The sequence below is a fragment of the Liolophura sinensis genome, chromosome 8 (genome assembly GCF_032854445.1).
Source record: "Liolophura sinensis isolate JHLJ2023 chromosome 8, CUHK_Ljap_v2, whole genome shotgun sequence".
In the NCBI taxonomy this organism is placed as follows: Eukaryota; Metazoa; Mollusca; class Polyplacophora; order Chitonida; family Chitonidae; genus Liolophura; species Liolophura sinensis.
This window is the reverse complement of record NC_088302.1, coordinates 47,616,578-47,688,666: the sequence shown is the minus strand read 5'-3', so window position 1 is coordinate 47,688,666 and position 72,089 is coordinate 47,616,578. Positions and strand designations below refer to the sequence as shown.

General features: G+C 40.0%; 2 protein-coding genes and 1 long non-coding RNA gene across 3 annotated transcripts; all 3 read left to right on the top strand.

Annotated features, from left to right (window-relative positions):
• The first annotated feature begins 6,118 nt into the window (after window positions 1-6,118).
• Window positions 6,119-9,223, top strand: LOC135473910 (uncharacterized). The gene is made up of 3 exons (XR_010444603.1): window positions 6,119-6,256; window positions 7,920-8,042; window positions 9,151-9,223. It is a non-coding gene; the product is annotated as an uncharacterized LOC135473910 (long non-coding RNA).
• Window positions 9,224-12,082: 2,859 nt separating this feature from the next.
• Window positions 12,083-21,229, top strand: LOC135472869 (uncharacterized). Its single transcript, XM_064752575.1, has 5 exons — window positions 12,083-12,301; window positions 12,747-12,810; window positions 13,999-14,124; window positions 14,569-14,667; window positions 18,399-21,229. Exons 1-5 carry the CDS (start codon window positions 12,120-12,122, stop codon window positions 18,600-18,602), a joined length of 675 nt encoding a protein of 224 aa, XP_064608645.1. The 5' UTR covers window positions 12,083-12,119; the 3' UTR covers window positions 18,603-21,229.
• A 10,730-nt stretch (window positions 21,230-31,959) lies between these two features.
• LOC135473083 (CST complex subunit CTC1-like) lies at window positions 31,960-66,452 on the top strand. Its single transcript, XM_064752893.1, has 24 exons — window positions 31,960-32,014; window positions 33,296-33,584; window positions 37,506-37,881; window positions 39,797-39,866; window positions 40,349-40,478; window positions 41,443-41,508; window positions 42,210-42,282; window positions 42,941-43,027; window positions 43,803-43,895; window positions 44,934-45,026; window positions 46,487-46,548; window positions 47,267-47,366; window positions 47,684-47,764; window positions 48,457-48,569; window positions 55,274-55,418; window positions 55,653-55,841; window positions 58,415-59,719; window positions 60,352-60,452; window positions 61,146-61,279; window positions 63,031-63,289; window positions 63,616-63,864; window positions 64,472-64,613; window positions 65,353-65,512; window positions 66,256-66,452. The coding sequence occupies exons 3-24, from the start codon at window positions 37,552-37,554 to the stop codon at window positions 66,396-66,398; spliced, it is 4,125 nt and encodes a 1,374-aa protein (XP_064608963.1). The 5' UTR covers window positions 31,960-32,014; window positions 33,296-33,584; window positions 37,506-37,551; the 3' UTR covers window positions 66,399-66,452.
• The last annotated feature ends 5,637 nt before the right edge of the window (window positions 66,453-72,089 follow it).

Here is a 72,089-nt window from a genome sequence, read left to right as displayed (position 1 = left end):
TTTTGATCGTTTGGAATGGGCTTTTATGCACAAAGTGTTGGAGCGGATGGGGTTCGGGCCTGTTTTTTGTAAATGGATCCGGCTTCTTTACAAGTCTCCTGTAAGTCGTGTAATGGTGAATGGTTTTATTGGTGACCCTGTTCTCCTCGAGCGTGGAGTTCGCCAGGGCTGTCCTCTGTCTCCCCTGCTTTACGTTCTGGCCGCAGAGGTTCTTGGGGTGGTTGTGAGGTCTTCTGACATGAAGGGAGTGAGAGTCCCTGATGTCGAAGAACCGATCAAAATCTCCCAGTATGCCGACGACGCATCTCTCTTCGTTGGAGATGATGAAGACTTCCACATTGCTGAGACGGTCTTGAACAAGTACCAGAAAGCGTCTGGCTGCAAAGTCAACAGATCCAAGTCAAAAGGGTTATTCTTGGGTGCTTGGAAGGGTCGTGCTGATACTCCTTTGGGTATTGAATGGTCACAGGATCACGTCAAACTCTTGGGGGTAAAACAAGGTGCAAAAAACGCGGCTTCTGTTAACTGGAATGACCGCATCCAGAAGGTCGGCAGCACCCTCAAGGGATGGAGCAAGAGAGGCCTAAGCATTGTTGGGCGAGTCTTTGTGTTAAACTTGCTGGCAATGTCGAAATTGTGGTATGTTGCCTCAGTTTTTGACTTGCCGGCGGATAAGGAGAACACATTAGTTGGGATGTGTCGGGATTTTTTGTGGAAGAGCAAAAAGCCTCTGGTCTCTTCCAAAGTTTGTACCCTCCCCAAGGCAAGTGGAGGTCTAGGCCTCGTAGATATCCCCAAGAAGGTTCAGTCCTTAAAGCTGGCCTTTTTGGAGCGGCTTATGTTGAGTTCGTCTCGGTGGGCTCAGGTAGGCCGGAGGCTTGTGGCGTCGAAAAGTGAACCCCACGCTGTGGTTGACTTTTTCCGGCTGCTTAAAGCTCCAACGCGTTTCAGTTCTCTTCCTCGGTGGTACTTCGACCATCTGAAAACCTTCTTTAAGCTGAAACGGACTGAGGCTGATCCGGTTTCGTGGCAGGAAGCTCTGGATCAGCCTTTGTATGGAAATCCCCTAATTTTAGGAGAGGGTGGAAGACCCTTGATGCCTGGTAAGACGGCCACGCCCAGTTTCCGGCGATTGTCGGATATTGTGGATGGAGGCACCAGAGTGTGGCTGGTCTTGGAGTCCGTCAATTGGCGTCACCTAGCAGCTGTGCGAAGGGCAATACCGAAGGCATGGTTCAGTCTGCCGGATACTGTAACGAATCCCAGCCGGACGAGGTATCAGGTTAACCAACAGGACCTTTCTCAGCTTTCCTCCAGGAGATGGTATCCGATCCTTCTGGTGGACAACGACGTAACCCCTGCCGGAGTCCAGAAGTGGCAACAGTTGGGTTGGGTGCCATCGTCCTGGAGGAACTTGTTTTTATCGCTCTGGAAGTCTGGGGTAGACAAGCGAGCTAAGGAGGCTGTTTGGCTGCTGTGGCACAGACAGTGGTGGGTCGGGCATAAGTTAGTCCGAGCAGGACTGTCTGTATCTGCCGACTGTCCTTTGTGCTCGTCTCAAGACGAGACCGTAGAACACCTTGTGTGGCATTGCCCGGTTGCGTCCAGCATGTGGCAGATGTTGGAACGGACAATTGGGCGCGTCCTTGGACGAGGGTTCTCGTTCAGCCTGGAAGATGTGTTGTGGGGGGACTTGAGACAAGTGCCTTCTTCATTGAAACCGGTCGTCAGAGATCAGGTGTTTCTTTGTATCTGGTCAATTTGGAGGCATCGGTGCTACGTGGTAGCGCACAATCACGTGATCGACCATCTTAAGGTGGTGCCCAGCCTTTTCCACAGGGACCTGCAGTACCACTTGCTGACTGTTTTTGAACGGCATCGCAGGCTGGGAAAGTTGGCGACATTCAAGACCACCTGGTGTCGCAATTCTATTCTTTGTGTTCTGCGGAACGGCAGGCCCGTTGTCCAATTTTAATCTGGCAATTGTTCGTGACCTGGTGTCATGACTTCACGTTTTCAGCAGTTCCGCCTATTCTAAGGCGGAAGTTTTACTGTAAATTTTAATGGATATTTGTTTCTTGTGTCTGTCCTGGCTCTATCTGTCTGCCGGTTGTGACGTTTTAGTCATATAATGATGGGCTGGTCCTGTTAGTAAGGATGTAGGTAAGTTTTACATACCGCGGACAGACTTGGTTCTGTTTTCCCACAGCCTAGATTGCTGTGGCGTACAAAAAAAAAAAAAAAAAAAAAAAAAAGATAGATAGATAGATGTTGATAGATAGATAGATGTTGATAGATAGATAGATAGATGTTGATAGATAGATAGATGTATACCTTATTAATCATCGGTTTACAAAACAAATAAACATTGGCTCGCGGTGGAGCTGTTATCACGGACCTTACACTTTACAATTTGTGGCACAGAATAATCAAAGATGTGAGGTAAAGTTGAGGAACTTTGACATTCGGGTATCTTCGGACAGATTAAATTAGCAGATCATTGGGAAAGCATTATGTAAAGCCAAAGATACTTGCTGAAATCCTCAACAAGAAGACAGAAGAATCTTGCAAATACTCTATTATCTGGGGCTGATCTCACATAGCCAGTTTTCACTTTGATCAGAATTTGAAATATGATTTTAGAGCTTATTTTTGAGTCCTGTAAACTGAAATTGTGACCACATGAGAAATGTTATCTTAAGATAAACATGTCAAAATTTCAACTTTCATAACTAAAAACTAAGCATGGTTACAATGGTTTAAATTTTGACTCAAGCCAAATATGTCTTTGTGGATTCTGCCTCTGACCCTGTCAATAGTTTATTGTAATTGTTTACAAATCGTTCATTTAACAAAAAAAAAAAAAAAAGGGTTTGAATGTAGTTCATGTGTCAGAAATTTCCTGACTGTGATAGCATTGATAGTTCTCAATCAGTAAATGAATTTTAGGGGAAAGCTTCCTGTCACACTGGCTTGAAACTTTGTCTAAATTCTCTGCTAAATGGTGGATTTTAGCAAAAGACAATATTTGGGGAAAATATTTGGTATTTGTTGGCCATTGGCCAAGAGTATGATCTGAAGTTCACTGACGTTATTCCAAACCACAGCATTGTGAATGTGGAGCAGAGTAAAGCAGAGAAGCTCAAAATTGAACATAATGTAAAAGCGTACTATTTTTGGGGCCGAAAGAGCATGATTGAATGTGGTATGGAGTAATTAAAACTCCACAGTGAATGTTGTACAGAGTAGTCAAAACGCCATACCACATCACATTGAATGTGGTACAGGGTAGTCAAAACTCTATACCACATCACAGTGAATGTGGTACAGAGTAGTTAAAACTCTATACCACATCACAGTGAATGTGGTACTGAGTAATCAAAACTCCATACCAAATCTCAGTGAATATGGTACAGAGTAGTCAAAACGCCACACCACATCACAGTGAATATGGTACAGAGTAGTCAAAACTCTAGGGTGAGTGTGGTACAGAGTTGTTCAAACCTTATACCACATTACAGGGAATGTTCCATCATTGATTCCATGTGGTACATAAAAAGTACCATAAATTACTGAAAAAGTACTGCATGTATTGAGCTCAGGGTTTGCACACATGTAGAGCAGAGTAGCACGATGGGGATATTCCATCTTTGATTCGGTGTGTACATATTAAGTACCGTAATTTACTGAATTCTTGACATAGTGTATTGTGTATAAGAATCAATGTTTGTAAACAAAGTGTTCTGGGTTATTTCTCAAAAAATACTGCGTGAATAGCGCTAAGGATTTGCACACATGTAGAGCAGAATAGCACGAGAGGGATATGCCATTTTTGATTCCGTGTGTACATATTAAGTACTGTATGTTACTAAATACCTGACTTAGTGTATTGTGTACAACAGTCAATTTTAAAACAAAAGGTTAGGGTTGGTGTCTTAAAAAGTATTGTATGTATTGAACTGAAGTTTTACATGCATATAAAGCACAGTGGCGCAAGGAGAATGTTCCATCACTGATGCTCCGTGAGCATATTATTTACTGTAAATTACCAAGTTCCTCATTTCAGTTCTTTATGCATTAAGCGGAAGTTTTGCATTCATGTGTTTCATATAGGCATAGCTTTGCTACCAATTCTAAGTTTTTTTTCCGAATAATGTTTTCATATCTTGAGTTGAATATGCCATATTTATAATTGTGTGTGTTGTGTGTTTCAGCATGGGATTTGACGAAAATCTTTACCAGGACACCTGTGACAGTGAGAGCGAAGATGAGCTACCTGAGGGACTCACTCCAATCAAGCATGGTATGTCTCCAATCAAGCCTGTATCAGCCAGGTTAAGGTTTTACAGATATGTGCAGAGTCCATTCATAGACTACATCAGTGAGGTCCTATTAAATGAATGTGTACCTTGTTATTTATTTATTTATTTATTTGATTGGTGTTTTACGCCGTACTTAAGAATATTTCACTTATACGACGGCGGCCAGCATTATGGTGGGTGGAAACAGCCCGGGGGAAACCCACAACCATCCGCAGGTTGCTGACCTTCCCACATATTAAGTAACAGTATTATCATTAATAGGGATTACACTTTCTGAATATAGCACAGATTCTAGTGCTGAAATTTGGCTGAGACCACTGTGGGTTTCCAACCAGCAACCTTAGCACTACAATCTGTGCTATATTCAGAAAGTGTAATCCCTATTAATGATAATACTGTTACTTAATCCGCTTTCTAAATGACATCTATACCTATCTGATATATTCACCTAAGGGAGTGACGTCGTTTGTGATCATCAGAGGGGTAATGCATGTTCGCTGTAAAGTCTACCGGTCAGCTACCTTCTGTTTTTGTCTAGACAGTTGACATGTATTGCTGGCGATTTGGTGCCTGACTCTGAGGTCGCTGGTTTGAAACCCGCAGTGGTCTCAGCCAGATTTCATCACTAGAATCTGTGCCATATTCAGAAACTGTAATCCCTATTAACGATAATACTGTTACTTCATCCGCTTTCTAAATGACATCTTTACCTATCTGCATCAGCCAGGTTTTATTAAATGCATGTGTGCCCAGTCTCATCATAGGCCATATCAGTTATGTATGCCCAGTCCAATCATAGATTGTATCAGTCAGGCCCTAGTAAATGAATATGGGCCCAGTCACATGGTAGACTGCATCAGCCAGGTCCTAGTAAATGAATATGGGCCCAGTCACATGGTAGACTGCATCAGCCAGGTCCTACCAAGTGAATATGTGCCCAGTCACATGGTAGACTGTATCAGCCAAGTCCTAGTAAATGAATATGTGTTCAGTCACGTGGTAGACTGTATCAGCCAGGTCCTTGTAAATGAATATGAGCCCAGTCACATCGTAGACTGTATCAGCCAGGCCTTAGTAAATGAGTATGGGCCCAGTCACATACTTGTAAATGACTATGGGCCCAGTCACATCGCAGACTGTATCAGCCAGGTCCTAGTAAATGACTATGGGCCCGGTCACATCTTAGACTGTATCAGCCAGGTCATAATAAATGAATGTGGACCCAGTCACATGGTAGACTGTATCAGCCAGGTCCTAGTCCAATCATACCCTACATGTACATGTATGTTAGGTAGGTTCCATCACAAACTCATAGCATATGGAGTCCTAGCTGCCAGTCACATCATGAATGATGGCTAAATCAAAGATGCCTAGTTCCATCGTAGACTGTATCAGACCTCATCAGCGTACATGTATATCATGTCCCATGACAGGCTATTTCAGGCCTTATCGAACAGTCTGTATCAGGCCCCATCTCACACTACATCCGTATGCATTATTGTAAAGACACACAATGGAAGTTACCATTCTGTCCTTGTGTGTCCCAGGGTGGTTAGTGTGCCACCACAGCACAATCACCCAGGAGCCTCTCTTCAATGCGTTTGCGGTGAGTTCAAGTCGAGCGTATGATGACTTGTCCTCTGGCCATATGTGGGAAGGTATGGCAGCAACTTGTGGATGGTTGTGGAAGCGATATATTTTTGAGTACAGCATAAGACACGAATCAAATAAACAAATTGTATGTCACAGGTCCTTGTTTCACTCTCTCATGTGGTCCCTCCAGCATGAAAAACCCAGAAATCATGATCAATTCATACAGTTAGAAAAAGATTAAACTCGTATAACAAACTGTTTTTGTTTATTTAGAATTCCAACTGTCAGGTGGAGACATTGTGTGGGCAAAGGTGAAAGGCTGGCCATACTGGCCTGCTGTGGTAAGTCACTTCTGACTTTCTGTGTGTTCACGTTGTAGTTTTGAGATTCTAAGTTCTCAACATTTTACTTGTGTGCAGGAGTTCTTGGAAAGAATTTTTGAATTAGGAACATTTTAATATTTACATTTTAATGTACAAGTAACCTTTTTACACATACAGTAAAGAATCTTGTAATAGCATGTTGCTGATGCGTGTGAAAAGGCATTGACAGAGGTGATATAAGTGTAGGACTGGATGATGGTGTAATTGGGGTCCATGCTAGTATCCAAGTGGGACACCTCTTGAAATTGGTTAGATTATTATTAGGAAGATTATTGTTCTAGCTCAGATTATTTTTCTTCTTTTCTGACAACTGTTTTTCTCGTTTTGCACTTGGGCTACCTGCAGGAGCATAAAACTTTACCCACCTGTGACTCACTTTTCAGCAATTTTGGAGCAGCATGGAAATCTAAAAGAAACGTCTTCTCCAGAACTGCTGAGCCAATTGCATTGAAAATTGATATGCATGTACAAGTCTATTGGGGGTATCAGGATTGAAAATTTTATACAAATCAGTTGAGAAATGTGGAAGCTCGCTGTTGGTGATTTTTGTCACGTGATGATCTGCGGATGAATTCTGAAAAAACAGTATAGCAGTTAGATGTAGTTTGGCCTGCTGAATACAACCATGTTTTTAGGTATTTGCGATGATTTATAGTTTTTCTTTAAATTGCAATTATAACTCATTTCAGTGTCATTTTTCAAATGTCACATGACCGAACACTGTAATAGCCATGAAGGTGAAAATTGGTCAGTAGATAGATCAACCACAGATCTTCATTTTTGACTGAGAGCTAGGACTTACAGTTTTGCCATTAAAATGCGTTTAAAAACTTGTTATCTTAGACTTGTAAGTCAACTAATGATCTTTGGATGAAATTTCTCTTGCAAGTTTTAAGTGGATGGCTGTACCTATATTGTAAAAAAAACCTTTTTGTTTGATATGCAATTTGGGCTGTAACGGACGAAGGAAATTAGCTTAAAAGTAGGTCAAGTCTAAAAACTGCTTAAAATGATTAAATAAACACACTGTCTAGTACTGCTTGACGTCCGGATTACAAATCTGTAAGAATTATTTTTTTACTTGGTATAGTTTTCAGGTTATGACCAAAAAACCATTAAAAATATGAAGTACAGTATGATGTAAACCCTCACCCCATTCCCCCGCTCCCCCCAGCTACATACATTCATACAAACATTGACGAGACCTCCCGTTCAAGTAGCACGGGAGCTTCGTGCTAGACTGTATGGAACCCGTCCACTGCAAAGTGCTGGTTACAAAGCTTGTATTCTAATTCTGTCTGGCAACAGGACCAGTAGATCTCTTTTAGAGCAGTGTTTTTTTTCCTTTCACTGTCTTTCACCATGGCCCCAATAAACATCGCTCCTAGCAGTCACCGGTTCAAATCCAATTGATTCCTGCCAATTTTTCTCCTTTTCTCTTCAATTACCATGAAATTATTACGCACCAGACCACCAGTCATAGCAAGCTGGGGTTCAAATCCAGCCTACTCCTTTTTCCGTTGAAAATATGAGATGTGCTTTCCACAAGGTACATGCAATTCACTTGTTCGGAGAGTTTATTGTCTTATGTGGATTATGTCTATTTTTTTGCTCCTGTTAGACAAACCTGGGGTCTTTTCAGAAGAGCATAGAACTATTGAACGGTCTGTGGTGGAGAATGTGGAAAGTTTTAGAAAGTGGATGCTAAAGCTGTGTGTACAGACCACTTGGAAGCTGTATAACTGTATGCAGTTCTAGTTATTATTCTTCTTCTTGGTCAAGTCGTAAAATTGTTATGTCTCCTAAACTGGTAGAAAAACCAAACCTTGGAATATATGAAGCAACTGTTGATGTTTTCTGCTGTTTTACCAGTCTCGTGATTAAGCGCCCATTTTGAATTTTATTGATTAGCTAAAAAAAAATGGCTAAACCTGTCGAGATAAACTTTTCTTTTACTGTTTTTAGGTGGATTGCCCTACCCATATTGTAAAAAACTTTTAGGTTGGTATGCAAATAAGGCCAAAACTGACCAATGAACTTGGCTCAAAAGTAGGTCAGTTTTTAAAACTACTTAAAGTCATTAAACAAACACACTATATGTTGGCCATTGATGTCCCAATTACAAATCTGCAAGAATTATTTTTGTACTTTGTGTTGTTTTAATGTTGTGACCAAAAAAACAACAAAAAATTGACAAAACCATCCTACATATATGTAAATAACACGGGAGCTTAGTGCTAGACGACATAAAACCATTGACTGAAGTGTACCGTGGGAAGGGTCATCAGCTCTGCGACAGTATATTCTTTCTGTCTTCTGCTCTGGGGCACCAACTTAACAATGTATTCTTTCTGTCTTTTGTCCTGGGGTATCAGTGGAAGATCAAAGCCGCCTAATCTCTATTCTAGTCTTCAGTATTTGGCCAATTGTAAATGATGCTTGGCAGAGTAGGGCTCAAATTCAGTACACTCTTTTACATTTTTTTTCATGTTTTTTTACCATTATCGTGAACTTCATAGTCACATGGACCCCAGCAATGCTGTTGGATAACAGCTTTAATTTTTTTTGTTATTGGACATTTATGTAGCAATTCTCTCAGACTGTGCTCAGATATACATTTTGTAAGCATACAAAGTCTGGTTGTAGGTGGAAAGTTCTACCAACAACATGCAGATGGTTATGGGTTTCCCCCGGGATCTGCTCGGTTTCCTCCCACCACAATGCTAGCCGCTATCATATACATATAAGTGAACTTTTCTTGAGTACGGCATAGAATTCCAGTCAAATAAGTAAATAAATCAATATGATCAGAGGTTGGAGCATCATAACACCTGTGTTTGTGTTCTTTACAGATCAGGAAGTACTACCCAGAACGAAAGAAACTAAAGCAACCTGCCAGGGCATCCCTCTTGTTCATTAATGATGATTCTCTGCGAAAGAAGGTGTAAGTACAGCATGGGGGTCTCTGGCTTCCAGGAGCTAAACTGCTGTCAAATGTAGGTGGAAAACCCTTTAGTACAGCAGCAGGAATAGTCAGATGAGTGGAATGGTTTAGTAATTGAAGTGCAAACAATCCCATGCTCTGGGTGTCATTTCACAATCAAGTTTTTATCCAAAAATTTTAAGCTGTAAGTTTTACCAGACGACTTGTCATAAGGCATGGGCTGTGTAAGTTTGAACTTTCAGTGAATTTATTGAGTTAGATAAATATCCTGAGTTAGATGTATGAGAATATAAGACAGTTGTATAGACCAGGTTGCTGCGATTTGGTAGTTACTGCTGTGCATTTGAATGGTTTTTCATCTTGGCTGCTTATCAGTCTGATGGTCATCTCAGCACCTTCTAACTTACCCTAAAATCCTCAATAAAGTTGACCAGAGACATAGTGCATGCTTTGGCATATTACGGGAATATTATCCGATCTGATCATGTTAAAAAAAAAAATTAGTGAAGTATTTATTGAAAGTCAAAATATGAAATAGAATTCAGACCATATTTTTAGGCCCTAGAGGTCAACATTTTGACCACCTCATTAGTGTTAACCCAATTGCCTCAAACTTTTCAGCTATCATTCAAGTCCTTGATGCTTACCAGGTCACCAGTTTAACTGTTCTTGTTAATCATTTTAGGCCATCCTGAAAAAGAAATTATTTGTTGGGCATAGTGGGATCTATAAAGAAAAATAGGATTGTTATTTATAAAGTTTTATCTTTATTCTAGCTTATGAAAATGAGGGGTATTAAAGAAATTAATTTGGAGAGAAAAATATTTAAAGGAAAAGAACCACTAATAGTGTGATAGTAAGAACCCTTTTTGGATGCTCCCAAAGAAATGATTTTTGATGGTGGTCTTCATGACACATAGGGCATGAGTCATGTTTTAAATTAGTAATTGAATGTATCTCATTTGTTTGATCTGTGTTGACAGGTTCTCTGTGAGGTGCACAAACTCTCGCGGTAAGGTCTTTCCATTTACGTGCAGTCAGAGGGAAAAGTTTGAGGTATGTAGAAGGTGTGATTGCAGTGGCATTCTCATCAGGGAGTCCAGTTATCAGTCTATATATCAGCACAACCTACATGTATATAAAGTCATGATAGACAAGTGCATTAATAAATAAGCTGAAACCATGTCAGTCAGAGCTGTAACTGGAAAATATGACCCTGTCAAATAAAGTTGTTCAGTGTGAATATTTATTTATTTATATGATTGGTGTTTTACGCCGTACTCAAGAATATTTCACTGATATGAAGGCGGCAAGCATCCTATATGCATTAGCAAACTGTAAACCTGTGTGTATCTCTCCTTTCCAACTTAACAGAAGGAAGCTCATGCAAGCAAAGATCGGAGCCTGATAGAAGCTGTGCGACATGTTGATGACTACCTCACCAAGAAAGGACTCGGGCTTATCAAGAGCGATGTCCATGGGTTTTTCTTCCCCAATTCTCCAGGTAAGAGTTTCCCCACTTTCCCTGTATCTTATATTCATATCATACACTGACAGCCTTGTCAAGAGAGACGATTCTTCTTCCCCAGTTGCCCAGGTAAGAGCTGACCCAATCTTGCCTTTGTATATAAGTAAATAAATAAAGTGAACATAAAGTCAGCCACTAAAGCTGAATTAATTAATGAAGTAGTATTCTTGAAGTGTTTTAAAAATATTTAGAAATTTTACATTGCTTATCCAGAAAATATATAGCAAACAATCGTCAGTGCCTAGCCACTCAGTTGGTGACGCCATTTTGTCATGTTATAGCTATCTAAAGTGACGTCACAAAACCTAAGTGATCTCTTGTACCATCAGTAGTAAATAATGTGTCAATGATATAATACAAACAAGAACACCTGATAGCCAACCAGAGAATATCAGCTGTGTTCCGTTTCGAAGGTCTAATGTTTCTTTCAGTTGGGCACACGGTCAGGTCGATGTTTAAGGACACAAGCCACGTGTTTTAGCAGCCCTGCTCGTTTTCGTCCTGCATGGGTGTAGGCATTTGTCCAAGTTGACTGTACCGAATTCAGGGAATTTACCGAACATAGCAGGACATTTTGATTGATAACTGACCCTTTCATTCTGATTTTGGGAAGATATTTTCATAACAAATCTGACTTTGCTAAGGGAAAATAATGCAAAGTCACAATATTTTTCTTCAAGCATTGAATCTTCCGAGGCGGTTTTCTTGCCAGCTCACCCTGACAAGTTACTGCAGTATTCTGCCCAACATGTAAGCGTTGTGACATGGTCAGCCATTCTCAGCTCCAAGCTCATAAAGTGGATCAGTTTAATGCTTAAACTAACTGCAAAATCCAATTTATTGCATCAGTATCTGTCTATACACTATAAGAAACCACACTGACAATCGAGAGCTAATAGGTTTCTTGACGTGACAGCCAATTATCACATGACACTTTCAGCATGGCTACTCGGAGTGAATTGTCTGGCAGTGCCATATCTCCAGTGATGAACTTCATCTTCTCATCTTTCTAAACTTTTTTTTTACGTACTTTTCTGTGATAACTGTGTCATATATTATTTTTTCTATGTATATATAGTGGAAGACTTTGTGATCACTTTAAATGAAGACATGGCTTGTTCATCAAGCAACTCCCGTAGTACTGTATATTTATGTTTTTTGACTTTTGTTCCTCTTTTTAACATATTGTTTGTATTATTTTCAACCTGTATATTTACAAGTGTCCCCTAAAGCATTTATGCTCTAACCTGTTGTGCATGAAATAAAATGACTTATATTAAAACACGGTGTTTAATGTTTCTTTAGAGCCCTTGGATTATGTTGATGAAAAAGAAGACCTCATTTTGGGGATGGGGAAGAGAGATCGAGTGTATTCAGTGGATTTTGAGGGCAATGGCACAAGTAATGGAGACCAGATGTTATCTGTGAATTGTGAGAATAATGAAAATACTAGTAATGGAGACCAGGAGGAGATAACTCTGATAAAAAAAGTCCCATGTGACAAAGATGTATCACAGACCATGAAAACAAGGTGAGTCCTGCATCATTTTAGAACACTGTTCATATATTTGAGGGGGCATACGCTCAAATCCTCCTTCTGCTGGAGTGTCTGTGGAATTACATCATGATATCTTTCAGGTGCCTGGTAACATTCAACTGGTTTCTTCCAAGCTTTGTCCAGTTTCCTACTCCTATTAATTTGGTTGCAAATTGACACTAGTAGCTTTCTCCATGTTATTTCCAGTTCCTTTGTTCAGTTCCTTTGTTCAGTTCCCTCCACGTCTTGGCTCGGCTCTGGTTTTTCGTCATGATATCTATCAAGTGCTTGATGTGCGTGGCTTGCTTCAGGATTTTCTTCTGACCTCCCATAATCCTGATCACCATCATATGACCAGCTCATACTTGCTTATATTGTTGCATGAAAAATAGTGTGGTATACCTACATTATTAGAGCCAAACTTTTTTTTTTTCCTTAGAAATGAACAACGCAAACAGCGGTGTGAAATATTGGTAGACTTTATTAAGTCGGAGAAAATGAAGGTAAGTGCTTTTCTTAAGTTCTGCTATTTATTTTAATAAGTGACAGAATGTAAAAACACTGGGGTGTGAGATGCGGAAAAGTTGTATGACACTGGGGTATGTGTGCATATGTCTGGTGTATTAGGTCTATTACGTAGGCTTATATTCATTAAAGATCAGTTGACTGTCACCTATATTGAGAGTATGGCAGTATGGGGGAAGGTCATGCTGCAACCTGCAGAGGATGGTTATGGATTTCCCCCGGGCTTTGCCCGATTTCCTCCCACTAATGCTGGCCGTTTTCGTATATTAAGTGAAATATCTTTGAGTATGGCGTAAAACACCAAAGAAATGAATAAATAAATTTATTGTGAGCATATATGTACGTTATAAATGCGAAAGTGTTCAGACACGCAGGTTTGTGTTGACTTTGTATCCAGAGAGAACATATAGTGGTGTTCCTTCAGCAGAGAGGGGCCCAGGTCGTTAGCATGCCAGCACGGAGCAATGACCCAGGAGCCTCCTAAGAATGGGGTCGCTGTGAGTTCTCTCCGGGCGTACGTGGGAAGTTCTGCAGCAACCTGTGGATGGTTGTGTTTTTCCGCCAGGCTCTGCCTGGTTTCTTATCACCTTATAATGGTGGCCGCTGTTGTATAAGTGAAATATTCTTGAGTACAGCGTGAAACACTAATCATAAAAAGAAATAAATCCTTCAGAAGAGCTTGCTTTCCTTCTCATAAAAATCTGACCTCTATGGTATGATGAAGTCCTCTAAAGACACTGATATGGTGATTATTCAGATAGTTACCAGAAAAAACAACACAAGACCAAATGTATGTATTCATCGATAATGTATCCCCACAGAAAGTTTGAAAGGCAAAACGTTTTGTTTTTGTGATATCGCACAGCCGAGATATCACAGTTCAAGATAAGCACTCATGTCGAGACAATAGGTCTCTCACATTGACACAATAGGTCTCTCACATTGGGACAATTGAATTGGCTGCCATGTTTTCAGTTTATCCAATCATGCGCAAGTTATTTCTGTAACCCGAGGACACGTCTGTTTCTTCTTAATTCACCTGAACCATGTTTTGCCTTTGTCTGTGGCCGTTTATGGGAATTTTTTTTTTTGTCTTTTCTTGTAAAGAGATGATTGATTGTTACATTGCTGTAGTGTGAAATGTTGTTGCAATCTTCTTGTTACAGAAGTACCTGACTGAAATATTCCATGGTAAAAGAGCAAGTGCTCTCCATTCCAGTTACCACGGTAGTGTGCGAGACAAGAATAAAATCAAGAATCCAGGGTTCGGACCAATCAGCGACGAGGAACAAGTTAGTGCCATGAATAACTCATCATGTGGGCTGGGCAAAAAAAATAGTATTGTGTAACATAACAAGATTTGGAAGCGATGTTGCATTATAGATACTAATACCGTTTTCAAAGATCGCTTCTAAATAAACAGAAGTTGTTATCCATATGTCTCGTTACGTTATCCAACTCAACTTCTAAATGCCTCTCAAAGATGTTAAATAGTATTGTGGTCTACTGATTTTTGTGGTGTAATGTTTTTGCGGTGTAATGTTTTTGTAATGTGTGCATGTATCTCAGACCACTTTACGGTGTACATATAGGACTGAATCTTTTCATTGTCCAGCTTTTAAATCTTCAGCTCTTGGTCTTGGAAGATTCTCTCAGTATAGTAGGTTTGTATTTTGAATCTTTGCTTGGTACTTAGTGAATATGTAATGTCTTTCACTGATGTTTTCTACTTCCAGCGAAGTGAAGTTCTCGACACACTGCTGTCCTGGCTAGGTGAGCTGAGAGAGTCAGTTGCTGAAAATGTGGACTACACAATGGATGTTTGGGTGCCAGAGGTATGTACAGTGGTGACACAGATTCCATTTATGCATGCCATATGCTATGACCAACCACTAACACCAGTCACCATGCCATGTACTGTGACAAACCCTTGATACCAGTCATCATGCCATACGTTGTGATCAACCACTGATACCAGGCATCATGTCATATGCTGTGACAAACCACTGATACCAGGCATCATGTCATATGCTGTGACCAGCCACTGATACCAGTCATCATGTCATATGCTGTGACAAACTACTGATACCAGTCATCATGTCATATGCTTATCGATTGAAACTGTTGTTGGTCACATTGCTATGTCATGATTGACACTGGTGCTAGTCACATTGCTAGGCCATGATTGACACTGGTGCTAGTCATTGTGCCTTATGCCATGGTTGACACTGATGCCAGTCATTGTGCTTTATGCCATGGTTGACACTGATGCCAGTCATGGTGTCTTATGCCATGGTTGACACTGATGCCAGTCATTGTGTCTTATGCCATGGTTGACACTGATGCCAGTCATGGTGTCTTATGCCATGGTTGACACTGATGCCAGTCATTGTGCTTTTTGACATGGTTGACACTGATGCCAGTCATTGTGCCTTATGCAATGGTTGACACTGATGCCAGTCATTGTGTCTTATGCCATGATTGACACTGATGCCAGTCATTGTGCCTTATGCCATGGTTGACACTGATGCCAGTCATGGTGTCTTATGCCATGATTGACACTGATGCCAGTCATTGTGCCTTATGCCATGATTGACACTGATGCCAGTCATTGTGCCTTATGCCATGGGTGACACTGATGCCAGTCATTGTGCCTTTTGCCATGGTTGACACTGATGTCAGTCATTGTGCTTTTTGACATGGTTGACACTGATGCCAGTCATTGTGTCTTATGCCATGGTTGACACTGATGCCAGTCATTGTGTCTTATGCCATGGTTGACACTGATGCCAGTCATTGTGTCTTATGCCATGGTTGACACTGCTGCCAGTCATTGTGTCTCATGCCATGGTTGACACTGATGCCAGTCATTGTGTCTTATGCCATGGTTGACACTGATGCCAGTCATTGTGTCTTATGCCATGGTTGACACTGATGCCAGTCATTGTGCTTTTTGACATGGTTGACACTGATGCCAGTCATTGTGCCTTTTGCCATGGTTGACACTGATGCCAGTCATTGTGCTTTTTGACATGGTTGACACTGATGCCAGTCATTGTGTTTTATGCCATGGTTGACACTGATGCCAGTCATTGTGTCTTATGCCATGGTTGACACTGATGCCAGTCATTGTGTCTTATGCCATGATTGACACTTATGCCAGTCATGGTGTCTTATGCCATGGTTGACACTGATGCCAGTCATTGTGTCTTATGCCATGGTTGACACTGATGCCAGTCATGGTGTCTTATGCCATGATTGACATTGATGCCAGTCATTGTGCCTTTTGACATGAATGACACTGATGCCAGTCATTGTGCCTTTTGCCATGGTTGACACTGATGCCAGTCATTGTGTCTTATGCCATGGTTGACACTGATGCCAGTCAAATTGTGATAGGCCGTGAAACCATTGACACTGATGCCAGTCATTGTGCTTTTTGACATGGTTGACACTGATGCCAGTCATTGTGCCTTATGCCATGGTTGACACTGATGCCAGTCATTGTGTCTTATGCCATGATTGACACTGATGCCAGTCATTGTGCCTTTTGACATGAATGACACTGATGCCAGTCATTGTGCCTTTTCCCATGGTTGACACTGATGCCAGTCATTGTGCCTTATGCCATGGTTGACACTGATGCCAGTCATTGTGCCTTTTGCCATGGTTGACACTGATGCCAGTCATTGTGCCTTATGCCATGGTTGACACTGATGCCAGTCATTGTGTCTTATGCCATGATTGACACTGATGCCAGTCATTGTGCCTTTTGACATGAATGACACTGATGCCAGTCATTGTGCCTTTTGCCATGGTTGACACTGATGCCAGTCCTTGTGTCTTATGCCATGGTTGACACTGATGCCAGTCAAATTGTGATAGGCCGTGAAACCATTGACACTGATGCCAGTCATTGTGCTTTTTGACATGGTTGACACTGATGCCAGTCATTGTGTCTTATGCCATGATTGACACTGATGCCAGTCAGATTGTGATAGGCCGTGAAACCATTGACACTGATGCCAGTCATTGTGCTTTTTGACATGGTTGACACTGCTGCCAGTCATTGTGTCTCATGCCATGATTGACACTGATGCCAGTCATTGTGCTTTTTGCCATAATTGACACTGATGCCAGTCATTGTGCCTTTTGCCATGGTTGACACTGATGCCAGTCGTTGTGCTTTTTGACATGGTTGACACTGATGCCAGTCATTGTGCCTTATGCCATGGTTGACACTGATGCCAGTCATTGTGCCTTATGCCATGATTGAAACTGATATCTGTCATATTGTAATTTGCTGTTCTATGATTGACACTGATGCCAGTCATTGTGCCACATGCTGTGCCATGATTGAAACTGACATCTGTCATATTGTAATTTGCTGTTCTATGATTGACACTGATGCCAGTCATTGTGCCTATGCTGTGCCATGATTGAAACTGATATTTGTCATATTGTGATTTGCCGTTCTATGGTTGACACTGATGCCAGTCATCGTGCCTTTTGCCATGGTTTACACTGATGCCAGTCATTGTGCCTTTTGACATGGTTGACACTGATGCCAGTCATTGTGCCTTTTGGTATGGTTGACACTGATGCCAGTCATTGTGTCTAATGCCATGGTTGACACTGATGCCAGTCAAATTGTGATAGGCCGTGAAACCATTGACACTGATGCCAGTCATTGTGCTTTTTGACATGGTTGACACTGATGCCAGTCATTGTGTCTTATGCCATGATTGACACTGATGCCAGTCAAATTGTGATAGGCCGTGAAACCATTGACACTGATGCCAGTCATTGTGCTTTTTGACATGGTTGACACTGATGCCAGTCATTGTGTCTTATGCCATGATTGACACTGATACCAGTCATTGTGCTTTTTGACATGGTTGACACTGATGCCAGTCATTGTGCTTTTTGCCATAATTGACACTGATGCCAGTCATTGTGCCTTTTGCCATGATTGACACTGATGCCAGTCGTTGTGCTTTTTGACATGGTTGACACTGATGCCAGTCATTGTGCCTTATGCCATGGTTGACACTGATATCTGTCCTATTGTAATTTGCCGTTGTTTGGTTGGCACTGATGCCAGTCATTGTGCCTTATGCCATGGTTGACACTGATATCTGTCCTATTGTAATTTGCCGTTGTTTGGTTGGCACTGATGCCAGTCATTGTGCCTTATGCCATGGTTGACACTGATATCTGTCCTATTGTAATTTGCTGTTGTTTGGTTGGCACTGATGCCAGTCATTGTGCCTTATGCCATGGTTGACACTGACATCTGTCATATTGTAATTTGCTGTTCTATGGTTGACACTGATGCCAGTCATTGTGCCATGATTGAAACTGACATCTGTCATATTGTAATTTGCCGTTCTATGGTTGACACTGATGCCAGTCATTGTGCCTTGGAAGGGAATTTGTACATTACTAAGTAGAGGAATGAACAAATGACAATCAAATTAATAAATAAATGTTTGCATTTCAGGTTTTGCATATATTATTTTGGACATTTGCAGTTCATGGTTTACATGTGTACTTTGTTTGACAGGCGATCGTGTATGCCTTGATATCCGTGAAGAAGTACTCCAGGGGTCGGGCATGGGACATGTTTCACAAGGGCATACGGTTTACAAAAGAAGAATATGGTAAAGCTCATCAGGCCATTTTGGAAGCTGCCAATAGGATTTCTCCCGAAGACAAAGAGATGTACGAGAGCAAACTACAGGAAAAGATCGCTATGTGGACCCCATAGCCCGAGTGTTCTGTGTTCTGTGTATCATGTACCTTGTCAGCAGAGTGTTATTTTTGGTGCCATTTTATAATACATTTCCTGGTCTTTCCTTGGAGATGTAAAGTTATTTTCTTCCACCATTGCTTGTCATGCCAATCTATGTTTGTTGGTTTCTTCTGTGAAGAAATCAACAAACCATTAAACAAAATGCCCACAGATTTACGTATATATATGCCTTATATTCTTATGTAAACAGTTTGCCCATATAGAAAATCAGGCCCATCATGAGTGAAACCATTGCTTGGGCAGAATAATTTTACCTCAATTAAAATAATCTATCCTTGAGCATACATGTACATGTAAAAAACATTCATACATTGTATTCTTTGAAATACCAATGATATTTATTGTTTGCTAAATGGAAAACTTGAAAGATATCAGAGTAAGTCTTGGCATTTGTGTCTGTCAAAGCTTTAAAGATGTTCCTCGGCTATTAATGCACATACATGTACTTAGCAGTTGCATAGTTGTAGAACTGATTCACTGGGCTGTATGCTGTATGTAAGTGTTCTAGAGTCGCCGGCGTTCCTAATTATTCGTGGTGAATCCGTTTCATAACCAATAGACTTACATATCCCTGATGTCCAAGTTCCTAAATCATTTCAGATGCAGAAACTCGTTTTCTGATTAAAGCGGCATGTGTTTTATCAAACTTTTATCGTGATTGACTGGTTTTTATCATTATTTTACATTGTCTCAGCTACAGGGTTGCATTTATCAAAGATGGTGCAGCTTACGTCCAAATGACTGCCGCAACAAAACACCTTCATAATTTTACAGGCTTTTTCGTAAAATAGCCACAGGTAGTATGTTTGAATGCGGCTTTAATACATTGTTTTGGTTCTTGCTAGATGATGCGTTCGCATCCAGCTATCATTGCTTTGGCTGCAGAAAGTTTGTGTGTTCAAGTCCAGCTCTGATTGTTTTGGCTGCAGAAAGTTTGTGTGTTCAAGTCCAGCTCTGATTGTTTTGAATACAGAAAGTTTGTGTGTTCAAGTCCAGCTCTGATTGTTTTGAATGCAGAAAGTTTGTGTGTTCAAGTCCAGCTCTGATTGTTTTGGCTGCAGAAAGTTTGTGTGTTCAAGTCCAGCTCTGATTGTTTTGAATGCAGGTGCAGCCAAGAATACAGTTTATGTAGTTTTGACTGCAGTCTCATGTGTCAGGTATTTGGGCAAGGTGTAATGATATTTCCTGAGCTTATTTTTGTCCTGTGAGAATGGTATACCCTAAAATTTCAATTGGATTGAGATAGTTGTACATTTATGTAGAAATATTTTCAAATGAAGTTAATAAAGAATCTAAGAGCGACTGTGAATTTTGTTGTTGCCATCCACTTTGAATACTAATTTCATTTATCTTGTTGTAATTTTGCAATGTTTACTATTAATTTTGACATCGATTTGTAATTTAAGCAAAATATTCTACCATGAATGTGTAACATGTGAACATCAGACCACCAAAGATGTCATAAATTATGGAGTATGAAGTAGAATACAATGTACCAACTCCAACAAAATGCATGTTAACAAATGAAGAGAACCACCTGTAAACAGGACATTTTGAAGCAATGCTATATGGCTTTACATAAGATGGACATTATCACACGTACATTATGTGTCAGAAGTGGGCATGTTACTTAACGTGAGCTTGAAATATTGAAATGTGTCATTTTTAGTTGTTAGTTTTTTTTTGGAGCAAAGAATGTGATTACTCTAAATGAGTTATTTTCCTTCGGTGGGAGATTCTAATGAAACCAGGAAAGAAACTTTAATTGCAAATAAATAATTCAAATGCTTTCATGGATGTAAGAATTCACCGTGGCACATTAATTTGTCTTGTCAGTGTTGTTTTACTAAATTCAGGCCTTCTTGTTTTAAGCAGATTTCTGTGTCCAAACTCAGCAGCTGTGTTGCTAATGCCTATGAAATGTTTGTATACCTCAGCCTTCCTCTCAAAGTGTCAGCCTTCGATAAGATTAAATAACATTTTTCAGCTTTCAATAAGACCACGACCAATTTTTTCATTTTCCCACCAATTATTCTTATCTTGCAAAATTTGTAAATTATGTAATTGTACCAGTTATCATAATTGCAACTCTATTTATAGCTCATCTGTTGCACACCGACTGTTTCCTGTGTGCAAATATTTTATTTTTTTATGCAGATGTCTCTGTATAAATGAGACAATCTTTGATGGGTGTTTGCTTTTATCTCTGCTATAAATTCAAAAAAATCTGAAGTTGGGAGGTGATTGTTGATTCATCAAGTTTAATACTAAAACTGAATGTCTTTCATTCAGCTCATAATGTGCACATTTTTTGGGGTGTTTGGACCCATATACTGCCATACTCATGTTAATGTGTTACAAATTTGTTTCCCTAATTTCCATGATTAAAACATTGTTTTTTTGTGTGTTAAAATTCTCATTTAAGTGTCATTTTCTCTAATTTTCATTTCACTGTTGTCATTTTCTTTATCATTTCACTGTTAATTAAGGATGTGCAAAACAAGATTTTCCAAAGCCCAAGGAATACAATGTTGTGAATGTTTTCATGCTTGTGTAACTAACTATTGTACAATGACAATCTCTCTGACAATTTACAATAAAGTTTTGTTGGTTGAATGGTTGTGTTTCGTGTTGTGGTGAACTACGTGCAGTATAAAGAGCCAGTCTTGATTCTTATTCAGAATAATGGAGAAGGCTGCCCATGACATAGTGGTTAAAGGTGCTTGCCTTTCACTCAGTAGGACACAAACCATATGCGAGTACAAATCCAGCCTTGGTCAGGTTATCTGGAGACTGCCCATTCTCACTGTTCATGGTGTTGCTTGAGTTTGCTTGTGTGGCCATTTGTGCAGTTGTTTGTTTGAAGACTACACTCCACCCACTGAGCACTTGTGATCATAAGCGATCATCAGTGCTTGTGGGGCCTTTTACATAATATTACATGGCAGTTGTTGAAAATCACTTCCTTTGATCACTTGATCATACACCTTATTTTTTATATGTGGGTGGAAATGTTTGTCTCCCGTGGGAGAGTGAATCAGTTACAAGTCAAAAGCCAGTGGTTTATTCTGGCACCCCCCTCCCCCCCTCATGAAGCCGGCCACTGTTTTATACCTGCAAGTGATTTCTTCAATATGGCGTTAAACTGTGCAAAAATCAATCATACTACTTTCACACAGATGTATATGCATAAACTGGCACAAAAGTGCATGTCTAAAAATTTGATATTTCTAACATACATCAAAATTAACAGCCAGCTTTTTCTACCTCCATAATGGCCAACCAGACTTTTCCCAAACTGTTGTTGCATATTAGCATATGATGATTACTTACCTACTTCTCAGCCATTTCTTCATTACGCAAGCTTACTTTAACAAAGAACATCGGGACAATTCTCTTGACAAAATGTAAAGTTTTAATTCACATGAATTGTTACAGGATACAGTTTATACTGTAGCATCCCCAAACCATGCAAACAGAATCCATCCTTCCTGTTGCATAAGAAAAAAGTCCTTCTGGACAACAATAGACAATAGGCAGAGTCAAGGGAATAGATATCTTTTTGTTCAACAATAAACACACTGAACATGGAAATTAATAAATTAAAATCATACTATGCGTTTCCCCAAGGTAAACAAGCTTCCCAGCTACATGTACAGTAGTTGAAGTCACATGCATAAAACTAGACCCTCTGCCATGATGGTGTTCAGCTCTAATGTAAAAACTATATGGATAAAAAAAAAAAAAATCCCAAGTTTAATTTGTCTGAGAATTACCAGCCAGGAGAATTACAACTCCGTACAACCTTGATCATTCACATTATGTACATTTTAGCAGATAAATCTATCTCCTGTTGAAGCTGTACCTGTGACAGCAATTTAATCAACAGGATTTTACAAATATTTTGAAAACAATCCACAAGTCTTCTATGAAATCCATTACTTACAAAACATACATAATAACCACAAACTTATTTACATGTCTGACACCACTTGAGGGAAGAACAGTCAGTATAGAGTCCGTCTCTCTCTTTAACTAATGGTATGTACAACAACAATGGTGTCCAGACGAAGAATCCTAAGTAAACAAAGAACTGCCACACAGCTCAATGACCTTGTATATTATCAGTAGAAGCTCCTCTCGGCTGGCATTTATGGGTTATCATTTTCACAAACCACAGTCGTTATAACAGCCTCTGTAATTAACTATGCAATATGTACCAGAACAAATTTCCATCTCTAATTTCAAAGCAAGACCAATGTTTTGTAGCACAACTGGGACACCCTGGCTAAATCAGCATGCAGGAAATTTCCCCCTCATGTCTACTGCATGTTCACTCTATCCATGACCCACCCAATACACAAAATTAGGCCTGTACAGTCACCCCTTCATAGATTGCCTTTTCACTCTTCTCCTATCACATACATGGAGTGCGTATTTAATGTAAATGACATATACCTATAGTGTGGCAAAGTGCAGATCCTCCGAACCGTAACATGGGACTGTTATATACAGAGCGATCATCAAGGTTACCAGGAACCTGCATAAGCCACACACTTATAATACAAAAGTTGTTAACTTTCTTGGTTGCTTCTCTGAGGAACTTTTTTTTATTGAAATGGGTCTTACAAATATCGGCTGTCATGATTTTTGCAATTTAGTTCTTCTTTGTGCCACAGAATGGAAATAGGAACAACCATCAGTCAAAAAGTTTGCGTTTTCAAACAAGAAGAATGTGTGTGAATGTATCCAGGGTGAGATAGACGGATAGCCAAAAGGCACGGCCTAATGTATGTCATGTGTGTCATTGTTACATAGCTGACTTACACCACAGACACCTCATCAAGGCCCTACATAGCTCAGCTAACATGAAGTGGTGAACACACACCCATACTGCCCTGTTATACAATATTTCACTATAATGATCAGTCTGCAGCAATCATATTCATCCTAGACCTTTACACAATGTATGGAATGTACAACACAACAACTCCAAACAAAATAAACATCACAAAAGCAATAGAACAGATAGCAACTTAAAGGATAAGACCTCAAAAAATCAAAGTAGGCATCACTAAACAGACCACTTAAAACTAGGCATAAATATAGATTCATTTAAGATTTTTGTGAAAAGAGGTAAAGGCGCTCAAACATTTGAATTCTAAGGTGGGCTTTTTGGACCATACCATCAGAGGTTAGGAACTCTGACGTCACAGGAAGTTTATCCAACTCTAATCAGGACAATGACTGGTGGAACATTTTTTTTTACCTACATGTATGAGTAAAAGATTACTGAAATAAAGTTCCCAAAAATTCCTTCTAGTGAAGATCAGGAAAAAAGGTGGTGTGACATCAGAGTTCCTAGATACTGTAAGTATGGCCCATAAAGCCCATCATAGACAGTATTCAAATATTTGAATGCCTTTGAACGCTCTCAAATCCGAGATAGCAAATGAAAGTATTTTTGTCCACAGTTTTCAGTTGTCTGTATGATGAGCCTTACTTCATAGTTAAAGTTTTCTTTTACTTTAACTTGATTTAAGTACATATATGTAAATACGCAAGAAAAAAAATACATATATTTTCATCATTATGTCCTTCATACTCATCAGTAACAGTAAAGCGAATTTCTAGTCCCTCAGAGAAAAAATGTAACAAAATATTATGCAAAAAATAGACACTTGAAAGCTACTTGTAACACCTGCTAAGTAAAATTTAAGACTAACACTACAGGTGTACTGTCAGTACAGGTATATAATGATAACGTAAAAAATAGATACAATATATTTAATACTAAGTTTGCAGAAAGGACACTCTTTCTACAATAATCAGGTATGTGGGCATCATTTTGAAACAAACATCTATCTAATTTAATGTTAAATATACTACCTCCACATTTTATACCTCTGACATTCATTTGGTCGTTAGTCGACCTACAAGGTAGGTCAGAATTTTGAATAGGGACGGAGATCATTAAGCTCGCTGAATTAACATCTATCATGGCAAACTACCATATTATCGATACTTTAAGAGAACCATATTACAATGGTGAACTTCACATTACCTAATATAAATCTGTTATAGAGAAGAATCAATACAATGCAGCATAATCAAGAAATTCTTGTTACTGGGTAAGGCCTAGTTCACATCTAAATGCAAGATGATGTCCAAATTGTAACAGAGCCTTCTGACGTGGACGCTGGCAGATTGAAAATAGGGATCCACCATCCTATTGACTTTTTTTTTTTAAAATCTCATTCTGTAGCTTATACAAATGGTAATTCCATGATATCTCGCATAAATGTCCTATTCACAAATGTCACATCAACAGTGAATCTATGATATCTCGCGCAAGTGTCCTATTCACAAATGTCACATCAACAGTGAATCTATGATATCTCGCGAAAGTGTCCTATTCACAAATGTCACATCAACAGTGAATCTACGATATTTAATTTTCAGTCTTATTTCCATGTACACCTGTGTCTGACATTTCATGTCATGGCACATAAATTGCTGTAGAATAAGCTATCAAAAACAACATCATTATCCACCTGTGTGTTTTGACTGTTCTATAGCCTGGGTTGCTCGAGTAAGGTTGTCTTTTGCATTATGTCAGTTTCACAACATGACTGACATTCCATAAAGTCAATCGAGTTGACATATCTCAAAACACATTATTTCCAAGAATGACTGAGATTTTCTGAAGAATTTTCCAACAAAAGTCAGTGCCAAAGGTTGCAAAACCTGTGCTTATATCTCAGTCTATGGACTGCATGGCCACGGTATTAACAGAATTCAGGTACTGTGTATCAAATATCCAGCTTACTTTGCAGGTAAATATAAGCCATTCTTAGAACAGATTTCCATGCTAAATGCAGTCATGCTAATTATACAAATATAGCAGGAGTTAAATACTTTGTCGTTCTTTACAATTTTAGCAGAAAATACATCTAAAGCATCACACTTTTTAACAATGAACAAAACAATGCTATTAATGTTTCAGTTAGATGGGAATAGATAACTTAACAAACCATCTCTCAGCAAATTTATAGGCTAGGGACAAACTTTGAGGCAAGTATTCTGTGTTAGTTATACTTTTTCTCTTATTTTTCAATGTGTATACATGTACATCCTATTTCCTTCACCCATAAAACTGCACCATTGTATAAGTGGAAAGCTCACCAGTAAGCTGTTAAACAACCATCTAGCACATAAATAAATACACATACGTGTACAAGCAAATGACACTCACATGGCTTAAAAGAAGTCACAGAAAGTCTTAATGTCAAAAATAAACCATACGACATAATCATGTACACTGAATAAAGTTAAACAACCAGTCATTTTACATGCATCCAAAGCTGGTCAAATCGCTGATGTTAGAACATCTGAACAGTATTTTAGGTCATTCTCTATCATTCTTTTCTAATACTGCTTGATGATGATAATCACAGATTTTATGAGTAAGGTTGTTTACACATAGTATAATGTCATATTATACAGACATAAAACTGCATGTGTATGTTAAGTTTGATAAAGATGTTGAGTAGCTCGCAGGCATAGGTTTAGCCAGTTACCACTAGGAACTGTGAAAAAGGGGACTGGTGTTACTTGGCCACCTTGTTTTCAGCACTTATAACATGGGATAGAAAGGAGAAAATGAAATCTGGACACCCTCCTATAACAAAATGGCCTCAAAAAGGGATGTTTAGTCACCTGCTTTCATCTTTCTGGCTAACCCCCTGTTCATAGACCACATTCACATTTGTATTGCTGGCTGTGCACAAAAAAAAAAGAGTCGCCACAAAAGAGCAGCTGCTGTCATATTAGCACACAGTCACGGAAAATGGAGACTGAGGTGACTAATGAAATGACACATTTTACAGTAGCACCTTCTACTTGGCATTTACAGTTTCTATCTATTCTTTTTTCAACACGTTACAGACAATAGACAGAATTTCAATGAAATAGATATTTAATGTAGTAAACTTGCTGCAACAGGCCTTTGACTTGGCTCCCAGCTGCAGTGTACTGAGAGATTGTGCAACATTTCAACTGAAAAAAACATGGCGCCCTTAAAATGTGAATGTGGCTTATTGCTCAATCTCTCAGTATTGTAGTCTGTAATAAAATATCACCCAATGAGTCTCAATCTTTATATACACGTTAATAATAGTCAAAAAAAAACAAAAAAAAAAACACACACACACAGAGAAATGTGTGTATCTCGTAGCAATTGCATAATTCCAATGTAGTTACCTACACAGAGTACATCCTATGTACAATATAAAGCACTGGAATGAAATGTTAACAAATGGATTTCAAGCCTTAAGCAAACAAGGTGAGTTTACAAACTTTAAAGGACGAGACAGCACCTGGCTAAAACATATTTCAATCGATAGCAGGATACTCAAGCTTTCTAAAAAGTATTACACTTTATTATTTTCATGAGATTTCAACGAATACTGCGCAGAACAAAACGACAATACTGCATAAATGGCTGGTGCGAGTTGAGGCAGCCATCCTGAGAATTTCATCCAATCAAACATGTTGCGGCCTAAGATGTGACGTAACCTTCTCCCATTCACTCCGCGAAGTCACAGGTGATAACGCAGAACTGCTGCATATTAAATACATCATTTTGAGGCCGTTTACAACTATTTAGTTATGTGTAGCTGTATCACCAACAGACCACCACAGAGCTAAACTCAGCTGAGTTACAAGACGTGTAATATTCAACGACAGTATCACAAATTATGTCAGGCAGTAGCATACTGTCTCGGCCCAAACTGCATTCATCTCCCGACATACATTTTTTGCCATTCATTTTAGCATTTAGTCAGTTTTTTCTAACTAACAAATATCAGAGTTGGTGCAAAAATTCGTTTGGAATGCCGGTTTATGGGAATGAGAAGACGGCATGTCAGCAGAGAACACTTAAAATTAATTGAATCTCATGATATAGTTTTTTTTGTCTCTGAATTTATTACAACTGAAGAATTTAAATTTTGCTCCTTCGTCTTTCTCGCATGCAAGGGATGTTTTTCTGTTTTACTTCATAAAATACAGAAAAACTGTTGAAACACCATGTTCAAGCTGAGGTGTTTTCTCTGACACCCGCAATAACTAGGTCAGCACTGCTCTCATCTTAAAAACCGCCACTCCAAACCTGAAGCATAAAATCCAGCGCAAGTCAAATGCCTAGATCAGCCTCAGTGGTGCTTAGATTTATTTCGATTTCTTTCAGAATTGAGCATGAATCTAGTTGTACAACAATCCTATTGTAATTCTGTAAACATTTAATAGGGGTCAAAATCACCAACACAACCCCTTCGGAGGCTACTACCTGAGCCAGGAACACCCCGGCCATGCATCTGCAGCTAGGCTGTTAAAACAAGATTGATGGAGCCCCTTGTAAATGATATAGTAGGCCTGTTGTATCAACAGTTCACTTACACTAGTATTCTTCCAGTATGTCTAATTTCTGAGGAAACTATATTTATTACTTAGGCCAAAATCCACAACTTTTACCTGCCATAGACTACTGCCTAGACTATTATACGGAAAATAACTTTAGAGACATTTGAGAGCTAGAGTAAACGTGACGTCACCTTGCTCTCGATAATGGAGACATGCTGAAGTTGTGTCAAGGCAAGGTTTCACTAAACTTTTCCATGGCTGAAAAAATTCTAAAAAAATATTTAATGCTGCTTTAAGATACTTTGAATGGTAGTCTTTCAGTGCACATACACATTAGTCAGGTGCTGTCTTTCTCTTTAAATATGGCCATTTATTGAACAAACTGTCAGACAATAGAGCATTATAAGGCAAAAAGGGGGAGATCACTCTATGGGCTACTTCAGCTTTGTCAACCTGGCTTCATATAAGGTCATGTCATCATCATCGTCGCCCTGGTCCAGAGGCTGCATCTCTAGCTCCGAGGCGGCAGTACTCACAACTCCGTATTTCCTGGTTTTATTGTTCTTCCTCCTCAACCTGTGTGCACAATACAACCAACATATACAGTCAAAATAAGACAAAACAAATTATTCGTTTTACTCCAGCTATACTAAAACATACTTCTGTGACTGTGTTTGGGATGTAATGATGAAGGAAAAAGGTTAGGCCATCAAGAAAAAAAAAATTTGTTGGGTGTAACCTCACAAACACATCAAAACGGACCCCACTTCATTTTTATTGAGTATCTCACAATGTAGATTTCTTTAAAATCCCTGTTCATCATTGGTCAGCAAAGGGGCTGAATCAGCCCAATCGGCATTTCAGGGGTCTTGGGAGTTCACAGAAATACAGGCGAGACAAGGTACGGTGTCTCCAAAACTAACCCAGGTAAAAAGGTGTGATTTTATGGTAGTTGCTAGATTGAATAAGCATCTGTCTGTTGACACATTCTGTAAAATCATGTCTTCTGCTGCAACAGTTAGCGAGAGCCCCCACCTTGTCTTCCTTTGATGTGCATGAACTTTGAAATGCAGACTGGGCTGAATTATCAGAAAAAAATGTGTGGGTGAAAAGTGCACCCAGACATGCCAGATTTAAAAAAAGGTTGCAATATACCTTTTTTTGGGGCGCAATTGGCTACAAGGTATGTGCACATGTGCACTGATGCACCCTTAATGTCAAATCCTGCAGAATAGCAACATGTGATCAGTACGGCTGAACACTTACAGGCGCTTGACAATTCTCCTGATATATATCCATTACCAACGTGATCAGTACGGCTAGGCAGCTTGACAATTCTCCTGATATACATCCATTACCAACATGTGATCAGCACAGCTGGACAGCTTGACAATTCTTCTGATATATATCCATTACCAACATGTGATCAGTACAGCTAGACAGCTTGACAATTCTCCTGACATACATCCATTACCAACATGTGATCAGTATGGCTGGACAGCTTGACAATTGTCCTGATATACATCCATTACCAACATGTGATCAGTACGGCTAGACAGCTTGACAATTCTCCTGATATACATCCATTACCAACATGTGATCAGTATGGCTGGACAGCTTGACAATTCTCCTGATATATATCCATTACCAACATGTGATCTGTACGGCTAGACAGCTTGACAATTCTCCTGACATACATCCATTACCAACATGTGATCAGTACGGCTAGGCAGCTTGACAATTCTCCTGACATACATCCATTACCAACACGTGATCAGTACGGCTAGACAGCTTGACAATTCTCCTGATATATATCCATTACCAACATGTGATCAGTACGGCTAGGCAGGTTGACAATTCTCCTGATATACATCCATTACCAACACGTGATCAGTACGGCTAGACAGCTTGACAATTCTCCTGATATATATCCATTACCAACATGTGATCAGTACGGCTAGACAGCTTGACAATTCTCCTGATATACATCCATTACCAACATGACCAACACGGAAAGACATCTACAGGCAATATTCATGTGCATCCACTTCACTCGGATTACTAATAATCGGGCTGCATGGCTTATAAAATGGTTGTTGACACCACTAAACGTGGTTTGTTACCATCAACTGGAAAGTAGCAGAGAAATGATCCTGTTTTAACATGACGCGATGATCTTCAAGACTATCATGCTACACAAAAAGTAAATAAAACAGCTGTATAATGCATAGGTCTACTGGAGAGTTAGCTGTATGAATGTGGTTCAACTGATCTAACGATGCACTGATGTGCTGTACAAACAACATATAAAGGGACGCTTCAAAACAAACATGCACGGTCCCTACTCCAATATGTATGACAAAATCAAACTTCGATGGGTTGTTCGTCATTTTTGGCTGCCGTACTCACTGCCACATAACCCTGGATGCTGGTTGGAAACATCATAATCTGTCAAGCTATAAAACCATGGGGTTTCACGATGTCACATGACATGAAATTGATTATTGCATGAAATTTAGTCCAAACCGAAGTATGCCAAAGCAAAGACGTTTTGTCAAAACACAAAGGATTTGCTCTACCAATCTGCTGATCGGAACATCAAACTGAAGTTACAGTTGTATGCAGACATGATTTATATGTTCATTAATGCATGATGTAAGGTAAAGGTTTAATACTTAAGGTTTAAGGCCGCTGTTTAGGTAGAACAGCGAGCGCATCTTGGGAGTGTGTGAAGGTGACCTAGCAGCTCGGTGCAGTAGTCCATTGTTAAATCTGCTGTCAACTTCACTCGTGGAGCTACCAGAGAAAGCAAAGGTAGAGATATGCAGAGCCAATAAGAGGTTTGATTGGCATGAGTGCATAGGAATTAGAAGCACCAAACCTTTTACTGTTGAAGCAAATCCAATGGGCTGGTAAATGTCAGATATAATTGCACGTAAAACTTACTCAACGTATAATTTAACTGAAGTACATGAAGCAGAAAATATACACTTACATGACACTTTTAACCACAAAATACAGCACCACAACTGCTGTCACGGAAAGCAACACGTAAAATGTTCGCACCAACATGGCTCTGTTCTTGGCCAAGTCAATAAGTTGGAAAACTGATGTTTCACAATTTGTGTCATTATGGCTGCACGTGGCATTCGTTGGTGTCAGTGTCGATTTATGTGCATCAGTGACAGATTCGTCCTTTGCATCTGTTTGGCAAAGAAAAGCGAGTAGACACAAAGCCAATGGGATGAAAACGTGCCGAGGCATCCTGTACAAATCCTGTCAAAACATTGGAAGCTGTGTCAAGACTGTACATAGACCTAAGGAAGCCACATCTGTTATGTTGTGATTCAGTTCCCCGTGTTGGCGTCTTCCGGTGAACTGCATCTCCCTTTCGAAAAATATCCTAGGATAAAATAATAATTGCTCCATGGACAAAAAGTATCCCAGGTAAACCCAGCTGAGAGCTGAGGATAAAACAGATCCAACAAGTCGTGTGAAGTAAACAGAAGGGGAAATGCAGACTTTTTAAAAATGACTGCTACTGCCGAGGACTGTTCCGCTTGCCCCCAAATCATGAAAAATAAAGCTTGAACGTCCGATCTGGGTCCCATCAGGCCAATCTTTCCATAACAGTTTTCAGAAATTTTAGTATCATGACTCATGAAGGTCTACATATGAAATTTCCATGAACAATTAACACCGAAATTAAAACGCCTGTACTCTATTCAGTAATTTGTAATGGATTGTCAAAAATAAAAATAAAAAACTTTGAAAGAATGGCATGAGACGCCTTTTGCAAGCAGGGAAAACTAAATGTAGGTAGCCATCTTCAGCCTATGCCAGGGTTTAATTTTTTTCATCCCAGGGTTACATTTTCCAGGGGAAAGATATCGAAAGCGCCAAATAGAAAACCGCTATTCATAGATGATGTGACATTTCTCCCTGTAAGATTTTCGTGGTGGTTATTGTCAATATTGCCAATACAGAGAGACAGTTGTGATTTACGTTTTGTGAAGTGGAATAGAATGAAATTGCTTACGTGAAAAATACTGATGAGTACTGCAGCATTTCCAGATAACGACATTCGGTCGAAACAGGCACCGAGACTTAGCATCACCGTGGATGTATGTATTATGCTTGGGGTTTAACGATGTACTTAGCAATTTTTCAGTCATATGACGGAGAGGAGTCATTAGGTGGGTGTAAATAGGTTGTGTCTCCTTGTGGCAGGCCAAGTCCATGCATGACACCAGACATGACACCCACCCTGACAGCGAGCCAACCAATCAAACCTCGCACTGCTGGACATCACGCAATGCAGCAGCAAGTACCATTTTTAAAGTCTTTGGTATGACCTGACATGGGTTTGATCCCAGCGTCTCTCGACTTCTAGGCGGACGCTCTAACCATTAGGCCACTCAAGCGGTCTTACTCTTGATGAAGAGTCATTTTATTGTAATTGCAATATACCGGTCACAGGCACTTTATGAATATAAAGAATGTGTAGTTTGTAAAATTTTCAGCCCTGTTTTGAGGCTGTAGGCCTATACATATACCTCATAATACTGAGATAATAACTGAAAAGAACGATAAATTATTTTGGTTAAAATTTCATGATGTGCATTGAATGAGCATAGAATACTTTGTCGGAGTGTTGGTTGGATATTTTCACGATTTATTATATCCACACATTTTTTTGTTAAAAAATGACAATATTATAGTTTATAGTGATAGTACTAGAGGACATTATGTACAAAATAGCCAAATTCATTTATTAATTCTGCAATTAAACATAAACTAAAACCCTGGTCTCTGGTTTCTATATCAGTGGTGTTATTTTTGTCGTAATTTGAGCAGAATAATGAACCCTCCCTAAATTATCAAAGTTTGGCCGCTAGTGGACAGTCTGATATTTCATGCACTTTTGATGGAAACATGATGGGCAACAGTACAGAACTCAACAGTTCACCCTACGTAAATGCTGAGCTGGTTTCGTGTGTTTTCTACAGGTCAGTAATGTTGTACTGATCTATCAACCATAAGCGTTTAAGTTTTTGAAAGTTAAACGCTGTTAAACTGGATTAATGGTGAACAGTGTTATTGGTTATGAACTTAGTGATGAAGACATTATGGAAGGGAGCAATCATAGATTTTTTAGAAAATGTAACACCAAGGACAATATGGATTAAAATTTAACTTATTTTGTTGTTTTTTTGAGCATATAGGTTGACTTATGGCATGAATCATTAATGCAGAGAAACAGCGTGTATACTTCCAAAAGCGAGATGCAGATCTGCAGTGAAGGGAACTGTATTTCCTTAAGAAAAAGCAGAAGTACAAAACTGACAGATAACTGGGAAAGAGACAAAGGATTGCCCTTTTAACAAAGCACCAAGGGAGCAGAGGGTACAGAGGCAAATCGGGCGACTTCAACACAATAGAGCTGAAATTGTAAGAAGGTGGTCAATTTAAGGCAGCCCCCGACCCGGATGGAGCTAATGTGCACTTACAAAGGTGATATAAAATTATAGTTTTGTAGTATAGAAATATGGTTGAAGCCCACAGACTTGATAAAGTGATACATTTTCCCCAAGCACACATCAAAGATGTGTATACAAGCCTAGATTTGTTTAAAATATGCGTATTCCTTATTTGATTGATGCTTTACAATAGCAGTCAGCATTGTGATGGGAGAAACCAGACCTAGCCAAGGGAAGACATACCACCATCCGCAGGTTGTTGGCATACCTTTCGTTATGGGACCAGCTAGGAAGCTGGACTTGAACTCACACTGACTACACTCGTTAGAAGTTTCTGAGACAGTGTACAAAATATATTACAAGTATGAAAAAATGCTCTTAATACCCCTGCACACACACACACACACACACATACACACACCCACAAATAATGCAATTTTAGGTTTGAAAAAATATGTAAAATATTTTCATCATTTCACACAGAGGCAAAAGTGTAGAGGGACTGGGGTGAAAAATAGATCCAAACTCTACAGAGACAAAGAGATGCTAAGGAAGATAGGCGAAAACCAAAGGCGTCGGTTAAATAAATTGAGGAAGAGATTCAGCACAATAAAAAGCCATTCGAGCCTATCTTCTGTGGATACCCCCAGGACAAAAACTAGCTTCTCCGCCATATCTACAGACCTTGTGAAAAAATCTGGAGTACCCTGACCTTCCATCATGCTATAATACAGCAGCTTCGAGACTGTTACAAAGCCACAAAAAGTCGGAGAGAAAAGCAGGTGATAACCAGGCTCTTCACAGGTAAAATTATAAGAAAATACAAATGTTTGTCGGTGGCCGCAAACAGTTGGGTTTTCTATGACCAGAAACCAGGGGAGTCAAGAAATGAATGGGATTAGTAGGCAGTGATGCTTCCTCCAAGACTAATTACTGCTGGAAAGAAAACACCAGGATGTTAAAGAAAGAAAAGAAACAGGGACCACCCTTGCTTAATAGCTTGGGAAACCTGCACCTGAAGTTTGTGTTCGAGAGTTCTATGCAGCTGTCTTACTCATTCTTCTACAGAGTGGGGAGGTGTTCTGGTCAGCCCTGTTTTGAGCAGGACAGAGATACATGTTTATCCATATCACATGAAAACATGTAATTTGTTGTTCACAACTGTGCAGCTTGAACATTATTGACACAAAGAATTTGAGTACCATTGTTAAAACTGTAGTATGCAGCACAGATTTGAAAATTTGCGCGTATGACCTATACCGCCTGATTCAGCCACCAGGCAACAAAGAGGTCACGACGACACAGTGGTAACAATGACAGTGGCAACGACGACACAGTGGCAATGACAGAAGAAACAGGGAGAACCCAGAGGAGTTGGGAGTACCTGTTGTCACCATTAAGGCTGTCCTAGAAACCCAAGAGGATCACCTTGTTCAGAAATTTCAGTCTGAAATTAATGCTTCGAAAAGTTACGTGTACATAGGACAACAATTTCATATCTGTCAAAATGTATGCCATAACCTTTAAGCAAATGAGTACTTCCTCCATGTTGATTTCAGCAAAGTCGAAATGTGACAGAAATTCAGTCAATGCATTTTGGAGGCTTACATCAGCATGCATGTCTACATACAAGGGTGATGTACCTCTCAGCATCACAAGATATTGTACCATGCAGCACAATCACGGATTCAACTCTGCATGACCCAGTTGCAGTTCGGTCACACTTGGATACAATAATGGAGTGGATTCAGCCGCTCAACATTCCATCGTCAGAAAGCTAATATTTATCTGCTGTCTATAGAGCCGTTCGAAAACAGTTTCAAGAAAGTGTCTTGGAACTTCTATGAGGCAAATCATGGGAATCGAGCTCCAGATGGAGTTGAAAGGTCACTCAAACAAACAGTAGATAGTTTTACACGTCATGGTGGTGCTTTCACAAGTGGACACGCACTTTACCAGGAACTCAAGGCTTCCAACAGCAGTATTAAAATTGTTTTTTGTTGGAAGTGAAGCCGCAATAGAAAAATAGGAAAAGCTAGCAGCAGTGGGCAAACTTATTCCAGTTAAAGGCACGATGCAAGTTCACCAAGTACTTAGCTTGCAAAAGTCTTCCATGCAAGAAAGAGATGTTAGCTGTGGGTTGTAGCAAATCTGAAGGTGTCCTGGATTGCCCGTGCTTTGGATTGAGGTTGGTAGGTGTCTTGAAATAAGGCCCTCGCCATGATGAGCAGGAAAGTGAGAAACACCAGGAAGTCCTTGACGTTTGTGAAGAACAACCGATGGAATCAACGACAGTGTGCCTAGTAGAATGCCATTGGAAAATCCTCCTGACAAACCTGTGGTCATTTCCCCAAATTCATATGCAAGACTTTATTTCAAGTGGGAGATTGGTGTGTAGTAGAATACAACGGTGTGGCATTCCCAGGATGTATAGTCACTGTCAAGAACTGTGACATACAAGTGCAGTGCATACATAAAGCAGGCATAAATCGTTTCTTTTGACCCCTTCACGCTGACATAACCTGGTACACAGAGGAAAAAATTGGGTGCTTTATTCCAGAACCAACCCATGCAAACAGATGTCATGGCATGTCCTGGTAGATAAAGTACTTTGGGATGTTGTAGACGCCACTCTTTACGATCCTTAATTCATAATGGTGCTTTTTGCCTTCAAATCCTTATTTAATACCCCAGTGTTGGCAGTTTCAGGAGTGTAAAGGGATATTATCATGACGCAGTGAAGTAAACTCTGATATCACACTTGTAGAAATCTAGTTACATGAAGGAGTGACATGTTGACCTTCATATTGACAAGGGTTGAGTAGGAGAATTGTCCGTGCTGTTACGTTGCTCAGTGGCATTACATCCTTGTCAGTGGTGTATCCAACTGTGAAAACTGTAGTTTGGAGGACTGTGTTTTATTTAAAGAATACTCTAATAGTTTGTGGCTTTTTCTTTCAATTTAAATAAATTTAACCGGTTAAATCTTCAACAGTTTGTGTTATACTTTCAACATGTAATCACAGTAGGTGTCTCACAGGATAACTGCCATTTTTTAAATATTTGACTAAGCTGCACATACTTGGTTACCAGAAAGAATGTGTTTTGTGATGTAACATTTAATTTACCTTGTGTGGAATTGTCTGTGTGGCAAGCTACTTGTCTGTAACACCACTGGCGTGCCATAGGTGTTTGGCTCTGTTTGCAAACACTTACAGTTGTTACTGTATATATCTGAACTCCAGTATTATAAAACATTCCTCCATGAGCATCACATGAATGCATTTCACAACAAAAATTTTATTCTTCAAGAGTCAGCTTTGTGATAAAATGAGTCAAACTATCTGGGATTTACACCATTGTGGACTCCTTCATGTCCTCCGGTATGCCCGGGCATTGGATGGCAGAGCACGTCTGTTGCAACAAAACTTTTTAGTTGATTCCTTTGACAGTTGACAACAATAATATGCTTGTGTTAAACTTCTTTTACAATAATTCGTTAAAAATTAGAATTCACTTTTTGCAAATTAACAGTTTTAATTTTATGAAACTAGGTCCATATGACAATGTATGAGGGTACCGGTAGAAGTAAATGAAAGTCTGTCAGTTAATCATCATGTATGAATACCAATGTTTCCCCCTGGGCGCTACCCAAATTCCTCCCACCATAATGCTGGCTGCTGTCACATACATACACACCAGTCGAATATTAAACAAATGTTTATTTATTTGTTTATATATTTTATTGTGTTGTACACTGTAGGCTACACAAGGATTATTCCTTTTGAAAGTGTCTGGCTCCCAGTGGAATGAATGTTAAAAAATATAAAATATGGAGGTAATATTTAATGTTGTTGAATTAACTTTTACCAAAATTGTGAGAGAGAAGAAGAGTAGTAACTGGCAACTATCTTCACCAGAATCATGACTAATTTTAATTTTATTCTGTTTGCAGACGAGAACTAAGCATGATTGGACACCACTGAGGAGAGGTTTCATTCATGATGTGCAGTGATATAAAAGCAGAGCTTTGTGACAGACTTGTTGCAACCAGTGGAGGTTTTGACAGAGCAGGCATCTTGAAAGCTGAAACGATTACTGTCTCACAGCTTTTGAAGCAAAGTGTCAGCTTTGGTGTCAACTTCCTCAAGGTGGCCCCCAGGGAAGATAAAAGTGTAGTGTCTTTAAGAAAGGCTTTAAGTTTTTTAGAGCCCAAGAGTTACATTTTGACTGGCGTCTTGACACCATGGCTAAAACATCAGAGCAACAGATATCTCCCGGGAGAAATGTTTCTTCAAGATGAAACAGGCAGTATTCTCTGTTCACTGAAGGTCATGCATGGTTGCACATTGAATATGGCTACGTGTAGCTCCTCTAGATTGCTGTTATATAACCAGCTTATGCACGATATATACCATGAAAGCATTCTCACTGAAATGATAGAAATACGAATTAAATCTGTTATCTAATAGCATTGCGCAGGTCTGTGAAACTAGTTTTTTTTCTGGTAGCCTAATGTCTATAAAGTTCATGATAATGGAAAGGAAAAAAATGTGGAACAAAGGATGGTAGGAATTAACGAGATTTGTGCCGGATTCTGTTAAAATGTGCAATGGAGAACAGAGAGTTCTCAAAGAGGACATAAGACATATATAGGGAAAATTCACACTGAAGTGTTTGTAGTGAAATAAACACACTTGAGGGAGTTGGATGTTATGCACAGCTCATGTGAAAGCTTCTATTCTAGCCATCAGTGTGGAGGTAGATATACTGCATGCATATAACTTGTACTTGCGAATGTGCTAATTGTTTTATTTGGCCATTTTGGTATAGTTGTTACACCCTATAAGTGTAGTATTTATTAACACAGCTCATTGAATTTAGGCACACATAGACAGCGATTTGCAGTCAGTGATTTTCAGCTTAATAGCTGTAAAGGTTTTCTGCCATGTGACCTCCAAATATGATGGATATTGCGTTTTTTTCGCTATTTAATTGCAATTTGTGACAAAACTATACATTGCAGAAAAGAAATAAGGCCAGATTCATGATGAGAACGCCAAATTACGTCTTGTAGCATACTTACAATATTCATTCATTCATCCTAGATATGAATGCATTGTAAGTGCATCATAAGCATATGGACTCCAAAAGTGCCAAATAGAGTAAATCAGCCTTTGGAGAATTTTTCAAGCACTGCAAGTCGTACATTTCATGAGACACCTCAACAATATTTGACACACATGCAGTACATAAACATATATAGCCATAGCTATTAGCTCAGCCATTTTCACCTTTACAAGTGTAGTTTTCTGTTTTCTGTGACGTGACCTCCACACGTCGGAGAAATTCTACTTTTTTTGACATTATTCGCAATTTGCAACGTACTATGCATCACAGAAAAGAAAAAAAGACCAGATTTGTGATCAAAACATCAAACCATCTCGGGTAGCATACTTAAACTATTTAAATTCACAAAATTTTTGGTCACATGACAAATTCGGTAATCAGTGCATTTTCACTCTAGTTTCAAAGATGAGTTTTGCATGCTTCATTTGCCCCATTGTGGTCTGTCTGCATATCTGCTCAATCACATGCTAGTAAACCGCTTCGCAAGGAAAAGCCATGCGAATGCATTCTGCTGGTGACAATATGGTGGTAGGTCATGCTGAAAATTAAAAATTGTGGAGAAAAAAATTTTCTGGTTGTATTTCGAAGTGAACTGGATTTGAACCTCAAACTGCTAAATGTTGTATGCAAAAAAGAAAAAAATGTATATGTATGATATGGAATAGGCTGGACTTGAACTGCCTGCAGACTACTAGGATTGGTACTGGGTAGCCTAGTATCTATTAGGTTCTTGATAGTGGGATAAAAAGAGGAAAAGAGTGGATTAACTGGATTTAAACTGCAGATGGCTAGATATGATGTCCATTGGGGTCTTTTGGAACATATTTTGGCCAGAAATCTGTAGTGTAGGCTTTTTATCTTTGTATTGCGTTTTTTCTCTCACTCTCTTCATGGGTTTTGATGTTGTAAAGTGGCACATAACAAGCTGTAAGTCCTCAATTTATGAGGTCACATTGAAACAAGTACATGGAATACATTCTTGTTTTTCATTTTTGTGTTATTCTGGAAGAAATTCACACTTTCTCATTTTTAACAAAATAAATAAATACCAATCAAAACTGGGAAACTAAATAACAACTTTCCCTAGCATTTTATTGTAATGATTTCTGTTCACAGGGAGAATATGATGTTTTCCAAACTGTGGACCAGAAGGTGTTTCTGACTGGCTGGAACTACATTGCCCAAGGTCGTGCATGGTTGCTAACAAATCCACATTTACACACCATATTTAACAAAATTGGTTACTGATTGTGAAATGTTGCCATAACTCATTATTGTAAGGGACTTCTCACAGTGGTAAATGTATCTCCCCATTATGATCTATATGCTGAGCTCATAGGTTCTTTTCAAGACATGACTCTCTTCATATGTACATATTCCAATCAACCAGCTGGTGTAACTTAATTTTGACAGGTGTATGTAAACTTTCATTGGGTAAGTTTTGTAATCTGTTTTACTGTTTTCAGCCTTTTGTTCTGTGAATATTATGCACTTTAAGGTGTTATTGGTTTATTGATTTTATTTAATTGATAAGGGTTATCACTGCACTCTATCATATTCCTCATATATGACTGCGGTAAGCCAGTTTCTTCCAACACATCAAAACTGTGGTTCTTTGTTAGTACGTGTAAATATTAATTACCTTAATTTTTCCACCTGTTGTGGCAGAGTCAGAAAGCTACATTGAAGTGAATGGAGTCATCAGACTGTCATCCTCCAGCAAAAGCACAGTGTCCAAGGCAACCTTATCATGCAATGCCATCTGTGTTCGGGATGCAGAGATCACTTTAAAGTACAGGTAACTTTGGTGGGGAAGGGTTTGTGCCATATTTTAGGTTGAATGCTTGTTCATACATGTAAGTATTGTTAAAAAGTCATATTTTATTTAGCCCTACAGTTGCATGTGAAATCAAAATCAGACAATCATTTGTTTAAAAAGTAAATTTAAATACAAATACTTTAAATACACAATTCTTTGTTGGGTGTAACCCTGTCAGGTAGATTAGTAGTGTAATGTTTTTGTGTTTCATTTTGTCACATGCAAAAGATAGGAATTTTATAGAAACTAACAATGTGAGGAGGAAAAAATTTATCTGAATTTTTTGGTGAATAAAAATTTTTTGGAGTGTTGCTTGGGTCACACTAAACAACACAGATATATTTATAAGATAAGTAGAAGGGCCTTAATGTAATAATGTTTCTTGTGTAACATTGTGCTGTCTTTAATGTGATGTCATAGTAATGAACTGGGAAAGGGAAGTTGGATATCAACAAAAAATAATGAGCCTTGCTGCAGGGCATGAGTACATGTAATTATTTTACTACTTTATTATTTTATTACGGACAACTTACATGCTGGCATGGTTTGAATACTGATTTCACTCATTCGCCTAGAACAAACATGTACCTTGTGTCTTTCCTGCATCATTGAAAACTGCTGACTGCTTCCCTTTGCATGACTCAGTCCTGTTTTCATACCTTATATACTTTCTTAGTTCTGTGGTACTTTGTGTTAAACGTCGGTTTGGGAATTGGCCTTGCGATTATTGACCTGGGACATTCTTATTGGTTGACGGCTGGTATACAAATGTTGATGCATAGATTCTGAGTTAAATTTCAAGAGCTGCTTAGTAAACAGTAAAATTTGAACTTTTGATTTCCAAGTGATGAGTTTTCAAATTTTCATTTTTAATGAGCGGCACTATTAAATAAAGTGTTCATTATAGTGCATATATTCTGATGACCTGATGTCTTTTTTTCAGGACAGAGCTTCATCCAGGACGACTCAATGTTTGTGGGAAGCTGGCGACCCTCAGTGAAGTCTTCAGGTACGTGACTGTCATTATCTTTAGGGCCAGCCAATCAAGGCTTTGGACAGGGAATTTGTAAATTCCCCTACCCTCACTGTTAACGGGGACCATGGTTACAGTAAGAACGTTTGTCTTCCACATGTATAGCGCACAGGTCTGTTCGTCACATGTTGAAAAGTGCATGGGTAACTTGCCCACAGTTTGTGGTGTACCCTGGGCACTTTGGTTTCCTGAGCACATTATTCATAAAAGTGAAAAATTATTGTGTACGGTCTTAAATAGGAGTCAATCAATCAATCAGTCAATCAATCATTGAGTCCTCAGAGCCAGTTTTTAAAAACTTTGATCACATTCATGTGTCACATTGTTGGGAGAAAACCAAATATTTGTTCAATGTTGCTTTCTTGTGTGAACTCACATGAAGCTTTCTGGGAACTACTTGTATTCCTTTCTACCAATATGGCATACATGCCACACGTTGAAGAGTTCACAAGTAACTTGCCAGAGACTGGTGGTTTTCTCCAGGCATGAAGCCTCATTGCCTTCATATATATCCGTGAACAGTTTTGAGCACAGCATTAAACATTACTAATCAGATAAATAAATCAATCAATCAGACGCTCAGTAAGCATATGTGCTCCAATCAGATGCTGAATATCTGATATAATAAATGATTCTAATATAGAGAAACTGATCTTTGATTGTACATTAACCTGTAGGATGAAGTCTGATCACATGTTCCTGGTGAAACTCACAGATGAGGAAGGGAAAGAAGTCAGCATACTTTTCAAGGTTTGAATGTTGAGATATGTTTGAAATAATTCTCAGATTTCACTGGACATGTGGCTCATAGAGACACCAACTTTCACTCTGTTTGACCACTTTTATAAACTTGTGATGGACTGTACTGCTGTTCTGCAGGCTACGTGTAGACCCTGAACTACTTGACCGAGTTTAGTCATGTAAGATTACATGCTATCTTAAGTGGACCTCCATGACAGATTAGATTTTATTGTCTGTTAGTGTGTCTGTCTGTGTTCAGCAGTTCTGATTGGTATTGTGCTTTTAACAAAATATTGCCTTAACCATTGGATTTACTAAAATTTGGTTGCAAGCTTTATTAATCTAATGTTTGATGAAGATCAGTTATCTTCCAGTGGGACCAGTGTGGTTTGCATATCTGTGCGTCATACATGGGAAAGTTTGTTAGTAACGTGTCAAAAGTGGGTGGTTTACCCCAAGCATTCGCATTTCCTGGGCCCTGTAAGCTGACCACCATCATATATAAAGTGGAAAAGTTTTGAGTATGGCATCAAATAACAGTGAAAGAAATGAACAAATTCACACTTGTGTATTGTTAAACATTACAATGAAAGCACCAGAATAGCTTGTATATTTGGGTCGGGGCGATCATGGTGGTGTTGAGATATAGTAGCTCCTGTGTTTGTAGAGAGCAGATCAGCTACACTGGCAGAAGTTCCTCACCCCAGGGGAAGAATATGTGATTACAAACCTGAGAGCCACAACTGTACAGAAGGTTGGTACTTCTAGACGTGGTTGTTCAAAAGTGTCTTTATACTTAATACTGTTGCCAGATCTAACTTTAAGCCAAGTCTTCAGTTTTGTATTTAGCCCAAAAATCATAACGGTATATTAAATATTAACTAAATCTGCTGTGGTGCCATTTGGTCTCTCTGTAGAACGGCTGTGCCATTTGGTCTCTCTGTACAACTGCTGTGCCATTTGGTCTCTCTGTACAACGGCTGTTCGATTTGGTCTCTGTACAACTGTAGTTGTTGCAGGGTTTTGTTAAAAGAGTAAATATATACATGTGCTTTGACTTAATACCCATATTAACTTATAGACTTTTGAACCATCAGATCACAAATCTAGTGTGAGAGCCTCCTGTGAAGAAGTCTTACACTAAAGGTTTTACGGAAAATGTTAGTTTTCTTCAGTTATTGTGTTTATTGAGTCTGCTGTAAAAAAAATTCAGGAAAATGAAAATAAACTCATTTCAATGCAGTAAATTTTCACACACCCTGTATTTTTTATAAATAATTTCAGCAATCAACAAATCAGCTTTATATTCATCTTCTAATACAGTGTATGCTTGGGTCAAAATTCTTCTGTATCACATAAAGCATCCAAAAAAAATATATAATAATAAGAATGTTAAATATGTCTGAAATAAAGTATGATATCCAATAGTAAATATGAAACGAAAATAAATCGCAATGTGTTTGGATCTTATGTGGTTGTCATTAGTAGACAAGTGGGGCTAATTGAAATCTTCTTAACACTGTTTTCAGGGTACCAGCTTGCCAACTGTGATTTACGTTGCCTGGGAAGGGTCAACATTCATCTCAAGGTCACACTGGACAGGTCACATTTTGCCTCTGAAGGTCATTAACAGTGTATCTTAATGTATATGTATGCTACGATGTACTTTTCAGAAGTGTTTTGGGAATTTTATTATATTTGTTTTATTTAGGAAAGGTTAAGATTTCTGTTGTAAATGATGTTAGGCTTATCTCAGTAAAACTTAATATCATACTTTATAACATATAAGAATGCATGCCAAAATGTTAAAACATATATTTGACTGAGCAGTGTCATGTGTTCATCTGGAAGACTAAAGATTATTAGCAACTGATGTGGCCAGATCAGTAACAGTCTCAATAAATCTAGGTGATTATGAAGAATAAACAGTTTTAGATTACTCCCTCACATGCTCAGATTGCATTTCCAATCATCTACTGGACAGGGAAAGCAAGACACTGATGTGACATTGTAGTTGTACATAGGACAAACTATGAGTAGGCTTTTTGGAAAAGTTATAGTGAAAACTTCTGGAGTAAAGTGTTCAATAAGAATCAAATATTTATAAGTATATAAATATCTTGAGACCCCTGGTGGTGAAATTAGGAACAAATATTTATGTGGAGTTAAATTTGTCATAGTTGAACTTAAGTGGTTGTAAACTGCACAGCATATAGTAAAACTTTTGAGGAATTGTTCCCTGTTTTTCTTGGCTTGACCATGTTGACAGCACAGGTGTTTGGTCAGGAAGTTTGTTAGGTAGTTCAAAAGGTGGGACCATTTTCTCTGGCTTCTAGGTGTCTTTAGCATTGTTTATAAACCTAACCATCAAGGCGGAATTGAAATATTCTTACTAGTTACGAAACACTAGTGAAATGAATAAATAATTCTGAAATATCCAGGGTCCAAATTTATCAAATGTATTTAAGTGGAAAAATTTAAACACAGCTCCAATTGAAATGTTTGCTATGGGAAGTTTAAAATTTGTACAGTGATTCTTTATTGCAGAGCAATGTACTAACCACACTTTGAGTTCTTTCCTGCTCTGAGTTTGGATTTTTAATCAGATGAAATTTTATATCACTTAAGTTGCTTGATAACTTCGAACCCTGTACTTGTAGGACTGGCTTGAGTTACCAGAGCTGCCTGCTGCTGTGCTGACAGACAATATGGAGGGAGCTAGACCTACACAGCAGAGTCTGTACACATACCAGGTTTGCTCTAATCACCTGTGCAGTTATGTCTCTCTCTCTTTTTGAAGTTATATGTATATATATATGTATGCTTGGAGTTTAACGTTGTACTTAACAATTTTTCAGGCATTTGATGACGTGGAGTCATTAGGTGTGTGTACATATATTGTGTCTTCTTGTGTACATGCTGCCAAAGTGCTGCCGCCACTGAAGTAACATGTCGAATACACCAAAAATGACATTGCACCCAGCCATATTATACTGACACTGTGCCAACCAGTCCCGTTTCTTTCACTCTAACCGCTTAGTGGTGAGCACCAAACGAGGCAGCAGCAAGTACCATTTTTAAAGTCTTTGGTCTTTGGACCCGACCTAGGTTTGATTTTGGGGTCTCCTGAATTGGAGGTGGATGCTTTAACCATTAGGCCACCAAAGTGGTCTTTTGAAGCCATAATGCAATTACAGAGCTGAAATGAATGGCTGATTTTAGCATTCTAATACTCAGTCAGTTGATGAATTCAAGTATTGTTGAGTACTGGGATTGTCACAAATTATCTGCTTGGTGTAACATCCATTCACAATACTTGAAAAATGCTTGTTTGGTCAAAGTATTGTTTTTACTGATTTCAGCCCACCTCTTGCCTTTGAGCTTGCTGGTTTAGCTGAGGCTTCAGGACTGGAGGTTTGTCTGGTATCTGGTGACAATACCTGGTTTACACACAAACTTCCAACTTCCTCCATCCATAAATCTGACTGATGCCACACAAGATAAAACGCACAGTTTTGCTTACAGACAATGCTTCAGTTCCTCAACCTTTTCACTACTGAAAAAGCGACTTTCAGTGCAATTTATGCACATTTTTAATTTCATTTTGGAGACCAGACTTAGCCTGTTTGGTTGGACTGGCCAGTTTCAGGGTTTCACAAAAAGTATAATTTTATCAGTCAACAAAGAAAAATACATTCAGAATATGCTTTAATAAACATCTTCCAAAGTTTCAAAAAGTTTGAAGATTTACAGTAATTGAATTCTCTCCAAATTTTGAGGTAATCACATTTAATATTACAGTTTTAATAATGAGCCTTTTTTTCGATTTCTTGAATATTATTTAATAATCATTTTGGCTCCTGTATACAGTGGTCCGTTAATATGAATACTGACTGTGTAGGCTCTGTTAATATGAATACTGACTGTGTAGGCTCTGTTAATATGAATACTGACTGTGTAGGCTCTGTTAATATGAATACTGACTGTGTAGGCTCTGGAACTAGACAGACATATTCAGGTTTGTATTAGAGACCCTGAATTTCTTTGTGGTTGTTTTTGCTCTTTGTCATTTAAGGCTTCATGTGAAATACATGTATCTTCTGTATTATATAAAGTTTGTCTTAAAATTGTTAGCTGTTAGATAGTCGGGTTACATCCTGAACAGTTGAAGCAATGGAATGTGTGCCTACCACATAGTCTCGTTTTATTTCAGGGCACAATTACAGATGCATCCAAATCAGATGTGGGAATTTATCAACTAGACAACAAAATTGGGTAACACTTAAAGGATATGATTCATTGAATTCATTGCATGCATTCAAGTTATTATATACATATAGTTATGACTTGTACAAGTTGTCCAAATTAGAATAGATTCATCTTAATTATTTATGCTTGAATCTTGATTCATGCATTATTAGAGTCTTTAGTAAGTTTATTATGTTACTTGGTAGGGTGTGATGTCTGGCATGGTTTTCTGCAGGCCTCTGTCAAGAAAAGCATGCGCCATGACAACATGTACTGGAAGCACAGCATTGTGACTATTTTGTATAATATACACCCCAGTGAGGTTCTGCAAGACCATTTCTCTTATCTGTCAAAATTTAGAACTTTTCCTCAGTGCTTTATACCTGTAAGTTTTGGTACTGTTAGTTGAGATTTTGAAACATTGGTCTTAAATGGCATTAATAACTGATATGTCAAAATCTCAGATTTTGAAATGGCTTTATGGAATTGACTCCAGCTTTATTAATTTGCTGACATTAGAAACATCCTAAAATAACAGAGACTACTTTGTAACGATTCAGATGTTAATCCGCAATGCTGACAAACAAACCATCTCAGCATTTGTACAATAGTACCAATATATATAAAACAATATCAATCTATAAGAATGTTTTCAGTAAAAAGAAGTGTAATGAGTCTATTTTATGTTGATACTATTGGTTTTAAATGCAATGTTAACTGATTTTCTTTGTGTCAATTTCCCCAGCTTACATGTGAGTTATATCCCAGCTGTCAGTAAGTTCTGGCCTCTGCGCCCAGGCTGTAGAGTTGTTTTGTGCAACACTCATCATAAGGGATCACCTCAGGTAAGTAACAGAACTACTATTGTGAATCTTGCCAAATGAAATGGTCTGGGTATTTTATAACATAAGTCTTGATCTTTACTGCTGATGATTATTAGAAAAGAGTATTGTTATAAACAGATTGAAACAATGTTCATTGTTATTTTCTTACTTGGATTACCTCTCAAAGACTAACCTGTAAAATATATCTGATGTTGTTTCAGTATCATTTCTCTTTGTACTACCACAAGGATTTTGTTAAACTGGTTTGTAGTAAAGTATTTTCAAGACTATTTGGGCTGACAGAGGAGCTGTAAGAGCCAGTGTCTGGTCTCTTTCAGCCTCCAAAGATTCGTCTGTTTGGGTGCATACAGAGCTGTGTGAAAATAGTGGAGTTCTCTCCCTTTAATGTTACTTGTGCGGTAAGTTCTCTGATTTTTAAGGCGTTGTTAGTTAAAGAAAAACAGACAGATGTGATGTTTATCTGCAGCTGCTTGTACAATACAATACTATTTACTGTGTGTATGATAATCAGAGTGCCTGTCCATCAGGTAACCATTCTTGTCTGATTAGACTACTTGCCAGGGAAGAATTGGTTTTATATGATTGAAGGTTCTTCGTTGGATTTTATTTCTAAATTGAACTGAAACATTGTAACTCTTTTAAAATTGAAGACTGGAATTTTCTAGATTGCTCTGCTTTAATTGTCCTGATTGATGGCAATTAGTTGTTGACTGTTCGCTTGTGTGGTCTTGAAAAAGTTGGCTGGAGACCACTTGCCTTCCACCATTATGGTATATGTCAAATGTGGGAATGTTAGCCATTAAGTCGGCAAAAGATACTGGTTCACTCTGGGCGCTCTGGTTTCCTCCATGCATAAAACTGGCTGCCATTGTTTAAGTGAAAAAAGTTTTGATTATGCCATAAAACAACGATCTATCAGTAGAAATTTGAAGAAGCTCAACAATAAATTGACATTTACGTACTGTTGCTATCTCCCTTGTGTGAGTGTCGAAAATTTGCAATTACTATATAGCGTAATATGGCATAATTTTTATAACAATTTTGAACATATTTCTCATATGTTACCACTGACATTGTTTTTCTGCTTCAGAGGATGGATAGTAGTAGGAGAGGCAGTCTACAGATGCTTCAGCAGTACAGTGTTAGCGTGGGGCAGTTTGAGCAGTTAAGGACAGCGGAGGAGGCTCTACAGCAGAAACTGGGGTAAGGTCTACAGAGCTGTGGTTCTTGTTATGGTGTTGAAGCTTTGCATGTGGCTTGCCAAGCACTTGCAGTTTAGGCCTCTGACCAGCTAGGTTAAAATCCAGCTGCTGCATACTGGAATCTGCCAGCAGCGTTAAGTATACGTAAGAATGTTTGTCAGGCACAGCATAAAAGGTTATTGGGTTTCCGCTACCATGTATATTTGGTTTCCTCCATCTTTAGGTATAATCTTTACTGCCATCATATGTTTACGAAAACATTTGTAACATATTGGAGCTTTATATGCCATGAAAGATGGTCCATATGTTCTCCTGGTGTGCTCCTGACCTGTCTCCTCTCCCCTCTTAATGAAGAGAGCCACATGTTTTATGATGTTTGGTGACCTGTGTGTTGGCAGAAGTGTTGCCAGCCCTCGTGTGCTCCTTGGCCTGTCTCCTCTCCCCTCTCACTGTGGAGAGCCACACCTTGTATGATAATTGGTGACCTGTGTGTTGACAGAAGTGTTGTCAGCCCTCATGTGCTCCTGACCTGTCTCCTCTCCTCTCTTACTGTAGAGAGCCACACCTTGTATGATGTTTGGTGACCTGTGTGTTGACAGAAGTGTTGTCAGCCCTCATGTGCTTCTGACCTGTCTCCTCTCCTCTCTTACTGTAGAGAGCCACACCTTGTATGATGTTTGGTGACCTGTGTGTTGACAGAAGTGTTGTCAGCCCTCATGTGCTCCTGACCTGTCTCCTCTCCTCTCTTACTGTAGAGAGCCACACCTTATATGATGTTTGGTGACCTGTGTGTTGACAGAAGTGTTGCTAGCCCTTGTGTGCTCCTTGGCCTGTCTCCTCTCCTCTCTTACTGTAGAGAGCCACACCTTGTATGATGTTTGGTGACCTGTGTGTTGACAGAAGTGTTGCTAGCCCTTGTGTGCTCCTGACCTGTCTCCTCTCCTCTCTTACTGTAGAGAGCCACACCTTGTATGATGTTTGGTGACCTGTGTGTTGACAGAAGTGTTGCTAGCCCTTGTGTGCTCCTTGGCCTGTCTCCTCTCCTCTCTTGCTGTAGAGAGCCACACCTTGTATGATGTTTGGTGACCTGTGTGTTGACAGAGATCTTGCTAGTCCTTGTGTGCTCCTGACCTGTCTCCTCTCCTCTCTTACTGTAGAGAGCCGCACCTTGTATGATGTTTGGTGACCTTTGTGTTGACAGAAGTGTTGCTAGCCCTTGTGCGCTCCTTGGCCTGTCTCCTCTCCCCTCTTACTGTAGAGAGCCACACCTTGTATGATGTTTGGTGACCTGTGTGTTGACAGAAGTGTTGCCAGCCCTCATGTGCTCCTTGGCCTGTCTCCTCTCCTCTCTTACTGTAGAGAGCCACACCTTGTATGATGTTTGGTGACCTGTGTGTTGACAGAAGTGTCAGCCCTCATGTGCTCCTTGGCCTGTCTCCTCTCCTCTCTTACTGTAGAGAGCCACACCTTGTATGATGTTTGGTGACCTGTGTGTTGACAGAAGGGTTGCTAGCCCTCGTGTGCTCCTTGGCCTGTCTCCTCTCCTCTCTTACTGTAGAGAGCCACACCTTGTATGATGTTTGGTGACCTGTGTGTTGACAGAAGTGTTGCTAGCCCTTGTGCGCTCCTTGGCCTGTCTCCTCTCCCCTCTTACTGTAGAGAGCCACACCTTGTATGATGTTTGGTGACCTGTGTGTTGACAGAAGTGTTGTCAGCCCTCATGTGCTCCTTGGCCTGTCTCCTCTCCTCTCTTACTGTAGAGAGCCGCACCTTGTATGATGTTTGGTGACCTGTGTGTTGACAGAAGGGTTGCTAGCCCTCGTGTGCTCCTTGGCCTGTCTCCTCTCCTCTCTTACTGTAGAGAGCCACACCTTGTATGATGTTTGGTGACCTGTGTGTTGACAGAAGTGTTGTCAGCCCTCATGTGCTCCTTGGCCTGTCTCCTCTCCTCTCTTACTGTAGAGAGCCACACCTTGTATGATGTTTGGTGACCTGTGTGTTGACAGAAGTGTTGCTAGCCCTCATGTGCTCCTGACCTGTCTCCTCTCCTCTCTTACTGTAGAGAGCCACACCTTGTATGATGTTTGGTGACCTGTGTGTTGACAGAAGTGTTGTCAGCCCTCATGTGCTCCTGACCTGTCTCCTCTCCTCTCTTACTGTAGAGAGCCACACCTTATATGATGTTTGGTGACCTGTGTGTTGACAGAAGTGTTGCTAGCCCTTGTGCGCTCCTTGGCCTGTCTCCTCTCCTCTCTTACTGTAGAGAGCCACACCTTGTATGATGTTTGGTGACCTGTGTGTTGACAGAAGTGTTGCTAGCCCTTGTGTGCTCCTGACCTGTGTAGAGAGCCACACCTTGTATGATGTTTGGTGACCTGTGTGTTGACAGAAGTGTTGCTAGCCCTTGTGTGCTCCTTGGCCTGTCTCCTCTCCTCTCTTGCTGTAGAGAGCCACACCTTGTATGATGTTTGGTGACCTGTGTGTTGACAGAGATCTTGCTAGTCCTTGTGTGCTCCTGACCTGTCTCCTCTCCTCTCTTACTGTAGAGAGCCGCACCTTGTATGATGTTTGGTGACCTGTGTGTTGACAGAAGTGTTGCTAGCCCTTGTGCGCTCCTTGGCCTGTCTCCTCTCCCCTCTTACTGTAGAGAGCCACACCTTGTATGATGTTTGGTGACCTGTGTGTTGACAGAAGTGTTGTCAGCCCTCATGTGCTCCTTGGCCTGTCTCCTCTCCTCTCTTACTGTAGAGAGCCACACCTTGTATGATGTTTGGTGACCTGTGTGTTGACAGAAGTGTCAGCCCTCATGTGCTCCTTGGCCTGTCTCCTCTCCTCTCTTACTGTAGAGAGCCACACCTTGTATGATGTTTGGTGACCTGTGTGTTGACAGAAGGGTTGCTAGCCCTCGTGTGCTCCTTGGCCTGTCTCCTCTCCTCTCTTACTGTAGAGAGCCACACCTTGTATGATGTTTGGTGACCTGTGTGTTGACAGAAGTGTTGCTAGCCCTTGTGCGCTCCTTGGCCTGTCTCCTCTCCCCTCTTACTGTAGAGAGCCACACCTTGTATGATGTTTGGTGACCTGTGTGTTGACAGAAGTGTTGTCAGCCCTCATGTGCTCCTTGGCCTGTCTCCTCTCCTCTCTTACTGTAGAGAGCCGCACCTTGTATGATGTTTGGTGACCTGTGTGTTGACAGAAGTGTTGCTAGTCCTCGTGTGCTCCTTGGCCTGTCTCCTCTCCTCTCTTACTGTAGAGAGCCACACCTTGTATGATGTTTGGTGACCTGTGTGTTGACAGAAGTGTTGTCAGCCCTCATGTGCTCCTTGGCCTGTCTCCTCTCCTCTCTTACTGTAGAGAGCCACACCTTGTATGATGTTTGGTGACCTGTGTGTTGACAGAAGTGTTGTCAGCCCTCATGTGCTCCTGACCTGTCTCCTCTCCTCTCTTACTGTAGAGAGCCACACCTTGTATGATGTTTGGTGACCTGTGTGTTGACAGAAGTGTTGCTAGCCCTTGTGTGCTCCTTGGCCTGTCTCCTCTCCCCTCTCACTGTGGAGAGCCGCACCTTGTATGATGTTTCATGACCTGTGTGTTGACAGAAGTGTTGTCAGTCGTCATGTGCTCCTGACCTGTCTCCTCTCCTCTCTTACTGTAGAGAGCCACACCTTGTATGATGTTTGGTGACCTGTGTGTTGACAGAAGTGTTGCTAGCCCTTGTGCGCTCCTTGGCCTGTCTCCTCTCCTCTCTTACTGTAGAGAGCCACACCTTGTATGATGTTTGGTGACCTGTGTGTTGACAGAAGTGTTGCTAGCCCTTGTGCGCTCCTTGGCCTGTCTCCTCTCCTCTCTTACTGTAGAGAGCCACACCTTGTATGATGTTTGGTGACCTGTGTGTTGACAGAAGTGTTGCTAGCCCTTGTGTGCTCCTTGGCCTGTCTCCTCTCCCCTCTCACTGTGGAGAGCCACACCTTGTATGATGTTTCATGACCTGTGTGTTGACAGAAGTGTTGTCAGTCGTCATGTGCTCCTGACCTGTCTCCTCTCCCCTCTTACTGTAGAGAGCCACACCTTGTATGATGTTTGGTGACCTGTGTGTTGACAGAAGTGTCAGCCCTCATGTGCTCCTGACCTGTCTCCTCTCCTCTCTTATTGTAGAGAGCCGCACCTTGTATGATGATTGATGACCTGTGTGTTGACAGAAGTGTTGTCAGCCGTCATGTGCTCCTGACCTGTCTCCTCTCCTCTCTTACTGTAGAGAGCCACACCTTATATGATGTTTGGTGACCTGTGTGTTGACAGAAGTGTTGCCAGCCCTTGTGTGCTCCTTGGCCTGTCTCCTCTCCCCTCTTACTGTAGAGAGCCACACCTTGTATGATGTTTGGTGACCTGTGTGTTGACAGAAGTGTTGCTAGCCCTTGTGTGCTTCTTGGCCTGTCTCCTCTCCCATCTTACTGTAGAGAGCCACACCTTATATGATGTTTGGTGACCTGTGTGTTGACAGAAGTGTTGTCAGCCCTCATGTGCTCCTGACCTGTCTCCTCTCCTCTCTTACTGTAGAGAGCCACACCTTGTATGATGTTTGGTGACCTGTGTGTTGACAGAAGTGTTGTCAGCCCTCATGTGCTCCTGACCTGTCTCCTCTCTTCTCTTACTGTAGAGAGCCACACCTTGTATGATGTTTGGTGACCTGTGTGTTGACAGAAGTGTTGTCAGCCGTCATGTGCTCCTGACCTGTCTCCTCTCCTCTCTTACTGTAGAGAGCCACACCTTATATGATGTTTGGTGACCTGTGTGTTGACAGAAGTGTTGTCAGCCCTCATGTGCTCCTGACCTGTCTCCTCTCCTCTCTTACTGTAGAGAGCCACACCTTATATGATGTTTGGTGACCTGTGTGTTGACAGAAGTGTTGTCAGCCCTCATGTGCTCCTGACCTGTCTCCTCTCCTCTCTTACTGTAGAGAGCCACACCTTGTATGATGTTTGGTGACCTGTGTGTTGACAGAAGTGTTGCTAGCCCTCGTGTGTTCCTTGGCCTGTCTCCTCTCCTCTCTTACTGTAGAGAGCCACACCTTATATGATGTTTGGTGACCTGTGTGTTGACAGAAGTGTTGTCAGCCCTCATGTGCTCCTTGGCCTGTCTCCTCTCCTCTCTTACTGTAGAGAGCCACACTTTGTATGATGTTTGGTGACCTGTGTGTTGACAGAAGTGTTGTCAGCCCTCATGTGCTCCTGACCTGTCTCCTCTCCTCTCTTACTGTAGAGAGCCACACCTTGTATGATGTTTGGTGACCTGTGTGTTGACAGAAGTGTTGCTAGCCCTTGTGTGCTCCTTGGCCTGTCTCCTCTCCCCTCTCACTGTGGAGAGCCACACCTTGTATGATGTTTCATGACCTGTGTGTTGACAGAAGTGTTGTCAGTCGTCATGTGCTCCTGACCTGTCTCCTCTCCCCTCTTACTGTAGAGAGCCACACCTTGTATGATGTTTGGTGACCTGTGTGTTGACAGAAGTGTCAGCCCTCATGTGCTCCTGACCTGTCTCCTCTCCTCTCTTATTGTAGAGAGCCGCACCTTGTATGATGATTGATGACCTGTGTGTTGACAGAAGTGTTGTCAGCCGTCATGTGCTCCTGACCTGTCTCCTCTCCTCTCTTACTGTAGAGAGCCACACCTTATATGATGTTTGGTGACCTGTGTGTTGACAGAAGTTTTGCCAGCCCTTGTGTGCTCCTTGGCCTGTCTCCTCTCCCCTCTTACTGTAGAGAGCCACACCTTATATGATGTTTGGTGACCTGTGTGTTGACAGAAGTGTTGCCAGCCCTTGTGTGCTCCTTGGCCTGTCTCCTCTCCCCTCTTACTGTAGAGAGCCACACCTTGTATGATGTTTGGTGACCTGTGTGTTGACAGAAGTGTTGCTAGCCCTTGTGTGCTTCTTGGCCTGTCTCCTCTCCCATCTTACTGTAGAGAGCCACACCTTATATGATGTTTGGTGACCTGTGTGTTGACAGAAGTGTTGTCAGCCCTCATGTGCTCCTTGGCCTGTCTCCTCTCCTCTCTTACTGTAGAGAGCCACACCTTGTATGATGTTTGGTGACCTGTGTGTTGACAGAAGTGTTGTCAGCCCTCATGTGCTCCTGACCTGTCTCCTCTCCTCTCTTACTGTAGAGAGCCACACCTTATATGATGTTTGGTGACCTGTGTGTTGACAGAAGTGTTGTCAGCCCTCATGTGCTCCTTGGCCTGTCTCCTCTCCTCTCTTACTGTAGAGAGCCACACCTTGTATGATGTTTGGTGACCTGTGTGTTGACAGAAGTGTTGTCAGCCCTCATGTGCTCCTTGGCCTGTCTCCTCTCCTCTCTTACTGTAGAGAGCCACACCTTGTATGATGTTTGGTGACCTGTGTGTTGACAGAAGTGTTGTCAGCCCTCATGTGCTCCTGACCTGCCTCCTCTCCTCTCTTACTGTAGAGAGCCACACCTTATATGATGTTTGGTGACCTGTGTGTTGACAGAAGTGTTGTCAGCCCTCATGTGCTCCTTGGCCTGTCTCCTCTCCCCTCTCACTGTGGACAGCCACACCTTATATGATGTTTGGTGACCTGTGTGTTGACAGAGATCTTGCTAGTCCTCGTGTGCTCCTGACCTGTCTCCTCTCCCCTCTTACTGAAGAGAGCCACACCTTTTATGATATTACACGATCTTTGTGTTGACAGAAGTGTTGCCAGTCCTCGTGTGCTCCTGACCTGTCTCCTCACCCCAAAGACAGAGCCCACTGGTCCAGCCAGCCCATGGGTAGGAGCCAGGAGCCCTTTAGAGCAGTTCCTCCCAAGGGATCATACCTGTGCTCTATTCACACAGGTTAGTAACCATTTTGGGATTAATTTTAGAAAGCTGTGTCGCCAAAAAAATTACGTATACATTGCATTTATTTTTGTTATTTTAATACATTGATGTGTAATTTGAAATTAGCACCATGCTTCTCCTACAGTGCCACTCTCTAGTGTATCTCCTGAAATATTAAACTAATAACCTTAATTGGTTTACAGAATTGGTTTTTTGTGGAAATGGATGAAGAGAATATTTATTTGACAGAATGACAGGAATATACCAAGAGTCCTCACACTGGGAGATCTACATGAGCAGTTGTCCAGTATGGACACGGCAATCCAGCGTCTTAGGGAGTGTTGTGGTCATCTACAGTTGTCCAGGGAACAACTGAAGGGGAGACTTTATTGGGGTTATGATCAGCAGCTGGATGTCACACAAGAAACAAATAACCAGGTACATGTACTCTTGTGTAATTAGTTATACAACAGTCTTTGTCTCTTCATATATAATTCCCGTTATCCCTAACATGTCTCTTTAATATCTGTGTTCAGTCGTAGAAGAGAAAATAGGATTTCTGGTCTGTGTTAGTGAGGTCTTCATGAACATGTAAGCAAATTAAGGATGACCTAAGTAACAAATTCTGGACTAGACTTTGATTTATTGATATTTTTTTTTGATTGGTGATTAATACCATGCTCCAGAGTTTTTCTCTTGAACAATGTTGGCCAGTTTAATGTGCAGTGCTGGTTGTCAATTAACCATGGATTTTTGATGAGTAACTAACAAACTTTCCTGTGTGTGGCACATGTCAAACTGGAAGAAGGCAAACCTCGAGCAAACATTCTGGCGTGTGACACATGTCAAACTGGAAGAAGGCAAACCTCGAGCAAACTTTCCTGGCGTGTGACACATGTCAAGCTGGAAGAAGGCAAATCTCGAGCAAACTTTCCGGCTTGTGACACATGTCAAGTTGGATGAAGGCAAACCTTGAGCAGACTTTCCAGTGTGTATCACATGTCAGACTGGAAGAAGGCAAGTCTATAGCAAACTTTCTGGCGTGTGACATGTCAAGCTGGATGAAGGCAAACCTTGAGCAAACTTTCCAGTGTGTGACACATGTCAAGCTTGAAGAAGGCAAACCTTGAGCAAACTTTCCGGCGTGTGACACATGTCAAGCTGGAAGAAGGCAAACCTCGAGCAAACTTTCCGGCGTGTGACACATGTCAGACTGGAAGAAGGCAAGTCTGTAGCAAACTTTCCGGCGTGTGACACATGTCAAGCTGGAAGAAGGCAAACCTTGAGCAAAATTTCCAGTGTGTGGCACATGTCAAGCTAGAGAAAGGGAAACTTTGAGGCGTGTGTCACGTTTCAAGCTGGAGGAAGGTAAACCTCAAGCAAACTTTCCAGCATGTGACACGTGTCATACTGGAAGAAGGCAAGTCTGTAGCAAACTTTCCGGCGTGTGACACATGTCAAGCTGGAAGAAGGCAAACCTTGAGCAAACTTTCCAGTGTGTGACACATGTCAAACTGGAAGAAGGCAAACCTCTAGCAAACTCCATGTAAGCCCATACTAGAGAGAGCCAATAGACCACTTTGTGGCAGAAAGGCCCCCAACCAAGATGGAAACCTTGAAAACTTCTTCTCTGAGAGTGTGTAGTATTCTTTGACGTGGGGATACATTTATTTACTAATGTGAATGTCTATAGGACCTGGTATTGTAAGGGATCGGCCCTAGTGCAAGAAACTGTGCACCTCAGTCGAAAGTGACTTTAGCCGTGAGTGACAGCTGCTGACACACTTGTGAGGCTACTTCTTTTTCAGTTCTGTTTTATTCCTGTTATATGGCAAACATGCCACTTATAAAGCACCAAACATACACTGAAGCAATGTATAGGTCATAAAATCAAAAAATGGTAGACTGCTTCAGTCGCGCTGAAGTATCTTTTTTACATCAGACACTGTAGAGTGGGAAAAAAATCACTGCACTACAAATGTAACTTTCTGGAAACTGTTGAGTATGCAGTTATGCACCAATCAGTAGCAAGTATATAGCATTTATGGCAAATGTTCAGCCTTATACTTCTGCTACAGGCATGCATACATGTAATATGTTAATGTTAATGATAGCTAGAGGACCACGTGCTCTCAACCAGGATTTGCGTATGATTTCACTATAGTTGCCACACATCATATGATACCATAACTTAACCAGTTATCCATTCTAATTCATGATAACACTTGTTTAATGCAAAACATCCTTTATCTTTTCTCACACAAAAAGTATGTTGCCAAAGAAAAAAAGGACAACAATGATTCAAACTCTTTCTAAAATGCAACCTGTTCTTCATAGTGATTTCGTCAGTTCATTGTACTATGAAGGATGCCTGACATAATATGGCTGAAATATGAATTTTAAACTTACCAAAGTATAACTTTAAAATTCATATTTCAGCCATATTATGTCAGGCATCAGTATAATAGTGGGAAGGTCTGCCAGCAACCTGCGGATGGTCGTGGGTTTCCCCCGGGCTGTGCCCGGTTTCCACCCACCATAATGCTGACCGCCGTCGTATAAGTGAAATATTCTTGAGTACGGCGTAAAACACCAATCAAAAAAAAAAAAATACCAAAGATAAGAAAACTAAATACATTATAAAGTGTATTTTTTACATATGAAGACTAGTTTTAACCAGAACAAAACTGTTTTGATCGTGTGTGCATTTTTGGTGGCTAGTTAATAAGCAGCATCTTTTTTATGGTCATATAACTTATTTGGGTGATTGGAACAAATTTTATACTTCTGATTTGGAAATTTACAGAACTGTTCTGTTGTTTTGAAATTTGGGCTATTTTATTGTACCTCTCTGGGGCTGATTCTCCACCTTATCGTACCAGATCCTTTACATTTGTTCAGATAAGGATTTTGTTCTCGTAATATCATTTGAATATTTAGTAAGCAAATAGGAAAATTATAGATTTTAATTTGTACTAGAGATACAGGTGTGTGAACTTTTTATCTTGTAGGTACTGGTGGGAGTTCTCAAGCCCTCCTGCAAGACTGGACAGTTACAGCTTGTGGACAACACCGGAGCCATTGATGTTGTTGTTGCACCTCATCCAGAAAACTCACAAACACATACCTGTGATAATCAAGACTGTAATCATAGTGACCAAAATCTGAGCAGAGGCTCCAGCTGTCCATTTATACAAACCTCTGATTGTGGAAATCTTGTTCGTGTTGATAGATATTGTGTTGTCACAGAACGCTTCATGACAGCTAATTTCCCGAGCACCAAACATATAGGAGATCCGCAGTATGTTAAACAGTCGAGGATCCAGCCATATTTGATGTTTTCTATGCAAGATGTGCATGTCATGCAAAGTGCAAAATCACACGGGTCTGAAAATCAATCTTCCTCGGGTTCTTACGCTGTTTATGAGTGTGATAAACACAAATATCCCAGAGGTAACTTGTACAGCAATGCATGTAATAACCAGTGCAACAAGAGTAGCAAAGATAGCAAAAGTAGCAGGTGTAACGGTAGCAACCAATGCAACAATGATAACAGTCAATGCTACACATGTCTGGATACTTCAGCGGAGCAGTATCATAGAAGTAAACATGACAGCTGCATGGGCTTTGGACAGAGTGAGAAGAAAGACATGGTGGTTAACAAAAACAGCAATAACAGTAGTTGTCATAAACAGTGTTTGTATCTGAGTGCAGGAGCCGAGAGGAATGTTTGCAACGGTCACGCTAATCTGCAAAATGATTTTGTTCGTAAAACATTTTTCCTGGCGCAAAAAGAATCATTAATGATGGACAGTCATGTGGCCAGACAACCAAGGTTACGATTCTGTGCATTGGGAAATTTTGTGACTTTAAGTGAAACAGCCCCATGTGAATGTGCCAATGAGAAGTGTTTGAGGTCAAGCTGTTGTGGCCAGAATATGGCTGGTCACAGTATGGACTCTGGAGCACACTCCCTGACCACCAACCCAGTCATTCACTCTGATGCCTGTCATCTGAATTCTGGCAAAGAACACACTTCTGAAGTTCCCGTGGAAGACAATAATGTACTATTGGTTTTCCAAGGAGAAACAGTGTCAAATTACCATGTGTTGCATACAGGTCATTTTTATCAACTTTCTGTTCCAAAATGTGATGAAATGCAACTCCAACCGAAGTACATATCCTCAACAGTGAAGACAGCTGTGGAGAAATTTAAGGCTACCCAGTGTATAATGCTGCCGTCTAGTGTCAGACTTCAGCGTTTACATGTGAGGATATCGCAGAGTTCTGAAGAACATACCAGTTCTGCCAAGCAGGTGTGTATTGCACTTCTTTCTGATGTACATGTATGTGACTTTGGTTTGTCTCACCAGTACCGTTGTTGTGAGTTCAAGTACAGCTCATGCAGGCTTCCTCTCTGGTCGTTCATGGGAAGGTGTTCTATGGAGATGCGTTTCCCTCAGGTTCCGCCTGGTTTGATTTCCATCATCAACCAACCTCTATCATGTAACTGAAATATTCTTAAGTATGGCATAAACACTGATCAGATAAATAAATAAATAAAGTACTTGTTTGGATGCAAATTTACAGTTGAAAATCAGCGTTTCATGATCACGTGGGGAACCATTTTCATAACGGTTGTGTACCTTCCTTTAAAAAGTGCTTTTTTTTTATAAATGGCTTGACAATCCTTTTACTATTTTTGGGCTGGTTTGAATGTTGAGCTATGTGATGCAGACTTCAAGTTACCCATTGTTGGAATTTAGATTGTGGTATCCCATGGCATCATATGGTAACCGTGTAAAATGTCTTCACATATATATTTCTAGGTACACCAGGCATTGAGGATCCCATTCCTGTTTCCCTTAATCTTCAGGTGAATATGTTCAGTCGTCCTCAGTTTATTTACATGTCTGATCTGTATTCATTTTCACTCCTGCTTTTCCAGATACAAGGGGGTTATATGGAAGTATCAGTGGCCACCTGGGAGAAGTATCGTGCAGGCATGCAAGAGAAATGTTGTACAATAGAACAGGTGCTCTCAGAAAGGTAGGTCATGCATGAAATGTGTAACCTGCATTACAGATCTTGTGTTAGAAGTCATTGTGATTCTTTAAACCAAATATTACAAATTTCTGTGCTGAAAGCGTGCCATGTTATCTTCTTCAGTGAATATAGAAATAAAATTAATGTACAAGTTTCTTGTCCAGGCCAAGGTTTGAACCCACAGGATGTTTCCCAGTGATAGAAAGGCAAGCAGTATGAATAATCACTCTAAGAATAAAGTCAGGTACCAATATGTTTGATGTATAGAAATCATGAAGTAAAAGAACTGCAAGAATATTAATTTATGAACTCATTGTTTCTCTGATGTTGCAAAAAAGAAATGTGCCATCTTTCATAATCTTTCTATGAATTATGTAGTGGTTGTGTCTAGTTAAGTAACTTTTGAGGAATATTGCAGATGAGTTAATCTCTTAACAGCTCTCATTATATTAATTGATATTGCATATAAAGAATATCTCTGTGAGTTATCTGGATAATATATTTCAGCTAGTTAATAATGCTGGTGCTGTCAGAATACATACATGTATAGTGTTAAACCAGCAGACAAGGATTATCTCACAAAATGATGTGTAAATTTGCCGAGTGGAAAACCAGTAGTTACAGGTATAAAATACTTTGAATGACCTTATTGTATATATACAGTTACAAGGACCTCTGTGTTACGTGTGTTGTCAGATGTCTGTTGATACTGGTCAGTGTGACAGGTGTGATATCGTCACGGACTCACCTGGATCCAGAGCTCCCCTCCAGTAGAAGGCAGGGGCCCGTCACCCCAGGGGAAAGAGAGGAGCAGCTTAATACTCACCTAGGTATGTAGATATATTTCCTGCATTAGTTTCCTATCTGATTTTTATACGCTCAATGTTATATTCCCATGTGTGGTATTATGGTAGCCTACTGCGATTTGGTCCAGTTGTCTCGCATGTTGTGCAGTTTGACTTTTTGGTAGAAATACAAAGAGGTGACAATGTATTACACCTTTCCACAGTTGCCTATGATTCACCAATTATCAAATTGCATAGTTTCCTGTATCTATTATATAAACGGAAGAAATTTGTTCAAGCATGAGTTGAATTCCCCTTTTATTGTAATGGAAATGAACAGTGGGCTGTTTCATTATATATTTTATTGGTAAAATGATAAGTCATGAATTTGTCAACCTGAGAAAAGTAATATTGACCGAGGGTATTTGTGTTTTTCAAGTCTTTGAATCGACTGATAGAGTCAACAGTTGTTTTATTGTAATAGCAAAAACCAGAAAAACAATTTAGACTGAAGCTGGACGTCAGTTTATTAACATGGAAAGTTTTGACAGCTGCGTAGTATTTACCTCTTTGTAAGTCTTAGTGTGTTTGTTTGTCGTCATATCCTACATGACGTAACGGCCGTACATTAGAAGGCCTTTCAACAAATGGTCGTGGATTTTCCTCCGGCTCTGCCCGTTTTCCTCCCACCATAATGCTGTTCGCCGTCTTATAAGTGAAATATTTTTGAGTACGGAGTAAAACGCCAATCAAATAAATAAATATAGGCTATGACATAACACTCCTAGGCGCTTTTGTCCCTGAGGCAAGACACATCTTTCTGCAAATAGAATTTCAGCATCATAGAGCATCGACAAACATCATAGAATATACACTGAATTTGGTTAGCTACTCAGAATGCCTCTAAATGCCTCAATTCTAATATGTTCCTTTTGTTACATGTGAATTACATTAGTTTAAAAAAGAATACAAAAAATAATATAAGATCAGTTGTTTTGGAGCAGGAGTGGAAACAGAGGTGCCATTTTTTCTGATGCACTTACATGTCATAGTAACCCTATACCGGTGAATCAACTTTTAATCTGGAATTCTTATGAGGCTGTGGGGCACACCATGTTAGAGAGACCAGAAACATCACTGGCGCACTGTGCACATATGGACAACAGGCGAAAGCCTGCTCTCGCAATGTTGGAGGAAACTGCGTTCTTGGGTTCTTGGTTAAAATTGATAACATGGTGACATTCTCAATTTTCTTTATGTTCATTATAGTTTTGCTTACTTTTTTGGATGTGGTATCTTGGTTTAGCAACTTTTCAAAGATAAAAAATCACACTTTATGTAGTGTTTTGTAACTATTGGACACTGATAATGCCATTACTGGATTAGGTATACTGGACTCCAGGCAGTCACATGACAATGTATGTACATGTGTATATATGTTCTGTGTAAATGAACACATTCCTGGCTCTAGTGGCTTTACTCTCAGAAATCACTCGTTGGATCCCTTCCGCTAAATGGACCCATGATCGGGATGGAATAGCACTGAACATACTGATAAGCACGCAGCAACATAACGTGTGGTATAATACGTATGTGTGGGGGACATGACTTATGTTCATTTCTTCAATCTGGATATACAATGTATGTCAAATAATAAGACACCAAACCATGTACATGATCAAATGTATCATATCAGATTCTAGTCATATTCCTTAATTAATAGTGTTAATAATTCTTGGTAATGTGTGAATTATGGGGGTAAAATATATAAAAGTCATACGCTTTTGTATTTGCAGGAATTTCCACCTTGGAGAACAAATGTATCCAGCTGGAAGTGACTGACAAAGGGGGACTTCACTCCTTGACAGTCTACATGAACTTACACAAGAGTACTCTCCCCTTGGGCCTCATTCCTGGCGTAATGGTGAAATTTGCACGTTTAGAGAGGCGTGTTTCTAGGAAGGGATCCGTGTACTGTCAGTATATTGCTGTGTCAACTGTCAAGGTGTTACAGACTGGAGGAGGAGCTGACGGAGTTACTCCCCCTGATTCTGGGTATAATTTAATCATTTCTTTTCAAAAACAATCAGTAGTTTCAGTTAAGAAGGGTTTTTGCTGATCTGTAATAATTAATGTAATAAACCTTTGCTGTAGGGCACAAGGCACAGTCCATCTATCTGCTTCATCTGGAAAGGTGTCCCTGTCCAGATTATAGATTTATACAGACCCATATGTGAGGGTTATACTCATAGTCAACTTATTGTGGACTAGAAGGTTTAAGAAAAGAATGGAAGTTATTGATAGCATTAAACATTAGTGGTGAGCCCTTTAAACAAGCAAATCGTTTTTGCTATAAGTATGATCTTTTTTACATTTTGCAGGAATCGATGTAAGCCCTTTAAACAGCCAGAACAAATGGATTTGTCAACTTACCAACCACATTTCCTAGGTGATTTGTGGAATTCTGGGAGTTCTGCTGCTTCCCCTTTCTACAGTGTATGTGATGTGTTACAAGTTCTGCGCCTCTCACTGAAGTCCGTCTGTGACGGGTGTGGCCGGCAGTACCAGGGTGGTGCGTGTAACTCTGCTGGCTGTTCTGGGCAGGGCAGGCACTTCGTGGCCAGGGCAAGGTAATTTCCTTGTAGACATTTGTGGGGGATATGTTCCAAGTTAATCAGTATGCCACATCAGTATATATACCTGAAATAAATGTATATTAAATCATACCTTGGAGCCCTTAAAAAATTACATTGTTGGTCATGACCAAAATTAATGACTAAAAAATGGAATGGTTATTTTATTTGCTTTTTCATTGTGTAAGGATGGGAAGAGAATTGAAGGTCTTGACTTAAGTCAGTTTTGATATTATTTCAATGGCTTTTCAGCTCACCTCTACAATGTACAGGCATAGCTAATGTTATAACCCAAGAATTGGCATTGTCGTGCAATAACTGGCCTAGCAATGTTGAGGTAAATGTTAGGGGTGGTATCTTAAAAAGTAATGCATGTATTGAGCTCAGTTTTTCTTTGGTAGCCTTGCTACCAGATCTGAGTTGTAGTAGGCCAGTTCCAATGTACGTGCGCATGTACTTCTTGTGTCGCTCCTTCTAAATGCCGTGCTGAACATGTCAGGTATGATCATGTGCCATACAGTCTGAGTATTCTTGGTCTAAATATCCCGTAATATCTTTCATTATTTCATTCATTTATTCACCTGTCTGTGTTGCCCCTCCCCAGGCTCCTTGTAGATGATGGCTCTAGTACAGCTGTGGTGTCTTGCCAGGGGGACGTTGTCGCTCAGCTACTAGGTCTGTCCCCAAGTCAGCTAGATGTCGTTGATAACAAGATTGCCCAGTATGGAGAACTCTTCATCCAGCAGGTAAAATCTTCTTCAACTTTTCCTTCCTTCAGGGAAGGAGAGTACCAGGATAGTTCTGTCCTCAACCGGATATTACTGTTGCATATGTAAGATTTATTGTCTTTTGTACATATAAGATCAATTGTAACTTTTGCATTTTTATGGTTTGACTTTAGAGATAAAGCTTCACAGACTAGATTAATGATTTTCAGGATCATTTTAATGGCTTTTATGCCATTGTATCAGTCTAGACAGAAGAAGCTCCAGAAATGCTGCTGAATAGACACACCATGAAGACATACTTCAAGCACAGCACCAAGAAGGATGTATGATACAAGCTTCTTGGTAGACAGCTTTGCCTTTTATGTTGGTAAAACTTTTTTAAGACCATTACATTAACATTTTGTTGTTGTCATTTCTATAATCTAGAAATTCCCTTTCTAAGACGAGGATATTTGTTGTTGTCATTTCTATAATCTAGAAGTTCCCTTTCAAAGACGAGGATATTTGGTGTTGTCATTTCTATAATCTAGAAGTTCCCTTTCTAAGGCGAGGATATTTGGTGGTGTCATTTCTATAATCTAGAAGTTCCCTTTCTAAGGCGAGGATATTTGGTGTTGTCATTTCTATAATCTAGGCAGAGATAATGAGCCCACATCTCTTGGAGTTAAGTTGAGCACATTACCACTCTCCATGCTCCTTCTTTTTCTATTGTTTCAAGCTTCATTCATCTGAAGTGTTGTTTCTGTCTTCACTTCAGAGTGGACAGAAGCCCCATGAGGACGGTGATCACCCCCTCTCTCCCTTCTTCTCAGCTCTCAGTGATAGCACTGTCATCAAGCGACAGTGGAAGATGTACCTAAGCACCAGTAGATGCGACAACAACCCAGTGTCTAACATAGACAACATGGCATTAGAAGGTAAAGGGCAAAAATATAACATTAAAATGCAAAATCAGCTTTATTGGCTTATCCATTTTACGAAGGAAGCTACATGTTTATAATGTCAGAGTGTTCTGAAGGCTAATTAATGTTGATTGTTTATACCTCAGTCTAGAGGCAGGCTTATTTGTTTTTCATCTAGTTTCCTAGTAATTGTAGGAAGTGATGTTATGTAATCATGATCAGGCCCTACTGAAGTGTTTTCCTGTTTTCATAATTCTGGAATCAGTTAAGCTACATGTAGAAACATTAATAGAGTATTTAATACGACTTTAAAAAAAATGTGGAAGGTCTGTCAAAATCAAGGAAACCCATGACCATCTGCACCCAATAAACATCTTCTGAAAGGCCATTTTGAGCTGATTCAGAACACAGTTTTCATGATTTTTCTTTACAGCCAAAAAATGCAAATAAGGGTTGAGGTTCCATCATTTTTAGCCAGCTAAAGCATACCTAACCAAGTAGCACTACATCATTTCTTAATGTGGAAATTTAACAGTTAGATTCATGTCTTCTGGGTTGAGAACAAATATCTGTTACATTTATGCCCCTGTACGCTTCAGCCTGTTCAGTATATGACCCCAAAGGCCTACTGGTACAGTTGACAACAAACAACAAAAACCACATTTGGAATCTGAGTGAAATGGCCTTTGGAGAGTTAATTCAGAGATGGTTTACTCGTGTAATAATCCCTGATTTCTTTTCCATGTTCTTGTTTGCAGACTTCTCATTAAAGACATTGAACACAGGCAGTAAACAAGTGGAGACCAGGTGTCTGCCATTCCTACAGCTGAACTGTGTGGGCGTGGAAGCTGTGGATGTCACCGCCTTAGCTCTGCACCGCCTCAACAACATGGAGTCCTGAACACAGGCAGTACACAAGTGGAGACCAGGTGTCTGCAATTCCTACAGCTGAACTGTGTGGTTTGGAAGCCATGCACCTTAGTTCTGCACCACCTCAACAACAAGGAGTCCTGAACACAAGCAGTAAACAAGTAGAGACCAGGTGTCTGCCATTCCTACAACTGAACTGTGTGGTGTGGAAGCCATGCACCTTAGTTCTGCACCACCTCAACAACATGGAGTTGATTTTATCAGACCTTTTCTTATTGGAAATTCTTAAATTAGTGCTGTGACTTTTTAGCAGTGTTAAGTGGACATGACAATAACAGAATGAATCTTTTTTCCAATGTTTGAGGGGGGAATAAAAATGAAACCGAAAAATCATTTGATTTGTGGGAAATGTGGATTGCCCAGCAGTTATTTCTGCAAAATCATGGTGGATGAAGGTGGATTTTCAAAGTATTTTTTTCTCTCCATTTTTGGATATTTTAGTGTTGGCTTGTCTGTAACACACAAAATAAAACCAGTGTTGTCTTAGCAGTAAAGCTTATGTTAGTTTTCACTGAGCTTTGGTGACTGCTTAGAAGCACAAGTGTATATTGTCAGATTTTCTGCTAAGTCACCAATGATGTTTTCAGAATACTGCTGTTATTAGCTGAGCAGAACAATAGTTGTCATCAGTGATGTCGGGAGAAAATTGCTGTAGGGTTTTACAGATGATGTCATCAGCTCTGCAGAACAATGCTTCTCAGACATTGTAACCATTCTCGCATATTAACATGGACTGGCCATATTTCTTCAATATTTAACGGTCAAACCTACTTTACCAAACCTCCAGTGATTTGAGGGGGTGTGTTATATGGTGATCTCTCTTTGCACCATGTTGAAATGTTACATTCGACATGTCGGAGAGATCCAATTTTTCACGGAGGAAGAAACAGGTTGTTTGTAAAAGGCTTTGTGAAAGTTTCGTATGATAGTAATCAACTCCCCTAAATAGTCTACTAATATATTTTTTGTATACTCCACAGACAGTAGCATTTGTACAGACATAACATTCCTACTGAGTTTCACCGTTATCTCAATTCCATTAAAACAAATTTTATTAAAGTTATAACAGGGATACACCAAGCCAGCAGGGGTTTTATTCGTGCCCTTTCCATCTGTCATTTAATGCAAATATGTTGTAAATATCTCGTGAAATAAACTGCATGGTCCAGAAGTTAAGGTGTAAACTTTACCACTTGGCATGAGTTATTATATATATGCATTTCTCTAAAATGTTCCTTTAGCTTGTCAATAAAGTAATACGGTATAGTACCAGCCTATAGCTGCAAAACTCTTAACCAGCGTGTAGTTTGGACCAATCACTTTAACATGGTCAACAAAATACTTGAGTTTAGCCAATCAGTGATTCCTATACCAAGACTGCTGAACAGAGGAACTTCACAACCCTACATATTCCTGGAAATGGGAGTGGTGGAGCCTCTAGTCTGTTCCCTGGAAACAGGAAGATAACAAGTTTTGGATAATGATTTTCATGCCTTTCATCATTATAATCTTGACATACACGGATATGAATGATCACAATATAAAACCTGTACGCTGTAAATCTGATGACTGACGTATGCTTATTTGTATGTTCCATAAATAAAAGCTCATATAACAATGATCAAGACCTGTTACTTTTTTTTTTCATCACTTCTACGTGCTTATTATAATGAATTGCCCATGTATTCACAAATGTTGAATGAATGAATGCTTGGGGTTTAACGTCGTACTCAACAATTGCTCAGCCATATGACGACGAGGAATCACTGGTACACTGTGTCTTCTTGTGGCAGGGCCGCCAAAGTGCTGCCGCCACTGAAATGTCATACGAAAGACACCAAGCATGACACCACACCTTGTCACATTATACTGACACCGGGCCAACTGGTCCTGTTTCCTTGCTCTAACCTCTGTGCTCAGCGCCAAGCTAGGCGGCAACAAGTACGATTTTTAAAGGTTTCGGTTTGACCTGGCCCAGGTTTGCAGCTGTTAGCTGAGGACGAAATTATAACGGTATACTATGTCTTATACATTAAAAATCAGATTTACAGAAGGGTTGGCCTAATCACCCTTCCAACACCCAAGAATAACTGGTGTCTGACAAGTATGATACTTTATATGCTATCGTTAAAAGTTCACCTATACAGTGTACGCCATTGTTTACAGAGTAATATACACGATGGAGGACTAGCAATAGGACGTGTCTTGATTTTTATCACAGTCTGAACGTTCGATGTACAGAGTTATATAGGCGATGAAGTGCTGGGTAATTGAGGATCTCATCAACAGCTGGCCTACCTACTCAACACGTGCTCGGTGGGGCGGCGTCTGCCCTTCTCAAACCAAGCAGTAGGGGGAGATTCCTGGAGTTTACATGTCAGCCTGTCAGCCCTGATGAGACCTTCTGAGCAATTGCTCTTTAAAGTTCGCTCGTTTATTTTTAGATCTCTCCTGGCCCCTCTTTAACATTGCCCTGTTTCCTTCAGACATGGTTTTCGTGTGGCGGCGTGCTTGTTTAGATAAGCATTCATGAACGAACTAGTTTACTGTATAGCATGCGTGTTTTGTATGTGTAAATCTAGCTTTTCGTGAATCCGTTTGTTTGCGCAGTACCAGTATACATTAAATATGCACGCGCGAAGTTGATGAGTATTATTTCCGTGACATCTAACGATGTATCTTCTCGATGTAACACCAAAATTTTGTCTGTTTTTACTCATATGTATGGATTTCAATGTCACGATTAGTTTATCTTTAGTATGGCTACTCTGTCCAATAAACGGATTAAGGATTTAATTATTTATTTCATTAGTGTTAAATGCCGTAATTTTTCACTTATATATGATCAAGGTCAGATTCAAGATTGTATGTAGAGGAAGCTGTGGTAAACTTAAGCCCTTAGGGAGGAAGACCAGACAGGCCTCTTGACTTCAGCCGTATTATCGAGGACTTCGTCTGTCATGTCGTTCCTATCCGATGTAACCTCCCAGACAAATAACGATTAAAAGTTTCAAAAATGTTATCGGTACGATTTAATGCCCTTTCTGGAGCGAAACAGAGTATCATCAGTGCTCTGTACGCCTGGCTGGTTTCTCTACTCATTTTGGTGACGCCATATTACTAACTATTGTGCAGATGATCATAGAGAATAACGCATGTGCCTAAAATCAATCGGCTTAATTTCTGTAACTATTCTAAACTTCATTTCAGTGGACATATTAAAGGGACATTCGCGACATTTCGTTAAGATGGTCGTCTTAAGCTGCGTGGAATGTACAGTGATGAGGAGTTCTGCTATTTATTATGAGACACTTTTTATTCTATCTCAAGACATACAATGACCTAAATTGTTTATACAAACAATATGAACTTCATGACCGTAATGGTCATGTTAACATGTGAGTGTTAGGTAACACTTTCATGCCACATAATGCAGTTGCATAGAGCGTTTAAAGTCTCGTTGGCTGAGTGTGCCACTCGGGATTACAACGCACGTGTACTTATGGCGAAAGGCACCAGTTAAAAAAGCAAATTTGGTCCAAAATTAATTGATCATTTAAAACAAATTTCTTGGAACCATTTAATATTACAATAAGTCAGTCGAAGCTGTTGTAACCTAGATTCCATATGTTTCTTGTTTAGACTATGAAATAAATCCTAAGATATTACAGAAAACATTGTATTGTTTATTTGAAGAAATGTTCGAGGAATGGTCGCTGTTCTGAACAAATGAACGTACTGTAAACATGGTTGTAAATACTGAAACCGAATTCCTTCGAACTAAATGTAATGTTTTTAAATTAACATGTGTGAAAGATTTAAGTAGAAAGTACATGCACATGTGCAAACGCGTGACGAGCTATTGTTGCAAAACTTGTCTTAATTGAAGTGCCTAGCTTTGACCAAAGTGCCTGGTTCAGATGGGGATATATTGCTTGTTCTGTTCTGTTGTTGTGGCCATCTTGGATAGATGGGACATTGAGGTAGATTTAGTTTAATTTTTAAACAACGAATTCGTAAATATTTTGTTTTAGCTGGTTTCAATGGATGTTAAAAGAGGGAAATGAACGATTATAGGAAAAGGTAGAACGTCCATTCACTGGATAAGATATATTGTGTGCGAATATGACCAATTAAATGCAGGATTATGAGATTCAAAGTTGAAATTGTTGCCCAAAATAGTGGACTCTTTATGGAAAATCCCTGTATCCCTAGTCACATTCTCAGGCATTATAGGTACGAGGCTTGATCCGGTATTAAGGTGTGATAGTCTCTGTTGTCTAGCTTGGTCACTTGCTGTTTGGTGCAGGCATTTTTTGTTTTTCTTGACCTTATCGTTTAATTTTGGTTGTCATTTTTTGTCTTCGATATCTTCACTTCTAACTCGTCTGAAGGCCAGAACTCAGTCCTTAATTCTCTACAAGGAAGACTACACGTTACTTCAGCATTGGGTAGAGAATGATTCTGTCAGTGACCTGCTTGCATTGAAGTTACCATGTACATCGTGTTGGCTTCATTCAAACTAACCCAATGCGTGAACGAGTCATTTGAACTCGATATGACCTTATGCTGGAGTTATTTTCAAACCATGTCTAAGCCCCCCACACCTCGTTCTCCTTTTGTTTCCAAAAGCCACCACCAGCATTTCTTCCTCCAATATTCAAACATATGAATGAATGAGTGATTACGACTTAACTGGCTCATCAAACATGTGAAGATGTATAGTCAGTACATTCGAACATAGTTTTACCAGTTTTATTGAAAGAAGTTGCATTTTTGTTCATCTTGTCTTCCTTCCTAACTCGTTTACAGTACTACACGTCCATGTTTGTTGTTTACAGGGGACCTACACATGCTTTCAGTTAACGCTTCATTATTTTCTCTTCACTAACGCCAGCATCCATGGCTAAAACAGGGACGGAAGACAAGCTAAAACACTTTAAGACCACTAGTGCTGAATACCGTTAGCTTACCTGCCAGTGCCTTATTGCAGGTGTACTCACCGTGTTCAACTGTGATTAAGGGGAAAGGAAAGGGCCATTCGGAAGTTTCTTATTCTTTTAGAGTAGGGCGCAAAGCCAATCTTTGTCGGTGACCTTGAGACAAAAGAACACCGAACGCGAGGGTGGCTACGGTAGGCCCTATACTAGATACATGTGTACACCTGAATTTGCAGCCGCAGCGCTATAAGATCTGGCATGATAGACGGAATGATACACGTTTGGCTTTCGTTAAGGAACCATTCCAAAAACGGTAAAAGTAATTGCAACATCACAAATCTGAAATATAGAGCTATTTGTGTGTTTACTGTCCGATTGTCTGTTCAGGCATAGTTCCAGTCCATTGTCATAAACATCGGTATACCCTGATAAGATATACTTAATCACCATGATAACAGTCCTTGGGAAGTATCTAACATGGTACTGGTATTTACCTGTTAGTTGTTAGCGGTAGACACCGTCTCGTCTCTCCTTAAGCACTGCGAAATGCCGCCAAAACGACTACTTTACAATTTATTTCAAAAGAGGAGCTACGAGAAGTTGATCCGACCTGCTGGTGAAGACGAGCTCTGACCTTTGGTGGTAGAGCTGAGCAAGAGACTTGCTCAAATGTTGTGAATATTCTTTACATTTTCATTCTGCCTTAAAGCTGAAGCGCTGAA

Excerpts from the sequence above, each read along its gene's own strand:
- LOC135473083 (XM_064752893.1), top strand. The coding sequence starts at position 37,552 with ATGATGTGCAGTGATATAAAAGCAGAGCTTTGTGACAGACTTGTTGCA. Across the intron at positions 39,867-40,348 it reads CTGGAACTACATTGCCCAAG|AGTCAGAAAGCTACATTGAA; the intron begins GTCGTGCATGGT and ends CTGTTGTGGCAG. Across the intron at positions 41,509-42,209 it reads ACCCTCAGTGAAGTCTTCAG|GATGAAGTCTGATCACATGT; the intron begins GTACGTGACTGT and ends ATTAACCTGTAG.
- LOC135472869 (XM_064752575.1), top strand. The coding sequence starts at position 12,120 with ATGGGGAAGAGAGATCGAGTGTATTCAGTGGATTTTGAGGGCAATGGC. Across the intron at positions 12,811-13,998 it reads TTAAGTCGGAGAAAATGAAG|AAGTACCTGACTGAAATATT; the intron begins GTAAGTGCTTTT and ends TTCTTGTTACAG. Across the intron at positions 14,668-18,398 it reads TGGATGTTTGGGTGCCAGAG|GCGATCGTGTATGCCTTGAT; the intron begins GTATGTACAGTG and ends TTTGTTTGACAG.